Source organism: Bos indicus, chromosome 8 (assembly GCF_029378745.1).
Source record: "Bos indicus isolate NIAB-ARS_2022 breed Sahiwal x Tharparkar chromosome 8, NIAB-ARS_B.indTharparkar_mat_pri_1.0, whole genome shotgun sequence".
Lineage (NCBI taxonomy): Eukaryota > Metazoa > Chordata > Mammalia > Artiodactyla > Bovidae > Bos > Bos indicus.
This window is the reverse complement of record NC_091767.1, coordinates 110,361,425-110,418,091: the sequence shown is the minus strand read 5'-3', so window position 1 is coordinate 110,418,091 and position 56,667 is coordinate 110,361,425. Positions and strand designations below refer to the sequence as shown.

The 56,667-nt window shown below is 41.9% G+C and overlaps 1 long non-coding RNA gene across 10 annotated transcripts; it reads left to right on the top strand.

Moving 5' to 3' along the window:
• Positions 1-2,789: 2,789 nt before the first annotated feature.
• On the top strand, positions 2,790-50,723 carry LOC109563412 (uncharacterized). 10 transcript variants are annotated; one of them, XR_011568238.1, is made up of 11 exons: positions 2,790-4,251; positions 8,644-8,714; positions 10,232-11,752; positions 14,926-15,028; positions 16,796-16,919; positions 25,736-25,938; positions 28,899-29,028; positions 31,650-43,251; positions 45,042-45,251; positions 45,897-46,060; positions 47,462-50,723. It is a non-coding gene; the product is annotated as an uncharacterized lncRNA (long non-coding RNA). The 10 variants fall into 10 exon arrangements; XR_011568237.1 differs by having other exon boundaries at positions 2,791-4,251; positions 10,232-10,323; positions 11,670-15,028; XR_011568234.1 differs by having other exon boundaries at positions 2,793-4,251; positions 10,232-12,693.
• The last annotated feature ends 5,944 nt before the right edge of the window (positions 50,724-56,667 follow it).

The following is a 56,667-nucleotide window of genomic DNA, read 5'->3' as shown; positions in this document are numbered from 1 at the left end:
TCTGAGGAGGCCTTACAAATAGCTGTGAAAAGAAGAGAAGTGAAAAGCAAAGGAGAAAAGGAAAGATATAAGCATTTGAATGCAGAGTTCCAAAGAATAGCAAGGAGAGATAAGAAAGCCTTCCTCAGCGATCAATGCAAAGAAATAGAGGAAAACAACAGAATGGGAAAGACTAGAGATCTCTTCAAGAAAATTAAAGATACCAAGGGAACATTTCATGCAAAGATGGGCTCGATAAAGGACAGAAATGGTATGGACCTAACAGAAGCAGAAGATATTAAGAAGAGGTGGCAAGAATACACAGAAGAACTGTACAAAAAAGATCTTCATGACCCAGATAATCACGATGGTGTGATCACTCACCTAGAGCCAGACATCCCGGAATGTGAAGTCAAGTGAGCCTTAGGAAGCATCACTATGAACAAAGCTAGTGGAGGTGATGGAATTCCAGTTGAGCTATTTCAAATCCTGAAAGATGATGCTGTGAAAGTGTTTCACTCAATATGCCAGCAAATTTGGAAAACTCAGCAGTGGCCACAGGACTGGAAAAGGTCAGTTTTCATTCCAATCCCAAAGAGAGGCAATGCCAAAGAATGCTCAAACTACCGCACAATTGCACTCATCTCACATGCTAGTAAAATAATGCTCAAAATTCTCCAAGCCAGGCTTCAGCAATACATGAACCATGAACTTCCAGATGTTCAAACTGGTTTTAGAAATAGCAGAGGAACCAGAGATCAAATTGCCAACATCCGCTGGATCATGGAAAAAGCAAGAGAGTTCCAGAAAAACATCAATATCTGCTTTATTGACTATGCCAAAGCGTTTGACTATGTGGATCACAATAAACTGTGGAAAATTCTGAAAGAGATGGGAATACCAGACCACCTGACCTGCCTCTTGAGAAACCTATATGCAGGTCAGGAAGCAACAGTTAGAACTGGACATGGAACAACAGACTGGTTCCAAGTAGGAAAAGGAGTATGTCAAGGCTGTATATTGTCACCCTGCTTATTTAACTTATATGCAGAGTACATCATGAGAAACACTGGACTGGAAGAAGCACAAGCTGGAATCAAGATTGCCAGGAGAAATATCAATAACCTCAGATATGCAGATGACACCACCCTTATGGCAGAAAGTGAAGAGGAACTAAAAAGCCTCTTGATGAAAGTGAAAGAGGGGAGTGAAAAAGTTGGCTTAAAGCTCAACATTCAGAAAATGAAGATCATGGCATCCGGTCCCATCACTTCATGGGAAATAGATGGGGAAACAGTGAAAACAGTGTCAGACTTTATTTTTTGGGGCTCCAAAATCACTGCAGATGGTGACTGCAGCCATGAAATTACAAGACGCTTACTCCTTGGAAGAAAAGTTATGACCAACCTAGATAGCATATTGAAAAGCAGAGACATTACTTTGTCAACAAAGGTCCGTTTAGTCAAGGCTATGGTTTTTCCTGTGGTCATGTATGGATGTGAGAGTTGGACTGTGAAGAAAGCTCAGTGCCAAAGAATTGATGCTTTTGAACTATGGTGTTGGAGAAGACTCTTGAGAGTCCCTTGGACTGCAAGGAAATCCAACCAGTCCATTCTAAAGGAGATCAGTCCTGGGTGTTCTTTGGAAGGAATGATGCTAAAGCTGAAACTCCAATACTTTGGCCACCTCATGTGAAGAGTTGACTCATTAGAAAAGACTCTGATGCTGGGAGGGATTGGGGGCAGGAGGAGAAGGGGACGACAGAGGATGAGATGGTTGGATGGCATTGCCAGCTCCATGGACATTAGTTTGGGTGAACTCTGAGAGTTGGTGATGGACAGGGAAGCCTGGTGTGCTGCAATTCATGGGGTTGCAAAGAGTCAGACAGGACTGAGCAACTGAACTGAACTGATGGGTCAATTCTAATCCAAGAGTAGATTAGAGTAATCCCTTGGGAACACCCCAGGACTTGGGAAGACTATTTTAGGATTTCAGATCTGCTCTAAAGTGGATCAGTACAGGTCTTGTGGGCACAATTCAAACCAGACTCACTATAGGGAAACCTCAGAATCATTTCTGTATCTAAGACTTTCTACACAGAGTCCAGGAAGATAGTCTCCTTTCATGTTCATTAAATTTTGAATGGTTTCCTAGAAGCAGAGCCTGAGACTGGGAAACACTCTCTGCAAGTGGTTCATGGCGAGACTTTTCTTAAGAGAAGTTTGTAAGTAGGGAGGGAAGCAAGACAGGGCAGGAGAAAAGATAAGCAAAGGTGTGGTTTCAAGCAAGATCTTGCTTCAACCTGATCCCATGAGAGGCTCTGTAGCATGAGTGGTACTACAAGGTTGTCCCAGCTTGAGTCACGGGAGTCGTCTGTTGTATCCCCAGAACTGGTCAATTTTAACTGTGGGCCAGTCCCAGGAAAAGGATATAACTTCTCAGGCATTTCTGGGCAAGCTGTGTCCAGTGGCTGAAGTGAATTAGTAATCCCTGGAGAAGTGAGCAATTAGAAAAGTTAAGCAACTGATATTCCCAGCATCTGTAGCGTGCATATACCAGGCCCAGAAAAGGGGCATCAACCAGGGCATCAACTGCATTTACTATATCAGGAAAGTGTTCAAGACCACAGCAGCCTCCAAATATTATGTCTGTGTCCGTCTTTGAAACATTTTTCCTAGAGACTCCCATTTGGGTATCTTTTCTGTTTTAGTCATCAAAACAAGTTTCTCTGCTTTGAATTCCAAAATTATCTGTGGACATTAAAAGGTTATCATTTAAATTCTTAGGTTTCCTTTTCAGTGATCTCACTATCTTGCCGGGGTCCTGCCCCGGCTGATCCAGGGTATTCGAAGCAGGGATGGCGTCGGCGACCTATTTATTTAAATATTTTATCAAAGATATAAAGAGTAATAGGATGAGGATAGCTCAGTAGGAAAATTCAGTGGAGAAAAGAGGCTGAGTAGCTTGGTTTACGCGGGAGACCAATAAAACTTCAAGACAAGAAGTTTGCACCACTTACGTAGGCCGCAGGCGTCCTTCCGTTCTCCCGAAGGAGAGGAGACACTGAGGCCTCCCCGGTCGGATCTTAGAAGCCCAGGCATAATTAGTAAGCATGGCGGGTTCCGCGCTCCAGATGGAGACTCAGCCAGAGTGAGAGAGAGAGCGACATGGGGAGACCAGTATTTTGAGAAACTGATCCCAATTCTTTATTTTCCATGGTCTACTTTTATACACTGAGATGTTATGCAAAAGTCACGCGGGGTCAGCAGTCCTGACTTTTACCAAAGTCAGGTGCTTCATACAAATGTATACAGAGGTCTTAGGGGTGTTACATCATCTTCTGGCCAGGGGGGCCTGCTGACAATTTACGACCCTCTCCTTGTGACAGCGGTCAGTCAGTCAGGACACTTATTTCTCCAGGGCTGATTATTCTCAAAACAGACGCCACCCAAATAAAGTTACATTCCTACAGGGTGAGGGTGTAGTGGGTTTTAGTTAAGGAAAGAATTTACTTAGCCTAAGGTCTAACGTGATTAATATCAAAGGTTAATTCTATATATTCATTAATGTGTGTAAAGGCAGGGGATATGGAGACTTAGCAACAAACATTGGCTCAACAAATGAAAAACCCTTCACCAACACAATTTCTAATTAGCCCATTATACTTATACTAATAGTTTTCTAACTTCTCTAAAGAACCTGTTTTTAGAGGGTTTAAAGCATCTTGTGCCTCTCACGGTTGGGAGGCTGTGAGCGATCACATGTGGCTGGACGAGCCTGTCAGGCAGGCTAGAGAACCTTCAGAGGAGTTTGTAGGTTAAAACACTCTTATCACGCCCAGGAATTATTATTAACTGGAGCTCTAGGTTAACTCCTTCTCCGAAAGAGGTGGTGGGGGACAGTCCCCCGTAAAGTCAGAGGTGTAGGTAAGAGCACAAAGTAGTAAAGTAGGCAGGCTCTGGTTATGGGGGCAGATGCTCGAGGAGTTCCAGGGGGACTCCTGAGGCTCGATCCCGCCTTTGCGTATGTCGAGCCTCCTTCCTCATGACCTTTGTCACGGGCGGAGTACCTCACTCTGGCCCCCAACACTATCTGATATTAATAATTAACTTGAGGACTTATTTAACCAAATTCTTCAAACTGAGTTCACACACAAAAAGGGCAGTTTCAAGAAAGGTTTTATCAACCGTTGAATCCTAACCCAGCCATGGACATTTTAAGCATAGTGTTTATTTTTTTCTGCTTGGGAAGAAGTTGGGAACAGGCGCAAATGTAAGTGAAGGGTCCCCTTTTCATTTACAATGTGTTTTGATTATAGTTTTATAGAGAGCAGAATTCAATCAATGCCACATGAAATTGACTTTCTAGTCCTGAGAAATCCAAGTGAATTTCTTTTCTCTGTTGTCTAATGTTATTTCCCTGCTTTTTAATATGAATACTTTGTGAGCTAGCATAACTTGTATTCTAGTACTCTGTATTTTCCCAGACTATTGCCCATGCCCCGAGGAAGAGTAATTTACTGACTGATGTTTGGTTAAAAATTCCAGACAGAAGCATGATCCCTATTTTTACTTCTTATAGAAGACTCTATTAAGTGTTGCCCTGGTTGCAACTGATTAAAATAATTTCCATCTGCCTCTTTGAAATACCATCCTTAGAATGAAATCCTGCTTTTCAGGACACTGTCCTGGCTTTATCCTAGATGATAAAATTTTGAGAAGTAAAACACATATTGTTAAATGTAAGAAAATTTGCTAATTTGAGTTAAGTAAAAAACATTAAAAATTATGTTGTACTAAATAATTTTAACAGTTTCAGCAGATATGTTGTCTCAGCACCTAATGTATTCTATGTTGGAGCCTCTGAAAATGTAGTAATGTAAGTTCATGGATACACAAAATCATTTCCAGTGACCATTGCTGTTAAAAGTTATCCTGACAGAAGTTTTACACATTCTTCCGACCAAGTTAATTTATGTCCAGAAAGTAAATTTCAAAGCTCCGCAAGCCTAACTGTATGTTTTCTTCTTATAGTTTCTTTTTACATGCAAAATGTTTCTTTATAAAACCCATATGTAGATGGCACACTGATCCTTTTTACATATGTGGATAAAGATGTGGATACATCGCACTACTGAGATCACTAGTTAGTGAGATAAGTGCCATATGATTTTACATGCAAGTACGTGGGAAATGTTAAATAGAGAATCTGCTTCTGACTTGGGGGCAATGTAGAAAAATGTAAAAGTTGAATGAAGCAGATAAAGGTTATTAGGTGAAAAGATTTGGTGACATGAGTTGAAAACCAAATCAACCAACACATTTACTTGTTTTAAAATTACACAATAAATACTAAAAAGAGATAATTTAGATACTTGATTTAGATACTTATTTATTAGGAGGAAAACAAATGTTAATATATAGAGGCATAAAAATAGGTTTGACTTGATTTTAAATATTCAGAGAAGTTAATAGAGAACACTTTGAACATTTGTTTTCCTAAACTATATTTAACATTCTAATCCCATGGTATTCTAGAAAAATTATTTTTTTCCCTAACATATGTATCTATCATAGGCTTTTACTACTTTTTGTTTAGACTTGAATCAAGCAAATTTTCTTCCAAACAAATTTGCTAACGATGCTCAAAAAAAAATGTCAAAATTCTATTTCTATAAAATATACTGATCATATGCAGTGTACTTGAAGAGGGCTACTTACTAATTATATAATGACCAATGGACATGAAAATCATCATGAAAAGAAAGATTTTGATTTTCAATAAAAGTCTAGGTATAACTAAATAAATATGAGATATTTTATTCACTTATACTACCATGTGATAAGTGATTTAGTCCATTCTCTACCTGATATCTGAATCCTCCCATTCTTCCACTCATCCATTGCTGATTAACTTTTGAGCTTCTTAATGTTTCTTAATGACTTTTGGTTATCTTGCCTATTAAAAATTGAATTCTTCAGTGATTGTCATTTTTAATAGACATTTACCCTGGATCAACTTTTTAAAAGTGATTGTTTCAAATTAAATTTGATAAGAAACTAAAATATAGAGGTGTTTGTGGAAAAATACATTTACTGTTTAATTTTATAAAATTTTTATATGCCACATAGAGATAACAACTCATTTTCATATATACCTAAAAGACATATGTTTTTATTATCTTAATATATTTATATTTATATAAGTTAGTTAATAACATATTATTAATATAATCATAATAAATTATATTATCTTAATATCTCAATTATATAATATTCATCCATTAATTTTTTAACAGATACAACCAAAAGAGTTATCTGGAGGACCAAATGCAATTTCACATGTATATTTAGAAGCTTTATCTGCTCATTTTTCAAAAGCAGCACAAATTCCACTACTCTATGACAATGGATTTCTCGTCATTCAGACAGACAAATCTATTTACAATTCAAATCAGTCAGGTATAATAAAAAAAGAATTATAATTTCTGGGAGGAAAGTGAGATGGTTAATGGTTAATACCTGATTAATGGTATTAGGACAAGTGGTTTATTTTGTGGTGAAAAATGGAGTTAATTTCCAAATTACACCATACACAAAAGTAAAGATCTGACAAACTAAAGGTTAAATTATAAAACAAAGAATCAGCAAAATATGAGTATAATTTAGAGGTAGAAAGACCTTTGTTAGAATGATGCCAAGACTCCTTTCAAAATAGTTTTTTAAAAAAACAAAGTGATGTATTATAGAACTTAATACAGAGGCTGGATTTTAACTTTAAAAAATCTAATTTTTAATTCTCAATATCATCTTCCTCTATAAAAATATTTCAATTTCATACTAACATTGAAAATTGTGAACTATATTGCAAAGTTCACCTAGCTATGTCTGCCTCCTTGTTTCCAGTTCGAAATGGTTTCAGTCTTCTTTCGGGAAATTTCGTCTACAAGTTATCTCAAGTGTGGGAAGAAAGGTTGATCTAATGGGGATGTACTGAATGCAGCTGCCCTTTATGAATGACCATTGAAGATGGTGTTAATTAGATAAACATAATAAGATAAGATGGAGATCAGTTCAGTTCAGTCGCTCAGTCGTGTCCGACTCTTTGCTATCCCATGGACTACAGCATGCCAGGCTTCCCTGTCCATCACCAACTCCCAGAGCTTACTCAAACTCATGTCCATCGAGTTGGTGATGCCATCCAACTATCTCATCCTCTGTCATCCCCTTCTCCTCCTGCCTTCAATCTTTCCCAGCATTCGGGTCTTTTCCAATAAGTCAGTTCTTCGCATCAGGAAGCCAAAGTATTGGAGCGTCAGCTTCAGCATCAGTCCTTCCAATGAATATTCAGGACGAATTTCCTTTAGGATTGACTGGTTTGATCTCCTTGCAGTCCAAGGGACTCTCAAGAGTCTTCTCCAACACCATAGTTCAAAAGCATTAATTCTTCAGTGCTCAGCTTTCTTTATGGTCCAACTCTCACATCCATACATGACTACTGGAAAAACTATAGTTCTGACTAGAAGGACCCAAGATGGAGATCACTGACATAATTTTAGCATCAGGTCCCTGCCAATACACAATTAACCTGGCTTTAGACTGTCAGAACTATTTCTTAGACACATGATCAGAAGTGCCTGTATCTAAGGAAAAGCTTCCATCCTTCTGTCCAAATGTGTGCATGCTCACTCGCTCAGTTGTGTCTGACTCTTTGCAACCTCATGGATTGTAGCCCGCCAGGCTCCTCTTGTCCATGGAATTTTTCAAGCAAGAGTACTGGAGTGGGTTGCCATTTCCTCCTCCAGGGAATCTTCCCAAACCAGGGATCAAACCTGAGTCTCCTTCATCTCCTGCTTTGGCAGGTAGATTCTTTACCATTTAAGCCACCTGGGAAGCCCCCCAAACTTTGTTTTCCTCCCTCTTCTTAGATTTTGGCATGGGATGGGGTTGGCCTTGTTCAAATTTGATGCCTGCAGTAGCCTTCCCTGAATGTGTAGGCCTACTTTGTCGTTGTTTAGTCGGTAAGTTGTGTCTAACTCTTTGGCAACCACATGCATATAGCCTAGCAGGCTCCTCTGTCCATGGGGTTTCTCAGGCAAGCACACTGGAGTGGGTTACCATTTCATTCTCTAGGGGGCCTTCCTGACCCAGGGAGTGAACCCGCGTCTCCTGCATTGCAGGATTCATTACCGCTGAGCCACTGGGGAAGGCCTCCATGTACTCCAGTACTTAAACATGCAGATTTTGTATTAGAGAATGCTTCACTAAGTTCTGTCAACACAACTTACTGCTTATGTTCTTTCTCCTCTACTCTATAGTTAATTCAGACACCAGTGAGCTGCAGTCTTTCTTATCTACCAGTGGTTAAAAATACAAAAGTTTGTATAAAACTACTTTTTAATAAATTTAATATTTTAAATGCAAAAAAGAGAAATATTTAAAGGAACCCCATCCAGGAAATTTTTGGTGAAAAGAATATTTTTTTCTATTTTGCAGTTCATGCGCAACATCCTGATTCATCTTTCCCTTGGAACTTGGATTTAATGTTTTTTACTTTCTTAACTTTACTTTCAATTTCATGGCCCTCATATTGTAGGATTATTAATAATGTTGTCAGCTTGTGAGTTGAACAGAGTTTCTAATAATGACCATTTTTTTCTTACAGTAAACGTTAGAGTTTATTCATTGGATGAAAACCTAAAACCATTGCAAAAAGAAATTACCTTAACTTTTATAGTAAGTATGCCACTAATTTACATAAAAATTTAACTATGGCATTTTCATTATATGAATAGCTTTCATTATTATAATACCAGTAAAATATGGCATTAAATTATCCATTATTGAATAGAAGCAAGTATATATTTAGCATCTATTGTGGGTACAATTGGTAATTTTACACTTCCGTTATCCTGACTGACTTTTTGTGTGTAAATTTAATGTTAGTAGAAATACGTTTTGATGGCCCCGTTAAAGAACGCCTTTTCGTGGTGGTCTTTTACACTCTTAAGTGAGTCATATTAGCTCATACCCTCTCGTCGTTTGTGAAGCGTGGGTAGATGTGCCGAGGGTTGTAGCAGTACAATTGTGGTACCAGTGAGAAGTGCGCGGTGTGCCTTGTATCATCACGACAACCTTATAGCGTCAATATAACCATCTCCTGTTTATAGACGAAAAGACTGAGGCTTAGAGAAATTAAGTAGCCACTCAGGTTATACTCATCATTATTAGCTGAATCAGGCTTCAAATCCAGGTCTTTCTCCAGAGCTTCCACACTTAGCCTTTCTTGATTTATTTGGGGGATTATGGGATGTGTCCTTCATAAGCGTTTGAGTTCAGAAGGGCTAATAAGCACACATACCACAGTAAGCCGAGTAGGGGATGCTGTAGGACCAGTAGCAGATCAGCCCGAAGGGAAGGAAGTGCCGGAGATGATTATTAGATTACTCTGGAGGGAATTATGAAAGGATGAAAGCAGGTCCTGAGCTTGGTCTTTAAGACCGAGAGAGGCCTTTAAACCACAGAGAGGGTTTGATAGAGAGACGTTGGACCACGTTTTGGGTCCATGTTAAAGGTGCAGAGGTCTGGAGCCAGGAAGAAGCAAGGTACAGAGATGACCATGGCAGTGAGTGGACTGGCGGCTGCCAGGCCTGGAAACTCCCAGGAGAATCAGTGGCAGCTTTGGTGGATTATTTTACACCGTGGAAGTTCTTGGAGGGGACAGCAGGTTCAGATGAACTTGTCATAGAGGTAAATGGCCCCACGGAACCCATCGTTCCCTTGTTAGAATGCCCCACGGAGAGAAGACATTGAACAGGTCAGAGGCCATTGCTGTGGCACTGTCCAAGGTGATCTTGAAGACAAAGGGAGCCCAGGAAGTCTTTCGGGCATGGCATGACATCGTGTAAGCAGTGTTTGAAAATTATCCTGGAGGTCCTGTTCAAGAAGAAGCATGGTGGAGAAGAACCTCACTGGGAGTTTATTTAACATATTCTAGATATCTACTGTGCTTCTTTTGTCTGTTGAAAATGTGCCTTTCTGCCTTAGACATTAGTCTTTGTTAACAAGCCTGACCAGTTGACAGCCATCGCCTCAAATCCACATAAACACCATATGGGCTCAGTTTCAACAAAGTTTCATAGAGCTTAATGAATATTTCTATAAGAACTACCAATTACATATTATGCTCAATGTGTGACCTCTGTACTTAAAGATAGTTTTAAAAAATGAAACTTTTTTTTTTTCATTCAAAGGATCCAGAAGGGTCAGAAGTTGCTGAGACAACAAAAAAAAATTTTACTGGAATTATGAGTTTTCCTGGCTTCAAGATTCCATCTAATCCTAAGTATTTTAAATGATTTGTTGGTACAGTTGTTTCTCTTAAAAGCAGTGAAGGTAACTGGGTTATTGAACAGTCTGATGGAGCCATCAGCATGTGACTGAAAGATGCTGATGTTCCTTGGCTAATCTGAACATGCCAGTGAATGTCCTTCCTACCTAATGGAGGGTGGCACCTGCTGGGACTCTTCCACACTGAGATGGGGGTACTGATGCAACAACTGCCAGCTCTAAGCACCATGCTAGACCGTTCATTCAATTTAGTGGGCACCTTCCACAGCAAAGTCCAGGGACTAGACACTGGCAGATTGACCATACTCCTAAAATGTTGAGCATGAATACAAAAGAGGAAAAAACGTGCAAATGGAAGATGTCTGCTAGCAGTGTTTAATATTACATAGATGCTTTGGAATTTTCTCTGACATTTATTCTTAAAACTTGGAAGATATTCTGAGGCGTGATTTGAGGCTTCTACATTGCGTAATGCCTTGAAAATGTAACACTTCAAAGCAGTGAGGGAAGGGACATTTATGGTTCTCCTGTTATGTGCGGAGCACTTTGCTAAGTCCTATATCATTCCTATTCTCAATATAAGGAAATTTAGGCTCAGAGAAATGTATAAGCTTGTTCAACCACACAGCCTTTGATGGTGGAGCTGAAATGGAAACCCAGATTTCACTAATGACCAGATTCATCCTTACTCTTTCCTTCTATAATATAATGCTGCAGCTCAAAAACTGGCCTTAAATTGTAAAATTTCCAAAGCTATATACTTATATTATTTTGACACGTTTAACCTGACTAAATGGTCCTAGAAATGATGTCTCGATTTTCTAGTATACTATATAATATATCTATTAGTATGATTAAACTTTAAGATTGCTTTATTAACTGTGTAATCAATGCCACTAAGTGAAAAATATTTTCTAGCTCAATATGTATATATTGTATCCTAGAAAATGAACTAATAACGTAAATTTCAGTATGTATACAACTTTTCTTAAAATAACTTTTTGTTTATGATTTTAAAACATTTTTCAAATATGGTATATTAATTAGATGGAGTGTGGCCAAGAACTTTGGAACTGAAATGACCAAGTTTAAATCCCAGCTCTACCACCTTTTAGCTGTGTGTTCCTGGGCAAGCTATTTTACCTCTCTGGGCCTCATTTTTCTGATAACAAAGTGGAGATAATAATACAAGCTACTCACTAGTATTTTGGTGAGGATGCAGTGTGTCAACATATGTAAAGCACATACCAGTGCCTATATGAATATTAGCTACAATCACTGGGTGAATTACAGATATGTTATTTGATGATATCTAAAATTTTAAATGTGTCACTTTCACAGGTATGGCTTATGGACAATTAAAGCTAAATACAAAGAGGACTTTACAACAACAGGAACTGCGTATTTTGAGATTAAAAATCATGGTAATCTCTCATAAATTACTGAGATTTCCAATGTATGTTTTCACTAAACCATTCTCAATAACTTTGTTGACCAAGAACTCGTTAAGAAATAAAGGGCTGAGGGGTGGGGACAGGGGTGGCCTGGGAGTCAGAAGGCCACAGGCCCGGGACTCACGGCCCGGCTCACCTCAGTTCAGTCACTCGACTCTCTGGACCCTAGTTTCTTATCATCGTTCTGCAAAGGTCAAGTCCTATAAGAAGGTAGGATCAGATACTGTTCTTGCAAGATCCATAGTTCTTTGACTCTCTTAAGGATGACCTACTCATCTAAAGATGAGTCCAGGTAAGAAGAATCAGACCCCGGAGAAACGGGGAGACTGATCTAGGTTCTCACAGCCACTTTGTACGGTTGAGAATGAGAATGCAGAATGCCTCCTCTGAATCCCAAGCCAGTGCTCCCTCCTATCAGTCCTAAAAATTGATGATGTGTTTAGACAATTACAAAATATACTTATTTTGGAACTATCTATATTAATTTTACTAGCAGTTTTCTTATATTTCCTTCTGTTCACTTCTCAGAGGCATTTACTGGAATGTTAACGTGTATGCTCTTACATAAATTTGTTAAAGCTATTTAAACGATGATTTCCGCCCATCAGATTGAGCGAGGCAGAGAGGTGTTTATAATGAAGAAAGGGCTGCTGCTGCTGCTGCTAAGTCACTTCAGTCGTGTCCGACTCTGTGCAACCCCATAGACGGCAGCCCACCAGGCTCCCCTGTCCCTGGGATTCTCCAGGCAAGAACACTGGAGTGGGTTGCCATTTCCTTCTCCAATGCATGAAAGTGAAAAGTGAAAGTGAAGTCACTCAGTCGTGTCCGACTCTTCGTGACCACATGCACTGCCAAGGTCCAGCCCTGGCTGATCCAGGGAGTTCGAAGGGGAGACGGCTTCGGCGATCAGGGTACGATAGCTTTAATTAAATATTAATTAGAGATATAAAGAGTAATAGAATGAGGATAGCTCAGCAGGAAAATTCAGTGGAGAAAAGAGGCTGAGTAGCTTGGTTTACGTGGGAAACCAATAAAACTTCAAGACAAGAAGCTTGCACCACTTAGGTAGGCCACAGGCATCCTTCCGTTCTCCTGAAGGAGAGACACTGAGGCCTCTCCAGTCGGATCTTAGAAGCCCAGGCAAAATTAGTAAGCTTGGCAGGCTTCGTGCTCCAGATGGAAACTCAGCCAGAGTTTGAGAGAGAGAACGACATGGGGAGACCAGTCTTTTGAGGAACTGATCCCATTTTTTATTTTTCCAGAGTCTGTTTTTATACACTGAGATGTTATACAAAAGTCACGTGGGGACAGCAGTCCTGACTTTTATCAAAGTCAGGTGCTTCGTACAAATGTATACAGAGGTCTTAGGGGTGTTACATTATCTTCTGGCCAGGGGGGCCTGCTGACAATTTATGACCCTCTCCTTGTGACAGTGGTCAGTCAACCAGAACACTTATTTCTCCAGGGGTGATTATTTTTGAAACAGACGCCACCTTCTGAAGGTACCAGATAAAGTTACATTCCTATAGGGTGAGGGTGTAGTGGGTTTTAATTAAGGAAAGAATTTGCTTAGCCTAAGGTCTAACATAATTAATATCAAAGGTTAATACTTATTTCTTCTATATATTCACTAATGTGTATAAGGGCAGGGGATGTGGAGACTTAGCAGTAAACATTGGCTCAACAAATGAAAAACCCTTCACCAATACAATTTCTAATCAGCCCACTATACTTATACTAATAGTTTTCTAACTTCTCTAAGGAACCTGTTTTTAGAAGGTTTAAAGTATCTCGTGCCTCTCGTGGTTGGGAGGCTTTGAGCAATCACATGTGACCGGACAAGCCTGTCAGGCAGGCTAGAGACCCTTCAGAGGAGTTTGTAGGTTGAAACACTCCTATCACACCCAGGAATTATTATTAACTGGAGCTCTAAGTTAACTCCTTCTCTGAAAGAGGTGGTGGGGGACAGCCCCCCATAAAGTCAGAGGTGTAGGGGAGAGCACAAAGTAGTAAAGTAGGCAGGCTCTGGTTATGGGGGTAGATGCTCGAGGATTTCCAGGGGGACTCCTGAGGCTCGATCCCGCCTTTGCGTATGTCAAGCCTCCTTCCTCATGACCTTTGCCACGGGTGGAGGTTCTCACGCTGGCCCCCGGCAATGGACTGCAGCCTACCAGGCTCCTCTGCCCATGGGATTTTCCAGGCAAGAGTACTGGAGTGGGGTGCCATTGCCTTCTCCAGAAGAAAGGGCAAGCATATGTACAAATCTGAAATATTTAACATGCTAAAACCACAGCAACCCAAGGCACTCTGAACCAATTAAACTCAACTTTGGAGTTGTTTAATAGCACTCTTGGACGCGGCTCGTAGTTACCAAGTCCTTGCTCTGTTTTTCGCCAGTGTGCCAGAGGGTACTTTTCTCTGACACAGAAAGGGCAGCCGGAAGAGTGAGACACTCACACTACCCTTGAACAGTCAGCCCCTCACCACCTGCCCTGGTCACCCTTGAGCCAAGGCTCCTTTCTCTCTGAAGGGCAGCCTTCTCCCCTTGGGTGATCAGCCTGCAGAGCAGTGCATGATAAACAGGACTGTGAAACACAGAATCACTTCCAGGACAGGCATAAGGAAAACACCTAGATCTGTAAGTGGTCAGAAGTGTTATTTGTGAATTATAGTATCAAAGAGTTGGAAAGTCTAAAACTCCCCTTTGTTCTAATTCATTTTTGTGAAAAAGTCATTTTCTACAGTTAATAACTAAAAGATGTCTCTCCGATATGCGATTTATGCTCATACTTTGGACACTGAATGGAAGAGAATTGCTAAACACAAGATGCAATTTAATAAATATCTGTCAGACATTATTAATACGTGAAAGGCTTTATGAAGATAAACAAGATCAAGACATCCTTGTGCAGCTCATAATTTGATAGTAACACACATGCTTTAGTAAGGACATGACTGCTGGAGTAGAGAGATGAGCTTGACCCCTTAGGGAAGGATGAAGAGACCTCCTTGGGTACTGATGACCCTCATGATGAGGAGGGAAATATCTGTTACTGATGCTACTCTAGCTTATTGTGCTAAAGTTTCTTGTTTGAAATACAGTTACAAATATAGTTTAAACTGTATAATTCTTTTTTGCTTAGGTTTACATTCAGTGAAACCACACTTCTTTATCTTAGTAGAACTAGAGAATTTCTTCATTAGCCATAAAATCTTTGAGGACTTCAAGATTACTATAAAACCTAGGTAAGAAAATTATTATTTTCAGATTCATTTAGCCTCTGAATGTCAAGCAGTTTCCATTCAAGAGTTAAAAAAATGACTTATAGTGCTTGCCTGGGGTCTTGTGTTGAGAAAGCCTCTGAGGTTCAATGTCAAAAATACTGTGGTTAATAATATCTGCCATAGCTGTGGGAAGTGGGTTCAAGGAGATTTGCCTGAAGGGCATTTGCTGATTCCAGTCTTACTGTTGTTTAACAATCTTACAAGCAAAGAATCCTAAAGATTGAAATATCATGGTGGCTGTTCAGGTGACTGTAACTGTTTAAGTATTAAAAATATGATATGAAAATATTCACTTATTTGTTAATATTAATTGATCATACAACTTAATTAAGAAAAGTGGTTATGGAATTGATTGAACAGGCCCAGAAATCACACTTGGCAGACAAATTCATGGGAGCACTGGCTTGCCTGTTTAATATTTAAATAAGGAAAGTTAATGTTTTTCTTTGACTCAAAGGAAAAATATGAGGCTAAATTAAAAATAACAGCTCCAGTACACATTAGGAAGATGATGTCACCCCTTTTGCTAAAAGTATCACTCGGGAGACACATCTGCTGTGGTATGGAAGAAGTGTGGCCTCTCACAAATAGGAGACCTGGGTTCTAGTTCATTCTCCACTAACTCGCCATGAACGTAAAAACTGTGCGAAGTTTGAGTAAGCTCTTTTTATACCTCTGGGATTCAATTTCCTCATTTGTCATAGGAATAAAAATACATCTATATCTCATTGCAATAATCGATTTATCAAAAAAGGGGGTAATTCTTTTAAAACAGGTATTCTTACAATAAGAATGTAACTGAAGCTAAAGTTTCTGTTTCTTTTGGGATAAGAGGAAATTTAAATGACAGCAGAAAGGAAATGATGCTTGAAGCAACACAGAAAACAAAGATAAGGAAGAAATCGAGTTACCTTCATAGAAACGGAGAATTGGGGGTCAGTTCATCACTTAATCTCTTAATGTAGAGATTAAAAGTGAGCTTTCACCCCCAGGAGTTCACAGGGCCAAACAGAACATAACAAAACCACTAATGCTTGGGACTTGGGGAAGTTCTGTTAACGAAAGCAGAAAAACTGCAGTGATGTTTGTCTTCCATTTTGAGGCTTGAGTTTGCTAAAACCTACTCCCAGAGGCAGTTTTCTCCCTTTATAGATATGGTATCCTGGACCTGAGGTGAGCTTCCATCAGATAGAGATTGCAAATTATAGTCTCAGTTTCTGAACAGGATGAGACATGGTTTTGAGTCAGAGATTTTCAGCCTCGCCCAGGGTTATTTCTCCATGACCGGAGGCTTCAAGCTTAAAAGAAATGACCTAAATATTAGTCAGTTAAAAATACATGCCATAGGTGTTGGTGTATGGCAGAAACCAAAGCAATGTTGTAAAGCAATTATCCTTCAGCTAAAAATAAATAACTTTAAAAATATGTATGCCATAGAATCAAGCTTATGCTTTGTATTACCCCTAGCTGGAACTATAACGTCATTGTTAAGTGAAGATTTTGCAGGCTGATGAAAGCCAATTTGTTAATCCCTGCTGCTGCTGCTGCTGCTGCTAAGTTGCTTCAGTCATGTCTGACTCTGTGTGGCCCCATGGACGGCCTCCTACCAGGCTCCTCTGTCCCTAGGATTCTCCAGGCAAGAACACTGGAGTGGGTTTGTTAATCCCTAGCAGTGAATTATTCTCTAATACTGTATCTTCTACATTTTTGTCCTCCTTTCAAAAACAGTGGATTGATGGAGTTGCACAAATCATTAACACCTCAGAAGTAATTGAAAAACTGTCATATGAAAGTCTAAAAGATTTAAATAACAAGTATCTTAATATTTTTGTGGAAGTCCAAGAAAGTACAGGTGAGTTCCAAACTGATCTATAAATTCTTTTCTCACATTTCTTTCTTTTTCCAAAGTTCAGATAGAAATCTGAAACTTATTATTGGTGCAATGTTGGGCAAATACAGTTACCAGATATGCTCTACTATCCGTCAGCTCTGTGCAGGGGAAATGCTCATGAACGACATCTTTCTGCAGTGATGACCCCTACTCCCACATGTAAAGGAGAGCCTTTTAAGTCATTGAAAAGAACAGGTAATGCTGGTACCAGACAGTTTTGCTTGCAACAAACAAATGATATATTATAATTATTCACATATGAAAGCATTCCTGAGTCACTTGAGTGTTTGCTTACATATTATTAAATATTTAACATATATTTTCTACCACACTACCTGGTACATTTTTGAATATTGCCTTGGAGATGATAACCAACTATTTCACAAGTGAGTGTCTCTTCTCACAGGATTATTGACATTCTGCTCCGTTACTTGAAAAAAACAGAGGGATGAGGGATGAATGATCTGATAAACAGTCTGGAGCAGGATGTGCTGTGTTTAGCCGCTCAGTTGTGTCCGACTCTTTGCGACATCATGGACCGAAGCACACCAGGCTCCTTTGTCCATGGGGATTCTCCAGGCAAGAATACTGGAGTGGGTTGCCATGCCCTCCTCCAGGGGATCTTCCCAACCCATAGATCAAACCCAGGTCTCCTGAATTGCATCTGAGCTACCAAGGGAAGCCCAAGAATCCTGTAATGGGTAGCCTATCCCTTCTCCAGAAGATCTTCCCAACGCAGGAATTGAACTGGGGGCTCCTGCATTGCAGGTGGATTCTTTACCAGCTGAGCCACAAGGGAAGCCCCTGCAGCAGGATACTGTAGTTGAAATTGAGGAATGAGCATCTCACCAACCTCATGCAAATTTAACTTTACTGGTTCATGGAATGGCCAGATTCTTTCAGGGTAACCATGGCAATAATCCGAACTTAGATTCACAATTGCACGTGAAATGACCAAGGGTTTGACGAATGGCATCTCCTTATCCAAATTAAGAAATAGAAAATGAGAGTGGGCTCCTGTGCAGATTAATGGACTACATTGTGCTTGTCAAACTCTCAGATTGATCAACCTATTATTCCATTAGGTAGACTCTTCCAAGAAACCAAACTAACTGATGTCAAATATGTCCTCTCTCCTTACACACTGGATCTGGTTGCTACTTCACTTTTCCTGAAACCTGGGATTCCATATTCCATAAAGGTTGCTGCTGCTGCTGCTGCTGCTGCTAAGTCGCTTCAGTCGTGTCTGACTCTGTGCGACCCCATAGACGGCAGCCCACCAGGCTGCCCCGTCCCTGGGATTGTCCAAGCAAGGACACTGGAGTGGGTTGTCATTTCCTTCTCCAGTGCACAAAAGTGAAAAGTGAAAGTGAAGTCACTCAGTCCAACTCTTAGCGACCCCATGGACTGCAGCCTACCAGGCTCCTCTGTCCATGGGATTTTCCAGGCAAGAGTACTTCCATCAAGGTTCAGTTCAGTTCAGTTCAGTCCAGTCACTCAGTCGTGTCTGACTCTTTGCGACCCCCATGAATCACAGCATGCCAGACCTCCCTGTCCATCACCAACTCCCGGAGTTCACTCAGACTCACATCCATCAAGTCGGTGATGCCATCCAGCCATCTTATCCTCTGTCATCCCCTTCCCTTCATGCCCCCAATCCCTCCCAGCATCAGAGTATTTTCCAATGAGTCAACTCTTCGCATGAGGTCACCAAAGTACTGGAGTTTCAGCTTTAGCATCATTCCTTCCAAAGAACACCCAGGGCTGATCTCGAGTTTCAGCTTTAGCATCATTCCTTCCAAAGAACACCCAGGGCTGATCTCCTTTAGAATGGACTGGTTGGATCTCCTTGCAGTCCAAGGGACTTTCAGGAGTCTTCTCCAACACCACAGTTCAAAAGCATCAATTCTTTGGCGCTCAGCCTTCTTCACAGTTCAACTCTCATGTCCATACATGACCACAGGAAAAACCATACTAGACCTTGACTAGACGGACCTTTGTTGGCAAAGTAATGTCTCTGCTTTTCAATATGCTATCTAGGTTAGATGATTATAAAATCTATTACGTTGGACAGACCGTAGGGGTGTTCATCGTGGGGGTGAGGAATAGTACAAGCCAATCACCACGTCTGTGATGAAAAACAGCAGTCTACACACGGTAATCATTTCACCCAGTCAGTGGCATGACTGAGCACACAGGTGTGCACGCACGTGTTCACACGCATGCACGCACACACACACGCAGCTTACATACAAGCACATGGCACAGTGTCAGGTTCTTATTAAAAAAGCAATATCTATACATTGAATTGAATGTAATTCATATTATATATCCCTGAAGTGGTTAAAGCACCAACTTAAGAGATCCACATTTGACTACTGAACTAAATTCTGCCAACGTTTTGCTTGGGGCTTAGTCTAGGTTTTCCTTTTGTAAAAGGTTCAACATTTACTACTGAAATGAATTTGGCCCAATAGGTCCAGGTGAGGGATGTGTTTGCCCATTTCGTGGGACCAGTAACCTTGAAAGCAAGAACAGTGGATAAAACTCAGAAAAAGACAGATCTGGTTCCAAGAAAAAGTACAACAAATAATATTGATGGACTAGCTTCGTTTATGGTTAATATTCCCTCTGATGTGACAGCTCTGGAGTTTCACGTGAGCCGAGTTCTCATTTGTTGCATTTTCTAACAGCCCTTCAGTCTGTGTGGGAGCTAGAATACAGGAAAGATGAGGGAAATTTTATATGTAAGTCTAGTCAATTTCTCTGAAACTTTTGACTTACGGGCACAAGAAATATAACTTAATGTACTGAGTATCACGTAAAGGGTATGAGTTTGTCAATTTTATATTTTAGAAATAACTTTTTTCTTCTTATGCTAAATAGTGCTATTCAGATCTGGACAATTTAGGGTAAGAATTGCCAGTGGAATACAAGCACACAAATAGAGTCTTCTTTCATCCATTATTTCCAGCTATTATCGTTTCTCCCTCAAGTCCCATGCTAACTCTACTAAAGAATAGCCTACATTCTCTTTCAGGGGGCACTGCGTATAACCTGGTGTGGGCCCTTGGACTCCACATTTCCTTGCTTTTTTTTGTTTTGTTTTGTTCTTTATAGTCTCCATTTTGAAGCCATAATCCCTAACTTGCCCTCTAAATGAGGGTGATCCTCAGGGTTCCTCTCGACTCTCTTCTCTTCCTACATGAGATTTTTCTCTATGGTTCCCATAGCTTATACTGAAGACTCATCCTGAACACTCAAGATTCTTATAGAACTGTCTCTTCATATCTTTTTCTTGCTCTTCTGAAGAAGAATAAACATCGTTTTGTCCAAAATTGAGTACTGCCTGCCAGCCTCAAGCCTGGGCCTCCTCCTCCTGCCTGTTTTAGTGAATGGCCCCACAGCCAGCCAGTTCGTCACCCTCCTCCCAGCCACTGTCCTCACTGTGCAAGGGCATGGAGTGATTTCTCTGACACAAATCTCATCCCAACTGACCCCTTGTTCTCCTCTCCAAACTCATTAGTCACCACTCTTTCTATCACCCTTCAATGCCGAGGACCAGCCCCGGCTGATCCAGGGTATTCGAAGGGGAGACGGCGTTGGTGACTATTTATTTATTTATCAAAGATATAAAGAGTAATAGAATGAGGATAGCTCAGTAGGAAAATTCAGTGGAGAAAAGAAGCTGAGTAGCTTGGTTTACGCGGGAGACCAATAAAACTTCAAGACAAGAAGTTTGCACCACTTATGTACGCCGCAGGCACCCTCTCGAATAGCGGAAGGTGCCTCACCCTCTCGAGTGGGTCTTAGAAGCCCAGGCATAATTAGTAAGCGTGGTGGGTTCCGCGCTCCAGATGGAGACTCAGCTGGAAGTTAAAAGAAAGAATGACATGGGGAGACCAAGCGTTGGTGAGCAAGGCCCATAGCTTTATTTTTAACAGGGGCTTTTATACTCTAAGTTACATATAGAGGATAATAGGGGATGCAAAGTCAGCAGTCTTTGATTCTTATCAAAAACCAGGGTTTCTTTCCTGCAAATTTATCATATACAAATGGTTTAGGTGATTTACATCATCTTCTGGCCAGAAGGCCTACTAACATTTTATGACTCTTGACAAGGACTTATCAACAAAGACTTATTTTCTCTAAGAGTAATTATTTTAAGGTTTGGCGCCATCTTCCAAAGATAAAATTGCATTCCTATAGGGCGGATGTGTAATGGGTTTACAACAAAGGAAAGAATTTATTACCTTAAGTGTCTAAAGTTACTAACACCAAGGCCACTACTTATTTTTTCTACATACCAACTATATTAATTAATACACATTCAAGGATACAATTCAGGGGATGTGAAAACTTGGCAACAAGCATTGGCTCATCAATGAAATCCTTTACTAGTTTATTCTGACAGTTTCTAACTCTCTGAGAGGCTCTAAAGCTATTTGAATATCTTAAGCTTCCTGTGCCTCTCGAGGCTGGGAGACTGTAAACAATCGTATGCATAGCTGCAGGAGTCCGGGTAAACTTGTCAGGCGAGTTAGAGAGCCATCTGAGGGGTTTGGATTTAAACACTCCTAATTGCCCAGGAACTTTATTAATTGGAGCTGAAAGTTAACTCTCTGACAGAGAGAGCGAGATGGTGGTAGGGGACAGCCCCCAGTAAAGTCAGAGGTGAGAGCACAAAGCAATAAAGTAGGCAGACTCTGGTTTTTTGGGGGGTAGATGCTCGAGAATATCCGGGCGGACTCCTGAAGCTCGATCCCGCCTTTGCGTATGCCGAGCCTCCTTCCTCATGACCTTTGTCACGAGCGGAATGCCTCACCGGCTCCCGGCACTTCAAACCCCAGCTACACTGGACAATTTGCAGCTCCCTAATGCTCTGCTCAGAGAAGGCAATGGCATCCCACTCCAGTACTCTTGCTTGGAAAATCCCATGGACGAAGGAGCCTGGTAGGCTGCAGTCCATGGGGTCGCTAAGAGTCAGACACGACTGAGCGACTTCACTTTCACCTTTCACTTTCATGCATTGGAGAAGGAAATGGCAACCCACTCCGGTGTTCTTGCCTGGAGAATCCCAGGGATGGCTGAGCCTGGCGGGCTGCCGTCTATGGGGTCGCACAGAGTCGGACACGACTGAAGCGACTTAGCAGCAGCAGCAGCAATGTTCTGCTGCCTCTTGCTACAAGGCCTTTTTACCCACCTTAGACTCTCCTTCCCAGTTTTTTGATTCTCTAACGCCTACATATTTGGGGGTCAGCTATTAAATCATATCTTCCAAGGAGCCTTCTCTAACTACCCTCTGCTGATCAAGGGAGGTATTCTTACTCCATGAAAGTCTCATGGATTTCAAGTTTCTTGAGGGCAAGAGCTGTGTCTGTCTTGTTCATCTTTGTGTCCCCAGCATCTACCATAGTTCCTGACATACTATTCAGTTCAGTTCAGTTCAGTTCAGTCGCTCAGTCACGTCCGACTTTTTGCCACCCCATGAATCGCAGCACGCCAGGCCTCCCTGTCCATCACCAACTCCCGGAGTTCACTCAGACTCACGTCCATCGAGTCAGTGATGCCATCCAGCCATCTCATCCTCGGTTGTCCCCTTCTCCTCCTGCCCCCAATCCCTCCCAGCATCAGAGTATTTTCCAATGAGTCAACTCTTCACATGAGGTGGCCAAAGTATTGGAGTTTCAGCTTTAGCATCATTCCTTCCAAAGAACACCCAGGGCTGATCTCCTTCAGAATGGACTGGTTGGATCTCCTTGCAGTCCAAGGGACTCTCAAGAGTCTTCTCCAACACCACAGTTCAAAAGCATCAATTCTTCGGCGCTCAGCTTTCCTCACAGTCCAACTCTTGCATCCATACATGACCACAGGAAAAACCATAGCCTTGGCTACACGGACCTTTGTTATCAAAGTAATGTCTCTGCTTTTCAATATGCTATCTAGGTTGGTCACAACTTTCCTTCCAAGGAGTAAGCGTATTTTAACTTCATGGCTGCAGTCACCATCTGCAGTGATTTTGGAGCCCCAAAAAATAAAGTCTGACACTGTTTTCACTGTTTCCCCATCTATTTCCCATGAAGTGATGGGACCAGATGCCATGATCTTCATTTTCTGAATGTTGAGCTTTAAGCCAACTTTTTCACTCTCCACTTTCACTTTCATCAAGAGGCTTTTTAGTTCCTCTTCACTTTCTGCCATAAGGGTGGTGTCATCTGCATATCTGAGGTTATTGATATTTCTCCTGGCAATCTTGATTTCAGCTTGTGCTTTTTCCAGCCCATCATTTCTCATGATGTACTCTGCATATAAGTTAAATAAGCAGGGTGATAATATACAGCCTTGATGTCCTCCTTTTCCTATTTGGAACCAGTCTGTTGTTCCATGTCCAGTTCTAACTGTTGCTTCCTGACCTTCATACAGGTTTCTCAAGAGGCAGGTCAGATGGTCTGGTATTCCCATCTCTTGAAGAATTTTCCAGTTTATTGTGATCCACATAGTCAAAGGCTTTGGCATAGTCAATAAAGCAGAAATAGATGTTTTTTCTGGAACTCTCTTGCTTTTTCCATGATCCAGCAGATGTTGGCAATTTCATCTCTGGTTCCTCTGCCTTTTCTAAAACCAGCTTGAACATCTGGAATTTCATGGTTCATGTATTGCTGAAGCCTGGCTTGGAGAATTTTGAGCATTACTTTACTAGTATGTGAGATGAGTGCAACTGTGCAGTAGTTTGAGCATTCTTTGGCATTGCCTTTCTTTGGAATTGGAATGAAAACTGACCTTTTCCAGTCCTGTGGCCATTGCTGAGTTTTCCAAATTTGCTGGCATATTGAGTGAAGCACTTTCACAGCATCATCTTTCAGGATTTGAAATAGCTCAACTGGAATTCCATCACCTCCACTAGCTTTGTTCACAGTGATGCTTCCTAAGGCCCACTTGACTTCACATTTCAGGATGTCTGGCTCTAGGTGAGTGATCACACCATTGTGATTATCTTGGTCGTGAAGATCTTTTTTGTACAGTTCTTCTATGTATTCTTGCCACCTCTTCTTAATATCTTCTGCTTCTGTTAGGTCCATACCATTTTTGTCGTTTATCGAGCCCATCTTTGCATGAAATGTTCCCTTGGTATCTCTAATTTTTTTGAAGAGATCTCTAGTCTTTCCCATTCTGCTGTTCTCCTCTGTTTCTTTGCATTGATTGCTGAGGAAGGCTTTCTTATCTCTTCTTGCTATTCTTTGAAACTCTGCATTCAGATGCTTATATCTTTCCTTTTCTCCTTTGCTTTTCACTTCTCTTGTTTTCACAGCTATTTGTAAGGCCTCCTCAGACAGCCATTTTGCTTTTTTGCATTTCTTTTCCATGGAGATGGTCGTGTTCCCTGTCTCCTGTACAACGTCACGAACCTCCGTCCATAGTTCATCAGGCACTCTATCTATCAGATCTAGTCCCTTAAATCTATTTCTCACTTCCACTGTATAATCATAAGAGATTTGATTTAGGTCATACCTGAATAGTCTAATGGTTTTCCCCACTTTCTTCTACTATTAGGGAACATAAAGTATTGACTGGCTAAATGCATATTTCTCTTTCCAGACCTACACAAGAGCCAAGTGTCACAGTCTCCCTTTACTCTAACAGCATGAACTGTGTTTTCTTTGTTCTTTTGTTCATTAGTTGTCATATTACCTTCACTAGCAAATAATATCAAAATTTTCAGCTTCAGGAAAAACACAGATAGTTCCAATCTCTTGTTTGAGCTGGCACAGCATAACTCTTGTATTTATGAGTTCCCCACTACCCTGTACTTTGCCATCATGAACAGATGTTTACTCTCCTAGATTCTTCTCCCTGTCCCTTTCCTGAGAAGTAGGGAGATTATTCACCACTATTTCCATTCACAACCAACATTGCTATTAACTTTTAAGAACAATTGCCACATTCCTACCCACATTTTCCCACTCCTCAAATTCCTAATTCCTACTAGCCTATGGCAGAAGGAAATGAGTCAGTAAGTTGGCATGTCATTTAAGAAAGAAGGTCAGCCCTAGGTCTAGGATCTTCTCTCTCTCTCTCTCTTTATATTGTTTATTTAATTTATTTATTTTGGCTATGTCGGGTCTAGTTGCAGTACGTGGAATCTTCATTGCATCATGCGAATCTTTTGTTGTGGAGATGGACTTTCTACTTGTGGTGTGTGGGCAGTGTGTGGGCTCCAGAGCATGTAGGCTTCAGTGGCTGGGGCGCCTGGGCTCTCTAGTTGTGGCACGTAGACTCTGGAGCATGCAGGCTCACCTGGGCTCTCTAGTTGTGGCTCACAGACTTGAGCATGCGGGCTCAGTATCTGTAGCACGGGCTTGGTTGCTCCACTGCATGTAGGATATTAGTTCCCCAGTCAGGGATCAAATCGGCATCCCCTGCACTGCAAGGCAGATTTCTTAACCACTGGGCCATCAGGGAGGTCCCTGGGATCTTTCCTCTATTTTACTTCACTGGACTCTTCCACAGTTAGGCTAGACATTCACATATAATTTTATTATTTTTTAAAATCAGTAGCCTTTCTGTAGTTACTTGATAACATAGCTTATCATGATTAAGGCAATGGAACGCTAACTTACCTTCTCATAAAATGTTTTCACAGAACCAGACCTGGCACTAAGTGAATGCTAGCTAGGTGCTGATGATTACCACCCCCGCCACTACGACCACCGTCATCATTACTAGCAATGCAAAGTAAAGTATCAGGTTTTACATTTTTTTGACACTATCTTCTTTAGGTTAGAAATGATGACCAGGCCTTCCAGGAGAATATTAGGCCAGCAGTGACTATCAAGCAGTAGCCTACTCATCACGCAGCCAAAGTTTCCTTTCGCTTAGCTGGACAGACAGGTACAAGAGTTTGCTTGTGGGAGAACATCTGAGCATAACGGTTACCCCTAAAAGTCCATACGTTGACAAGATTACACACTACAATTATGTGGTAAGTTCAGTATCTTACTCGCATCTAGTCCCCTGCTTGCAACATTTTCTTTACTTACGGAAATAATCCTTTCGATATTCCTTACCCGACACACAGCACTTGTTGCTGTCGTTTAGTTGGTAAGTTGTGTCCGACTCTTTGTGACCCCATGGACTGTAGCCTTCCAGGCTCCTGTCTCCATGGGGTTTCCCAGGCAAGAATACTGGAGTGGATCGCTATTTCCTTCTCCAAGGGATCTTCCCGACCCAGGGATTAAACCCCCCTCTCCTGAATTGTCAGGTGGATTCTGTACTGCTGAGCCACCAGGGAAGCCCCAGCACAGGGCAGTATCCAGTGGATATTTAGCAAATGAATGGATGAACTTACATCATGCCTTAGAGTCCATAGAACACATTCACAAACATCTTCTCCACAGAGTCTGATGACACCTTTTTGAGCTCAGCAGACAGTGAAACAGCCTGGAGAGGCTGAGTGACCTGCCATATTCACAGGTAGTTAGTGGTTTTAGGATTTCCTTCAAGATCTTCTGACTCCTAGACAGATCTTCCTTCCAGGACACAATGCTCAGGATTTGATCAGAGCCTGCGTTCAGTCCCCAGACTCATCAGTGACCTCAGCAATGTTTTATGGCCAAGCAGAGCATTACCGAGCATTGGACTGCTAAGCCTTGCCAACATTCCTCAAGAACACACCATGTTTACAAAGGGAAGAGTTTAAGTCCTATGCTCAAGGACAGATACAGTGATTCCAAGCACTTTTCATAGCTTTTGAAAATATACACTAGCAAGGATGGCAGCATGATATACTGGAAAAGGCCTGAGCTTTGAGTCAACAAGATCAAGGTTCCTGCCTCGATAAATCTGCGTTTAGAAGCGAACCTTTGAATACAAACAATTCCAAACTATCTTTCTTTCAGTAACTGATAACATCTTGTTTACTAAGCCGTTTGTTGGAATAAGCAATAACCTTATTGATTCTGAGAGAGGTACCTTTTAATCTAAGGGGACAGTTTACACCTGTGAGCTTCCATTTCTGTAACTACTAAGTGGGGTTAGTAAAGCCGCAATATACAGCTGTGAGGGTTGAATGTGTTCAAGAACGTGTGCCTGATGTATAGAAGATGCTTGATGAACATCAGTTCTCTTCCGTTTTATCACCTTCCTAGTTCATAGCTCAGCATTAGACCCAATCTGAGGCACATTTGTTGCTGTGTATTTTTAGATTTCCTCTAAGGGCAGAATTGTCGGAGAAGGCAATGGCACCCCACTCCAGTGTTCTTGCCTGGAGAATCCCAGGGACGGGGGAGCCTGGTGGGCTGCCGTCTGTGGGGTCGCATAGAGTCGGACACGACTGAAGCGACTTAGTAGCAGCAGCAGCAGCAAGGGCAGAATTGTACACTTTGGCACAGAGAGGAGACTCCCAGGTTCATCTTACCAACTTCTAAACCACGTGACTCAACACACAGTCCCTGCAGCCTGTGCGCTGGCCCACTGTCTTGTCACAGGGAAGCAGCAGAGCAGGAGTGTCGGGCCCACTCTGCCTAAATGCTGCAGAAACGTGAGGTGGCCAGCTCCAGGCGGGCCGCAGATACTCTCCCCAGTGGAGTTCCTCTTGAATGACTGTTTAATAATCTCACACTAAGATACTTTCTTTTTCAATTAATTTTAGATCTGCTGCTGCTGCTAATCTCTGCATAGAGTAGAGTCAAACAAACTTGGTTGGTTAGAGTCAACCCCTTTAGTTATCCTTATAGGTATACAAAGGGTAACTGTCCAGTTAAATTACTTGCTAATTACTTTGTATTAGATGAACACATATTTGGGAATAGCCTCAATGAAATGCTAAAATGCAGTTTTCTCTGGGAATAAATTAAAACATAATTCAATCTACATTCAGCAACAAACTTTCAGGTGCAACCAATCCCAAACTATCTTCCTTTCAGTGACTGATGACACCATCGTGTTTATTAAGCCATTCGTTGGAATAAGCAATAACCTTACTGACTTTGGGAGAGGGTACATTTTAAGCTAATGCATAAAACTAAAGTTTCTTGCTCACTCCAGGGAAGTTATATGACTGAAAATACTAGAGTTCTGGTGAGTCGAGTGTATTAATTAATTGGAAAAGTGATAAAGAGGGGAGCAGAAAATAGGGACCTGGTTTGGGAAACTACATGGTTACCCATGAAAGCTGCAGCCATGAATCTCTCTTTGCTCACCTGCCCTTTCCCCCTCCTATCCCCTGATGCTGCTACTGCTGCTAAGTCACTTCAGTCGTGTCTGACTCTGTGTGACCCCATAGACGGCAGCCCACCAGGCTCCCCCATCCCTGGGATTCTCCAGGCAAGAACACTGGAGTGGGTTGCCATTTCCTTCTCCAATGCATGAAAGTGAAAAGTGAAAGTGAAGTCACTCAGTCATGTCCCCTAATAACCCATAAAAACTTCTTTTGGGTGCCACAAATCATGGTCACAAATTTTGATGAGGAATCAACCCTTCTCATCAAAAATAATTCATTGAGTATCCTTATGCCCTCTGTGCTCCGCTCTATCCTGAGTGGAACAGTAAACTAGAGGGTGTCATCTGATTCAGAATCTAGAAACTAGGGCTGGTAAGGACCATGAGGGGTAGTCAGTATTTACTTATTCGTTCATTCATTCAACTGCTCAAAGGATATCTTATTAGTTAATGCGTTGCATAAAGCTCCAAGAAAGGAGAGTGTAAACGATTTTCTAGGAAGTTCCATATCAGTGTTATACGCCTAAAGGCTTAGCTGTTGAACAGCGTGTATCTGTAGATACATGAGGTGAAAACTAGGGAAATCAAGAAAGGCTGGGAAAACTGGAGAATTAGATTTTAATATTCAGTCAGTGAATGACTTGAACAGTATCCGTAAGTCAATTGTTTCCCGTAATAGCCACTGAATGTTGTTTTTGAGGGAGTGATTTTCTTTCTGAACAGATACTTCAGACTTTAGATAAAGATGAGCCTGGCTGTGGAATAGGTGGTGGCAGCAATAATGCTGAAGTGTGCTACTGAGCAGGACTCACTGTCCTCACCAATGGAGATGCAGATGGCGCCCAAGAAGATGGTAAGTAACAGTTCTCAGCCAGTTCACATGAATATGCTTTTTATAAAAACACACTACCTTTTCTGGACCCACATTGATTCTCCCTTTAAATCCTCACTGCTCCCACAGCATGATTTTTAAAACTAAGTCAAACTTTTAAAATTTTATTGTGGTAAGAACATTTAGCATGAACTTTTCCCAATAACAAATTAAGTGTACAAAGCATTATTTTTTCTTTTTAATTTACTTTTTTATTGACAGATAATTGCTTTATAGAATTTTGTTGTTTCCTGTCAAACCTCAGTATGAATCAGCCATAGGTATACATATATTCCCTCCCTTTTTGAACCTCCCTCCCATCTCCCACCACATCCCACCCCTCTGGATTGATACAGAGCCCCTGTTTGAGTTTCCTAATCCATACAGAAATTTCCCATTGGCTATCTATTTTGCATATGGTAACGTAAGTTTCCATGTTACTCTTTCCATGCATCTCACCCTCTCCTCCCCTCTCCCCATGTTCATAAGTCTATTCTCTATGTCTGTTTCTCTATTGCTGCCCTGTGAATAATTCTTCAGTACCATTTTTCTAGATTCTGTACATGTGTGTTAGAATATGATATTTATCTTTCTCTTTCTGACTCACTTCATTCTGTATAATAGGTTCTAGGTTCATCCACCTCATCAGAACTGACTCAAATGTGTTCCTTTTTGTGGCTGAGTAATATTCCATTGTGTCTATATACCACAACTTCTTTATCCATTCATCTGTTGATGGACATCTAGGTTGCTTCCATGTTCTAGCTACTGTAAATAGTGCTGCAATTAACAATGGGATACATGTGTCTCTTTCAATTTTGGTTTCCTCAGGGTATATGCCTAAGACTGGGATTGCTGGGTCACATGGTGGTTTTATTCCTAGTTTTTTTTTTAAGAAATATCCATACCGTCTTCCACAGTGGCTGTATCAATTTACACTCCCACCAACAGTGCAACAGTGTTCCCTTTTCTCCACACCCTCTCCAGCATTTATTGTTTGTACACTTTTTGATGATGGCGACACTTACTCCTTGGAAGGGAAGTAATGACCAACCTAGATAGCATATTCAAAAGCAGAGACATTACTTTGCCAACAAAGGTCCATCTAGTCAAGGCTATGGTTTTTCCAGTAGTCATGTAGGGATGTGAGAGTTGGACTGTAAAGAAAGCTGAGCACCAAAGAATTGATGCTTTTGAACTGTGGTGTTGGAGAAGACTCTTGAGAGTCCCTTGGACTACAAGGAGATCCAACCAATCCATCCTAAAGGAGATCAGCCCTGGGTGTTCTTTGGAAGGACTGATGCTAAAGCTGAAACTCCAATACTTTGGCCACCTCATGCGAAGAGTTGACTCATTGGAAAAGACTCGATGCTGGGAGGGATCGGGGGCAGGAGGAGAAGGGGATGACTTCGGGGAGTGAGCTCCGCCTGTGGCAAAGGTCATGAGGAAGGAGGCTCGGCATACGCAAAGGCGGGATCGAGCCTCAGGAGTCCCCCTGGAAATTCTCGAGCATCTACCCCCAAAACCAGAGTCTGCCTACTTTCTGCTTTGTGCTTTCACCTACACCTCTGACTTTACAGGGGGCTGTCCCCCACTACCTCTCTCTGAAAAAAGAGTTAGCTTACAGCTCCAGTTAATAATTCCTGGGTGTGACAGTGTTTCAACCTACAAACTCCTTTGGAAATCCTCTAGCCTGCCTGAATAGGTTTTTCCGGCCACAAGTGATTGCTCAGAGCCTCCCAACTGTGAGAGGCATGAGATGTTCTAAACTGTCTAAACACAGACTCTTTTGAGCAGTTAAAAGATTGATTAGAAATTGTATTGGTGAAGGGTTTTTCACTTGTTGGGCCAATGTTTGCTGCTAAGTCTCCATATCCCTTACCTGCTGTGTCCCTGGCAGTGTATTGATTAATATAATTGGTGTTAAGTAGTAGCCTCAATGTTTGTAACCTTGGACCCTTGAGTTAATTCTTTTCTTGATTGAGCCCACCTCACCTTTGCCCTATAGGAATGCAGCTTTGTCCAATGCTTTTTTGGAGGCTGGTGCCTGACTTTGGAATAATCACCTTTAGAGAAAGATAAGTTTCTTAAAATGTTAACAGGCCTCCTGGCCAGAAGATGATATAATTCACCTGAACTTTTGCATATGATAAGTTTGAAAGCCTGGCTTCAATTAGGACCAGGAACTGCTGTCCTTGCATGACTCCACCCCTTCCCCCATTATCCTCTATGCACAACTTAAGGTATAAAAACTACTTTGGAAAATAAAGTGCGGGCCTTGTTCACTGAAACTTGGTCTCCCCGTGTCGCTCTCTCTCTCTCAAATTCTGGCTGAGTCTCCATCTGGAGCGTGGAACCCGCCATGCTTGCTAATTATGCCTGGGCTTCTAAGATCCGACCAGGGAGGCCTGTGTCTCCTCTCCTTCGGGAGAATGGAAGGACGCCTGCGGCCTACGTAAGTGGTGCAAACTTCTTGTCTTGAAGTTTTATTGGTCTCCCGCGTAAACCAAGCTACTCAGCCTCCTTTCTCCACTAAATTTTCCTACTGAGCTATCCTCATCCTATTACTCTTTATATCTTTGATAAAATATTTAAATAAATAGGTCGCCGACGCTGTCCCCGCTTCGAATACCCTGGATCAGCTGAGGCTGGTCCCCGGCAGATGACAGAGGATGAGATGGCTGGATGGCATCACCGACTCGATGGACGTGAGTTTAAGTGAACTCCGGGAGTTGGTGATGGACAGGGAGGCCTGACGTGCTGCGATTCATGGGGGCACAAAGAGTTGGACACGACTGAGTGACTGAACTGAACTGATTCTGACCGGTGTGAGGTGATATCTCACTGTGGTTTTGATTTGCATTTCTCTAATAATAAGTGATGTTGAGCATCTTTTCATGTGTGTTTGTTAGCCATCTGTATGTCTTCTTTGGAGAAATGTCTGTTTAGATCTTTTTCCTACTTTTTGATTGGGTTGTTTGTTTTTCTGGCATTGAGTTGTATGAGCTGCTTATACATTTTGGAAATTAATCCTTTGCCAGTTGTTTCATTTGTTATTATTTTCTCCCATTCTGAGGGTTGTCTTTTCACCTTGTTTATAGTTTCCTTTGCTGTGCAAAAGCTTTTAAGTTTAATCAAGTCCCACTTGTTTACATTTGTTTTTATTTCCACTACTCTAGGAGGTGGGTCATAGAGGCTCTTGCTTTGATTTATGTCATTGAGTGTTCTGCCTATGTTTTCCTCTATGAGTTTTATAGTTTCTTGTCTTACATTTAGGTCTTTAATCCATTTTGAGTTTATCTTTGTGTATGATATTAGGAAGTGTTCTAATTTCATTCTTTTACATGTAGCTGTCCAGTTTTCCCAGCACCATTTATTAAAGAGGCTGTCTTTGCCCCATTGTATATACATACAATGAATATACTTGGACTTGATTGACTATTTCCTTTTCCATGTTGGGGAAATTTTCAACTGTAATCTCTTCAAAAATTTTCTCATACCCTTTCTTTTCCTCTCTTCTTCTGGGACCCCTATTATTCAAATGTTGGTGCATTTGGTATTGTCCCAGAGGTCTCTGCAAGTATCCTCAGTTCTGTTCATTCTTTTTACTTTATTCTGCTCTTCAGAAGTTATTTCCACCATTTTACCTTCCAGCTCACTGATTCATTCTTATGCTTCAGATAATTCTGCTATTGATTCCTTCTAGAGTATTTTTAATTTCAGTAACTGTGTTGTTTGTCTGTGTATGTTTATTCTTTAATTCTTCTAGGTCTTTGTTAACTGATTCTTGAATTTCTCCATTTTGTTTTCAAGGTTTTTGATCATCTTGACTATAATTATTCTGAATTCTTTTTCAGGTAGTTGGCCTATTTCCTCTTCATGTATTTGGACTTTCCTTCATTTGTGTAGTATTTCTCTGTCTTTTCATTATTTTTTTTAAACTTATTGTGTTTGAGGTCTTCTTTTCCAATTCAAGGTTGAATTCTTTCTTCCTTGTGGTTTCTGCCTTCCTGAGGTTGGTCCAGTTGTTTGTGTAAGCTTTGGATAGGGTGAGATTTGTGCTGAGTTTTGTTTGTTTGTTTGTTTTTCCTCTGATGGGCAAGGCTGAGTGAGGTGATAATTTTGTCTGCTGATGATTGGGTTTGTATTTTTGTTCCGCTTGTTGTTTGGATGAGGCGTCCTGCACAGGGTGCTACTGGTGGTTTGGGTGGTGCCGGGTCTTGTGTTCAAGTGGTCTCCGTTGTGTGAGTTCTCACTATTTGATGCTCCCTAGGGTTAGTTCTCTGTTAATCTAGGGTCTTGGAGTCAGTGCTCCCACTCCAAAGCCTCAAGGCTTGATCTCCTTTTGAATCAAGCTTCTTCATGTACCAGAGAATTCCTTATAAAGCCTTCTGCATGTTTGAATCACTGTTTCATACTTAAAATATACACTGGTCCCAGTTTCCAAAATCCCAAGAGAGCAGAGGAAAACATGGCTTTTCCTGAAAGAACTGGGCACAACTTACAAAGCATTGTTGTTGCCTAGAGGTACAGTGTTGTACAGCAGCTCTCTAGAGCTTATTCATCTCACTTAATTGAAACGTTATTCTCAGTGATTAGTAACACTCTATTTTCCCCTCCCCTGAAAGTGAAAAGGAAAGCCACTCAGTCGTGTCTGACTCTTTGTGACCCCATGGACTATACAGTCCATGGAATTCTCCAGGCCAGAATACTGGAGTACGTAGCTGTTCCCTTCTCCAGGGGATCTTCCTAACCCAGGGATTGAACCCAGGTCTCCTGCATTACGGGCAGATTCTTTACCAGCTGAGCCACCAGGGAAGCCCTCTCCCCTAGCACCTGACAACTACCATTTCACTCTTTGATTCTATGAATTTGATTGTTTAGATACTTCATTAAGTAGAATCATACTATTTGTCTTTTTTCATTTCATTCCTCAAGGTTGGTCCATGTTGTTGCATAATGCAGAATTTTCTCTCTCTTTTAATGAATAGTAATTCAGTGCATATATATATATATATATATATATATACATATATATAATAAAGAAAATTTGTATACATACACACAATGGAATATTATGTGTTTGTATACATATTTATGTACATTTCCTTTATTCATTCATCTGTTAATGGACATTTAGGCTGTTCATACATGTTGGCTATTGTGAATAGTGCTGCAGTGAACACAGAGTGCTAACATCTTTTTGAGACCCAGATTTCAATTTTTGGATAATTACCCAGAAATAGGACTCGGAGAAGGCAATGGCACCCCACTCCAGTACTTTTGCCTAGAAAATCCTATGGACTGAGGAACCTGGTAGGCTGCAGTCCATGGGGTTGCTAGAGTCGGACACAACTGAGCGACTTCACTTTCACTTTTCACTTTTCACTTTCATGCATTGGAGAAAGAAATGGCAACCCACTCCAGTGTTCTTGCCTGGAGAGTCCCAGGGACGGGAAGCCTGGTGGGCTGCCGTCTATGGGGTCGCGCAGAGTTGGACACGACTAAAGCGACGCAGCAGCAGCAGCAGCAGAAGTAGGATTGCTGGGTCATATGGTAGTACTATTTTTACTTTTCTGAGGAACTTCCACACTGTTTCTCAAGTAGCTGCATCATTTTGCATTCCCACCAACAGTGTGCAAATGTTCTTTTTTCTCCAGATCCTCTCCAACACTTATTGTCTTTTTTTTTAATGAGCCATTTTGATAGGTATTAGGTGATATTGTGGTTTTGCATTGATAATTAGTGACTTGGAGTGTTTTTTTCATGCATGTTGGCCATTTTTATGTCTTTCTATGGATAGGGACTGGACTTTACCGATCTTTTGTTCCCAAGCTGCGAGACGGAAGGCACTCACTAAACCTGTTTTAAAGAAACGAATAAAACAACCTTAAAAATGCATGCATTCACTGATTTTTGTCTTATACTTGTAATTCTTGAGGTAATACTTCTGCGAAGAGCAGATAATGTGTGCCACCAAGAACTCTGCTCACTCTATGCATGTGCACGCCTGTACAGAAGGAGTATATAGGTCAGAATTGTTGTGGGAGCTGGGACATGCTCTCTGATAAAATGTGCTCAGTCTAATTCTCTAAACTGATAATTTATGTTATTTGATGGAAGTATTTATTCTGGGGGATGTTCTATTTTGTTACAGATGGATCATTTAAGAAAATTCTCCAATCAAGAAGAAATTTGAAAGAGAAAATTGAAAATCTAGGTGGTTCAAAGATTTGTGTTGTTTTCAGAGTTATAATGGAATAACTCAGGATCTGCTGCATTCTAACTGATTGATGTAGGGCAGTTGAAAAAGATCTGTGGGCACTTCCAACTTTTACTTTCCACAGGGGTAAAGCAGAATGATAAATTAATCACTAGTTATTTAGCACAGTCTTGATCTAAAGGAAATAGGTTACCAGTATGGCCTTTCTCTATAATTAGAGTTAGTTATTAATTGTCTCATAGATTTTACTCTCTATCAGAGTAACTGGTACCCAGTTAAATGCATGGCTTCCATTAAATTCTTGCAAAAGCTAGGTATGATGGACTTCAGGATGAAATAATAATCAGTTCAGTTCAGTTGCTCAGTCATATCTGACTCTTCCTGACTCCGTGGACTGCAGCACGCCAGGCTTCCCTGTCCATCACCAACTCCTGGAGCTTGCTCAAACTCAAGTCCATTGAGTCAGTGATGCCATCCAACCAAGTCTTCCTCTGTCGTCCCCTTCTCCTCCTGTCTTCAATCTTTCCTAGCATCAGGGTCTTTTCCAGTGAAATCATAATAGCCAACATTCATTAGATGCTTACTCTGTGCCAGGTGTTTTTAAGACTTATCATCAGATTTTCTCATTGAACACTCATCCCAATCACACGCAGTAGGTACTCTCAATACTCCCATTTTCCAGATAAAGACATCAGGGTGTAGAGAAATTAATAATGATTAATATGCCTAATGTCACATCAGGCAAGAATACTGGAGTGGGTAGCTGTTCCCTTCTCTAGAAACTATACTATCAGAGTGTTAGTCACTCAGTTGTGTCCAACTGTTTGTGACCCCATGGACTGTAGCTTGCCAGGCTCCTCTGTCCATGAAATTCTCCAGGCAAGAATACTGGAGTGGGTAACCATTCCTTTCTCCAGGGGATCTTCCTGACCCAAGGACTGAACCCAGGTCACCCACATTGCTGGCAGATTCTTTACTGCTGAGCCACAGCTCTCTTTTTCGGTACACCCGATGTCACAGGGTAGTGTGATGCACAGAAAGAATTTAAACCCAGGTCAGACAGATAGTAGATCCCACTGCACTGGTGACCACTGTGCTCTACTGGAAACTACTTCTTTTCTTTGGTGTATTAATGTTTAAGACCTATCCAGATTATTTGGAAGATGGGTCTGAAAAATCCAATTCTTATATACCATTTAAATTTCAGATACACTATTAATAATGTTAATTATTAATTATTGGAGGAGTTACAGATACTGTGTTGTCATAACCATAATAGCAACAACAAAGTTTCCTCCCATTTCAGCAGGTACATGCCTAAACAGTATCATTAGAAGACAGTATATAAGGAACAGTGTTTTTTAGAATCAGAGCCCATGTTTGGATCTTGGCTTCCAAGATATAGCTATGTGACCCTAGCCACATTACTTCATCTCTCCAAGCCTCAGTTTTTTTCTTACGCAAAATGGAGACAATTTCTCTCTGTCTTGCAGACTAAAGAGAATTAAATGAATTATGAGAGTTAAATAAGATTATGCAGGTAAAGCACTTAGCTCAGGAGGAATTCAATAAACAGTCACCCATAATGCTTCATTCTTGCCAAAGCCATAGTCTGACCTCGGCTAGGCAGAAATTATTATAATCATAATAATGGCAAAGTAAGCTTCTGAAAACTGAGCTATCTTGCCAAGTCCAAATGACTGGGAGAGATGGGTCCGCAACAAGTATCAGAGCTTCTACTCTGTGGTCCAGTGACCTTTGCACTTCATGATACTGCCTCTTGGCTTCAGGTCTGGTTCTGTCACTTAGCAGCTGGGCCCACTTGGACAAGCCCCTTCTGCTCTCTCCATTGCTGTTTCCTCATGTCTGATGAAGAAGCACAATACGTGCATGCTCAGTTATGTCTGACTCTTTGCAATCCCATGGACTGCAGCCCATCAGGCACCTCTGTCCGTGGAATCTTTCCAGGCAAGAATACTGGAGTGGGTTGTCATTTCCTACCCCAGGGGATCTTCCCAACCCAGGGATCAGACCCGGATCTCTTGCACCCCCTGCATCGGCAGGCAGATTCTGTACCACTGCACCGCCTGGGAAGCCAAGAACATGACCAGTTCTAAAGTCCCAGTCCACGGCTTTTGAGAAGACAGAAGAGGAGAGCAGCCTAAATGAAAGCTCTTCTTCTTCTATTCCCCCACTCAGACTTCATACTGACCGTGGCTTGATTGTCTTGGCCATGTCCAAGTGGAGGGTGACTGTTTAAGGGTTTTGAAACCAATCATACAGTCTAATTGAAAAAAACTCTAGGGATGTTTACAAGATGTTTACAAGATACAGGGTAAGACTTAGGTGTTCATGATGACTGTCTTCAAGGAATGGGTGCATATATGGCTTTTTCTATATAAAAGGATTAACTGTGAGTAGGGCTTCCCTGTTGGAGCAGATGGTAAAGAATCTGCCAGCAACTTGGGAGATTTGGGTTCGGTCCCTGGAGAAGGAAAATACCCTGGAGAAGGAAATGGAAACCCACTCTAGTATTCTTGCCTGGGAAATTCCATGAATGGAGAAGCCTGGTGGACTACAGTCCATTGGGTCACAAAGAGTTGGACACGACTAAGCAGCTAACGCTTCACTTCACATAACTCTGTGAGTACCAATAAGCGAATCAGTAATAGGAGTTAGATCGTTAGATTTTGATTTAGAAGATATAAGGGAGAGTTTTCCAGCCATTAGACTCTCTGTTATGGTACAGGCTGTCTGGGGAGAGAATACCTTCCCGTTCTAGGACTAGTGCCAGCAGGGGCTCGTCCACCACTGGTACTGGATGGAGTGGGGCAAGGGGGCAGGAAGCTGGCAGCAGCTCCTAAGTCCAGCCCTGAAACTTTGAATCTGCACTTGGCTAAGGGCAGTTGTATCATCATCTCAGCATCCACATTCAAACACCCTCTGATCCGGAAGTGCTGTTCTGGTGGAGCCCATCGGCCGGAAGAGACGTGCGAGCAGAGGGCTGCGCGCATTACCATCAGCCAGAAGTGTCAGAGCTTTCACTGGGTGTTGCAACCTGGCAAACAAAGTGAGGTTGGAGGAGTCTTTCATCCCTGTAATTCTGGGAAGGCAAGGTACATGTCAGAACTCCTACTCCATGTGCAGTGCAGGAAGAGGCCACTAGGCAGAGTTTGTGCTGCCATGGGAAGGAGCACTTCTAAACTTGGCTTAATGTAGGAAAAGTGAAGTATAAACTTCTTCAGTTCAGCTTAAAAAGCTGAGTGGGCAGAGGTGGTAATACTAGCTTGGACACCACTCGTCCCAGCTCTGTCACAAACCCACAATGTAGCAGCTGCACACCATTTTTTTTTTTTTAATTCCCTAAGAGCTAATGAAAAAGTTGGCTTAAAGCTCAACATTCAGAAAACGAAGATCATGGCATCTGGTCCCATCACTTCATGGGAAATAGATGGGGAAACAGTGGAAACAGTGTCAGACTTTATTGTTTCGGGCTCCAAAATCACTGCAGATGGTGACTGCAGCCATGAAATTAAAAGATGCTTACTCCTTGGAAGAAAAGTTATGACCAACCTAGATAGCATATTCGAAAGCAGAGACATTACTTTGACAACAAAGGTTCATCTAGTCAAGGCTATGGTTTTTCCAGAAGTCATGTATGGATGTGAGAGTTGGACTGTGAAGAAAGCTGAGCACTGAAGAATTGATGCTTTTGAACTGTGGTATTAGAGAAGACTCTTGAGAGTTCCTTGGACTGCAAGGATATCCAACCAGTCCATTCTGAAGGAGATCAGCCCTGGGTGTTCTTTGGAAGGAATGATGCTAAAGCTGAAACTCCAGTACTTTGGTGACCTCATGCGAAGAGTTGACTCATTGGAAAAGACTCTTATGCTGGATGGGATTGGGGGCAGGAGGAAAAGGGGACGACAGAGGATGAGATGGCTGGATGGCATCACCAACTCGATGGATGTGAGTCTGAGTGAACTCCAGGAGATTGTGATAGACAGGGAGGCCTGGCGTGCTGCGATTCATGGGGTCGCAAAGAGTCGGACACAACTGAGCGACTGAACTGAACTGAACTGAAGAGCTAATTTGTAAAATGAAATATTTGACTAAATGATTCTGTGATATTCATTCTGTGTGTCCATCACTGGCCATGCACAATACTTAAAGTCTTGCTTAAAGACAGTATTATAGTTTGAAGAAACAATATGTTATTACTTCATTTGCTACAAAGCATCAACAAGAAATAACAGAAGTAGAAGGAACCCCATAAGCGTGTGTATTAGTAGCAAAGAATTTCCTTTAGTTCAGTTTCACATAATTTGAGTGGTAAATACTGATGAGTACAATTTACTTAAATCTTATTTAATTTTACTGACTACCTTTTAGCCTATTTTCTTTGGTTTCTTCTTAATTCTAGCTGTACTACCATGAAGATCATGCAAGTCAATGTAGCGGATAACTAAGAAAAACATTGCAATTTTAGTTTAATTTTGTACTTTAAAAAAAGTCAATGACTTTACATTTTTATTATTTTAAAAATCTTTTATTAAAATGTTTCCAGTTTTATTGAGATATGATTAACACATAACATTGTATAATTTTCAGATATACACATGATGATTTGAATTGTATGAATACTGTGAAATGATTGCCACAATAAGTTTAAGATACATTACCTCTTATAATTACAAATTTTTCTTCCTTGTTAAATAGGTCTTAAAAAGAATTTAACAACTTGCTTGTACTTTTTCTCTGAAACTGTAAAAACATATAAATAAGTTAGCTCTGAAAAATATTTTAAGATATAAAACATCTTAAATTCTCAGCAATAGTTACAGGGAAATTCTCATGTAACTTATTTACATATATAAAGCATATATTTTCATGACTTAAAATTTGAAAGTAATACAATGTACAGACTTTAAAAATGCCAAAAAAAAAAATTTATCAGGAAATCAACAAAAAGTTTAAGAATAAGCATTAAAAAACCTGTTAATTTTCTTACACTACCCCTTCCCTAGAGTGTTAACACTGTGAACAGATTTCTAAATGGGATCATATTAATAAATGTGATACTGCATTTCTTCAATGTGCTTTTTAGAAATGTTAGAAAAATATCACAACTTACTTCCACATTAGTACACAGGAAGTAATAGTGTGAAGTATAAAGTAAAAATCCCTGACCTCACTACCCACCTGCTTTCCAAGATATTGTAGTTGTTTACATTTTTATATCCTTCCAGAAATTTTCTATGCCCATCAACATTTATATCTACATCTATATCTATACCTCTATATATTTTGTTCTTCCCACTCCAGTACTCTTATCTGGAAAATCCCATGGATGGAGGAGCCTGGTAGGCTGCAGTCCATTGGGTCGATGAGGGTCAGACCCGACTGAGTGACTTCACTTTCACTTTTCACTTTCATGCACTGGAGAAGGAAATAACAACCCACTCCAGTGTTCTTGCCTAGAGAATCCCAGGGACGGAGGAGCCTGGTGGGCTGCCGCCTATGGGGTCGCACAGAGTCAGACACGACTGAAGCGACTTAGCAGCAGCAGCAGCATGGGTTATTACCATTCTGCTCCTTGATTTTTATACTTAATATATTTTAGACACTTTAAATCAAAAATTTTGTTTTTCTGTTTAGATATAACAAAAATTAAATGTTTGGTAAAATTCCTTAAAATTTTTAATTAAAAGTTGAATGACGTACTTTAACAAATCACTCTATTGTATATTATGTTACCCTATCTTTTTATATTTCTAATTTAGATGTATCGAACACATACATAAGAATTGCAAGCAGAATTTGCTTGGAAAATTGGTTATGGAAAGTATATCATGTTCCTCAAAGGTATTCTAAAACTTTACTTTTAATTGCCTTAAGAAATTTTAATTATCCGAGCCTGACAGATAAATGGTCTGTCAGTCTTCCAAGGATTCCCTGGTAATTAAGGAGAGCACTGACATTTGGTCACAGTTAATTCGGTTGATCATTGAGTTGGTTTTTTCCCTCAGCACTTAGAAGAATTAATGATCTTTGCAGAAGAGTACTAATTCACTTGGCTTCCCTGGTGGCTCAGTGGTAAAGAATCCACCTGCCGATGCAGGAGACCCAAGTTTGACCCCTGGGTCCAGAAGATCCCCACGCCAGGATTCTTACTTGGAAAATCGAACGAACAGAGGAGCCTGGCTGGCTACAGTTTATGGGGCCACAAAATAGTGGACACGACTTAGCAACTAAACAATAATAACAACTTTACTCACCTTAAACTTTTACTAAGCAAGTAGTTTAGGGTGGTCTGGGCTTTGCATTTCTACATAATTATTTGAGTCTAGACAACTGCTTTGTAATAAACACTCTAACAATATATCATCCATTTTGGTATGTATTAAAGTACTGTAAATACTCCAAAGCTACTTATCTAACACATAAAAGGAGGTGTTATTTTCCTCACATAATAAACACACACTGTGAAATGCTGGTGATCTGTAGGCCTTGGGAAGCAGTCAGTTTCTGTTCAGTTATCATGACCTGTCTGATGCACAACAGCCTCCTTTATGCCATTTCCCCGTCTAAAACCACGTCTCCTTGACCTACCATGCAGAGCCTCTGCAGATTAAGACACCCTCCGCAGTGCTCTTGCTTACAGCTCCAGCTTATCTGCCAGCAACCCTCACCACCATCCCCCTACTGTGCACTTTCTGTATCATCAGTACCTGCTCTTTGCAGTCTTCATACTCTTTCCTTGAAGTCCTCTTTCTTAATCAACCCCCACCTCGCCCCTGGCGATCTGCATTTCACATTTAACAACCCAGCTCAGACATTGAGCTCTCCAAAAGTGGCCCCAAAGAATTAAATACTTCTCTGCATTCTCATTACAGTCTGTACATGCTAATATTGAAGCCCTTATTACCCTCTGTGATAACGTGCTTGTTTACCTATTTCTCTCCTTTTATTGAGTGAATTCCTTCAAGGCAGACCCTCTATTACTTATTCCCATACTCGGTCCTCGGACTGCACTATGCACATGATAGACACTTAGGAAATGTCCTTGGAAAAGATAACTAACCAATGGACTCTGGTGTTAGGAAAATTCCTTTTGTTTCAGCTCTTTTGTGTACTCTACTTTTCTTAGTAGGGGTCACTGAATGTAATTTAATTTTTATTTGCTAATTTACCACAGTCCTTTCAATGTATGGCAATGAAAACAAAAAGAGGGCCTATAGTCTAGGCTGAACCAGTTCACTCGGGCTGCTATACGAGCATACCACAGACTGTGGCTTACAGACAACAGAGATCCTCTTCTATCAGTCATGGAGCCTGGGAAGTCCAAGGTCAAGTTACCAGCAAATCCAGTGTCTGACGAGAGACTGCTTTCTGGTTCATGCACGGCTGTCTTTCATTCCAGCCCCTCATGGCAGAGGGACAAGGGAATTCCCAGGGGTCTTTTTTCTAAGGGCACTAATCTCATTCATGAGAGTTTTACCCTCATGACCTAATCACCTCCCAAAGACCACACCTCCAAGTAACAGCACTTAGGGAATTAAATTTCAATGTATGAATTTGGGGGTGGGCATTCAGTCTGTGGCAAACCATATGTATCTGCCTCATCTAAACAGTTTTGACCTACACACACAGCACTTTCAAGTGGCTCAACCTAATAGATATTCAGGTGGTTGGTCTGATATGTAAGAGGACCTTGTCAGCCTCTGTTCTTTTCTTACTTCATTCCCACCTGTCGCCACTGATTTAGCTTTGTCTGTGGTTTGCCTAAAGACCCCATATGGGAAAAGCACAAATATTCTAATTCATAGGAGAGCATGTTAAATTGATTCCAAGTTAATCAAGAATCACCTATGTTTGATGGCTTTGAAATATTTTATTTTCCATCAGGCATCAGCTAGAGTTGATACTACCTGATTTTCTAACTACCTGGGAAATTCAAGCTGTTGGTGTTTCAAATAAAGGTAAGCAGCTAGAGGGACACACTGAATCAGGGGGCAGTTTGTTCATCACGTTTGTTGTTTTATCAACAGTTCAACCAGGACTTTGGCAATGATATATTTTAGACTCTCATCCAAACCTAGAATAAAAGGAAATATCTATGTATGTGGACATACTTTGTTCATTTAAAGTTTTTACAGGCCAGCCATCATGTTGTGAGCAATGATTTCAAGTTCCAGCTTTCCTAAAATCTTTCTGATTTGCTGGGGGGTTGAGGTAGGGGATTAAAAACAAGTCTCATTACTGAGTTCTCCCCCAAGTTATGGGTAACAGTACACACCCATACCATTTGTAAAATTATTTTTAAAGAAAATTTATTTGATTTTTCACAAGTCAATATTTTCACCCAATAAATGGGTTCCATAATAATTAATGACTTTTTTGCTACATTGAAAAACAGGATTGGGACAGACTGTTAAAAAATATCTAGGCAACTGGGTAACCAGAACACCAACAGCAGCAACACAAGAGCAACAATCTGATAAAGTTAAGAGGATATTAAGTTCATCACTAAAAACAAAAAAGTGAGCACAGTACTGTACCACAAAGAAAAATAGCAAAGGCAGCTTGACAGGAAGTGACGTGAGTAGGGCTGAGGTGGCTGAGTTATGAAGACGATGAAGTGCACGGACATCTGGGCGAGCCGGGCCAGACTGAACCGAGAGGAAAATGTCATAGTGCTGTGTTTCTCATCTGTTTGCTGCATCCAGCTGGTTCATGTACTTTGTGTTCAGCTGCTCTTATGTGGTAGCAAAACCTTTAAAGTGCTAGGGGGAAAGTGCATACGAATCAGTGGGATACACTGCTCCCTTTCCCTTACCAGTCATTATGAGCGCAGCAACATTCAGTCCTACAGCTACATGTGGTGGGTGTGCTGTGTTGTGTTAAGTCGCTCAGTCACATCCAGCCCTTTGTGACACTATGGACTGTAGCCCAGCAGGCTCCTCTGTCCACGGGGATTTTCCAGGCAAGAATACTGCAGTGGGTTGCCGAGCCCTCCTCCAGCAGATCTTCCCAACCCTGGGATTGAACGAGGTCCCCTGCATTGCAGACAGATTCTTTACCGTCAGAGACACGAGGGAAGCCCATATGTTGTGGGTATATGTTTCTACCATAGAGCCTCAATGTAAATTACTCCAGAGCTAATGGAAGTGACTCCATGTTTTTTTCTGCTTTCTTTGTTGTTTGTTTTTATAAGTTCATGAATATTGGTATAACTATAAACTCTGACTATATATTTGATGAGATTAAAAAAATAACCATTGTTTTTGAGGGTGGGGTTTTTAAAAAGGAAGTTATTGTTTTAGAGACATAAATAAATGGAAATGTTTATAAATAAAATAATATGCTGCTGCGATTTGCTTCAGAATAATTCAGGGAGTGCTAGATGAGGTGGGAATAGAGGGAAAAAAACACACCATGAGTTGATAATTACAGAAGCCGGGTAGTAGACCATTCTCTCTACTTTTTATATAGGCTTGAACTTTTCTGTAACAAAAAGTTTTTTTAACTTTACAGGTAATCATAATACTCTTCTGAAATCTTATATGTTTGTTTAGGTGTTTCAGACTAGAGGGAAGATTTTGCTTGTCCTGTTCACCACTTATCTGCTTTGGCCAGTATGCGGGCTGGCCCTTGGCAGACTCTCAATATATTAATTGATGAGGGGGGAAAAAAGTCACTAAGTAGAACTTTCAGGAAGAGAGAGAAAAAAGGAAACTCAATTCGTGTTTTTCTTCTCCTCCAAATAAAGAACATATAAGAATTTTAGAGAAGGGCAAGCACTCTGGGAGCGCCACGGCACACCTCTGTGCCCCGCCGCCCCTCGCAGGGCTGTACACGGCTGATGCACTGCGGTTGCAGGTGTACACAGATGATTTCCCGGCCAAAAACAACAGTGTTACGAGAGTCCATGAAAAGGGCCAATCTCCAGCACCAAAACTCCGGGAGCTTGAGTGAGTAGGTAAGTGTGGCAGGAGAACCAACGGCTGGGAAGCCTGATGGCGAAAGCCCCGCACGTGGCTCACTGCACCGAGTGCAGGCTGCCCCTCGCACCGGGGGTGGGGAGCGGGAGGGGAGACACGAAAGACTCGGACTGTGTGTGACTCACGTTCCACCACGGAAGCTCAGTGGAGGTTCTGGAGAGGGTCAATTCGTATTTCTGTTGAGAAGGACGGGAGGCGAGAAACGTCTGCCTTCCGTAAATCGACAGCAACTCTAAGAGGCTGGTGGTTGCCGGTGGTGGGGATGGACTAGGCGTATGTGGAATGTCTGCTTACTGGGTGGGGAAATGTCTGCTTACTGGGTGGGAAAATGTCTGCTTACTGGGTGGGAGGCTTTATTTCAAAGCAATGAAAATAGTTTGGAAGTAGATAAACGTGGAGGTTGCAGAGCATTGTCAGTGTACTAAATGTCACTGAATTGTTCACTGTGAAATGGTTAATTTGCTGTTAGTGAATTTCACCTCAGTAGAGAAACTGCAGACACGCTGGTGTTGGAGCCAGGAGTGGAAGGCGGCCCCTCTGTAAAAATAGGAAGGTTGGCAGATAAAATCATCAGTGAGTTGATGGCATGGCTAAAACTAGAACCTTGGTCTTTTGATTTCCAGGACCGTGCTCTTTTTACTAAAAAAAAAGAAAAAGAAAAAAAGGTTCCAAATGCTCTGGACCAACAAATTGGCCTTAATTGTGCTACGAATTGCAGTGCAGGGCAGGGGGCGTGTGATGGACTGGGAGACAGGCTGCCGTGTGTGCACTGCTATGAGTAAAACAGGTAACTGATGAGAGCCGCTTCGCAGCACGGGGAGCTCGGCTCAGCGCCGGGTGGCGGCCTCGATGGGAAGGAAGTCCAAAAAAGAGGGGATGTATGTGTATCACTGATTCGCTTTGCTGTACAGCAGAAACTAACACGTTTAAAAGCAACTATACTCCAATAAAAATTAATTAAACAATCTCAGTGTGTTAAAAATGAATATGTAATACAGGAATTAAAATCCCAAATTCTAGTCTAGAATGCTCACGTAGTTAACACCAGTTTGTTTTCTCAGAGCACCACTTACAGCCATTTTCTAAGCAAAACTTCCATGGGCCCCAAGCCCAAGCTCTGATAGAGCTGTTACTTTCCTGTGAATTATTTATCTCAAGTTTATCATAACACATTTAAAGTGATGCTTGTTTACTTAATGTCTGCCTCTCTCACTAATAATGTCTAACAGGGGACTTACTTAAGGTCAGATTCTGTCCTGAACTTTCTATCAGAACTAATCTATCTAATTCTTGCCACAGCCCTATGAAGCAGGTGGCTTATCTGTTCCCCCTTCATAGATAAGGAATCTGAGGCACAAAGTGATGAGGTAATTTGCCTGAGATCAAACAGCTAATAGAGTCAGGACCCAGCGCAGCCTGATTCCTGAGCCTACATTCTGACGCTGCCTGAGAGCGGTGACTGTGTTCACTTCCTCAGCACCGGCCACACACTACATATCTGTCGAATAAATGCATGATTTGGATTCTAGCTTAGCAATCTCTCATATTTGGCTGTGTGGTCCTGAGCAAGTCACTCGACCTCTCTGAATTCAACTTTTATCGTAGCCACCATGCTGAGAGTCATAAAAACCCAAATAAGTTTATGGATGTGAAAACAACTTGGACAAAAATGAATTTTTAAATACAAATGTAGAGGATGACAAAATAAATGTTTCATAAATTACGTTCTTCTAAATACTTCATCTGGAGAAGGCAATGGCACCCCACTCTAGTACTTCATCTAAAGGCTAATTTGTTTAGTGCATATTGGCAGAAAATTTCACTTTTTTCCTCTTAAAATCAAGGTCTTAAACTGAAATATTTAAGTATATTTCTTTATTAACTCTGCCTTCTGCTAGAAGGGAATTCTCTATATTTCCCAAAATAATAATCTTTCATAGATCTGAGCATCCCATCCTCAATATTCCTGAATAGCAAAGGCAAAAGATGAAAATGCTGTGTCAGAGACTGCTACTAACCAGCATTAATTCTTTCTTTGCTCCTTATTATCAAAACCTGAATTTTAGATGGCTACATTGCTGCCCCGTTTCCCTTGGATTTGAGTACAGCCAAGTCCCAGGTCTCCAAGGAAATGTAAATTGTATGAGTCTCTCTCTCTTTTTTTATTGGCTTCTTTTTTTTTTTATAGCCCTCAACTCAGAAACAATTGTTGGAGCTCCAGCAGCCAACTTGGATCACGAGGTAACATTGAGGATGGAAGCTAGCATGGTGGAACAAAATTTTAACAGCCCCTGCTTTTGATGGCATGTGGATCTGCCATTCCAGCCTTGGCTTTCTATTATGTGGGAAATAAATAATTGAGTATTTCACTTAAGCAATAGTTATTTTAGTTGTCTGTTATATATAGCAGCACCTAATTCTAATTAACATAAATTCATTTTTCTTCACCTTGTTTCCCCGTCATAATACTCATCACAGGTTGGTATAACTGCTTATTTGATGATCAATCTTCAGTGCTTGACCCAAGCTCCTTCTCTGGTTCCCCATGGCTACTTCACGCCTGGCTCAGTGTCTGGCACATTTTAGGCATTCAGTAAGCACTTGTGGAATGAAAGACTGTAGAAGCCCCTAAACCTCCACCTGGTACCTCTTTTCCCTTTCCTTCTTCCTTTAGAGCTCATCCCAGCTGCCAACCACTTCCGTCCGATTGAGCCACTGTTTATCTCTTCCCATCCCTAAAGCAAACCCAGCCTCCCCTCTACACCATCCAAGCACCTCATCCCCCACCATCCCCTCCATCTCCACGCAGCTCTCTTCTCCAAGCTAGGGATGGCTGGATGCACTCTGCCAGTTATGAGGATGGAGAAGCTGACTCATAAAAGGAGGCAGGAGGGCTGGGGTGCCAACGCAGACCTTCTTGCCGAGCACACTTGACGCTAGATTCCACGTGGCCCTGGGGGTTTGAGTTCCTAGGGCGCTGAGGGAATTTTGAGAGGTAATTCCCTACCTAAATCAGGACCTTGCAGCTTCTTGAGGTGCCCCTTAGCCATGGCCTAGGCCTGGGCTCCGTGGGAGAGGCCCTCCTCACAGGGCAGAGTTCACCCTCAACCTTGCCCAACCCTCGTGGTCTCAGCCCCAGAGTCTGTCTCCAGGACCTGGTGCTGTAGCTGCTGAGACAAGGAAACCTGCCCAGGGAAGGGCAGAGGCTGCTGAGGTGTCCATCTCAACCTGCTTTGCCTCCTCCTCTGAAAGAGGAGAAAAAAGTTTTTAACAGCCCTCACCCCATATATATACCCTATGGTATATGTAACTTAATTCTAATATTTGGATAGCTGGCTCCTCCCTGGTCTGGTAAACTTAATACCCTACTCTATTTCTTTTTATTTTACCTAGAGGTTTTTTTTTTTTTTTTTTAAACTGTGGCAAAATATACATAACATAATGTTTACCATTTTAATTATGCACAAGTACACAACTCGATGGCATTCACATTCACAATATGTTATGGAACCATCACCACCATTTATATCCCAGACTTCCTCATCATCCACAACAAAAACCCTGACCTACAGACAGTGTCTCTCCCTCTTCGTCTGTTTCCTTATCAGGGACTCTGCCTACACTTGACACTTCTCTGGCCTCGGCCTTGTCGCTGATCCTACCTGTATGCCTGGCCTCCTGAGGAACACAGCCCAGGACTGCCCTAGCTCTTGTAACATCATTTCGTCGGACTCCTGATACTGGCTGCCTCTCTGCCCTTGTCCCTTTTGGAGAGGACCCTATAGATACTGCCTGCTAAAAGGAGTGCTCCCTAAGCATCAAGAGTTTAGGACATTGTCCCACTCTTGGGAGCTGACCTACCTTCAGGTCATAACCCTGACAATCTACATCCACTGTGAGTAATGAGACTGCTCTGTCTTTCTAACCACCATCTCCTTCCAAACACCACCTCATCCTTCTCTGGATTTTAATCCCTTCACCCCTACTGTCCCAACCCTCATCCTAATTTTAGCTGTTCCGTTATCCTAGTCCTCAGTCCTTCTGTATCTTCGGAACTCCTCTAACCTTCCTGCAGGCAAGACCAGCAGTTCAGCGTTGCCCATTATGTAGCCTCCTAAACCTTTCTCATCGTCTTGGCGGTCTCTGTCACTCTGCCGGTGCCTGCCCTGTGTTGTTCGAGGAGGCCTCCGTGTGATGTGCTGAGACTTTCCCTTGGGGTCACATGTGAGTTCCTTCCTGGCTTAGCTGCTCCAGAACCAGCTCTGTGGGCCTGAAGCCTATGCAGCGGAGCAGGGCCTGGCACTCTGCAGGGCCCCACACTAAGTTTGGGGCTCTGTTGTTCCTGTCTTGAAATTATTAATAATTTTATCTTTTGAACTTGTTTTTTTGTTGTTGTTTTGGTTTGGTTTCTTTTTCCTTGCCGCACACAGGCTTCTCTGGTTGTCATGCAGGGGCTTAGTTGCCATATACAGGAATTTAAGTTCCCCAATCAGGGATCAAGTCTATGTCCCCTGCACTGGACGGCAGATTCTTAACCACTGGACCACCAGCGGTGTTTCTGAACTTGTGTTTTATAAGTAAAGTCTGACGGGACAACGGAGAATGCATTGAGTTACCGAAGATGTGTATGATACAGGTGCCCGTCACCGCTTGGACCCCCTTCCTGCGGAGCATCCGTAGTGCTCAGTGGGCCCACAGTGTGCAGAGGTTTCATGAGACTCAAAGTGAGTGCACAGTGAGGAGTCATGTCTGTGATGCAGTCGGGGGGTGCTGACAGCCCCTGGAGGCCACATCTCCCACAGGAACCAGAACGCGGTTTGAATCCAGAAAGATGACGGTGGCATTCGAAGAAACGCAAATGGCTGAGGCGCTTCATCACAGTCTTTCTTGTTCTGTTGTTATTAGCCAAACACATGAAATATGCTGACATAGAAGGACAGGGAAAGACGGGGTACTCAGTAGCTCCCCTTCCTTTCAGGCTCTTCTTGTTTATCAGGAAGCAAAGGCCTGAGTGTTGACAGAGTGCACACAATCAGGAGGTAAACTGAGGCAGCTGAGGTGGTTTTGTGCAGCAGGTGCACCTGGCAAGGTAAGGGAGACACCACGGAAGAAAGGCTTTGTATTTTAAAACGTTTAATAGCACTATCCTTGCTTAATGGATAAGCAGCTCTACATTTTTTGCCTTGCCCTGGGGCCTTCCACTTTTACAGATGGCCTTGACTGCTCCTTTCTGTGTGATTCTGGGCAGCCCTGCCTTTCTTCTTTCTTGCCTTCCTGACATTCTTTTAACCCTTTCTGAGCATCAGTTTCTTTATCTGTAAAATGAAATAATGCCAAACCATGCCAACCATTATCAAGAGACCTCTGCCGCTGCTCATTCTATTTATTTCTTATATAACTTCCATGGAGATATCCAGAAAACATTCTGAAGGGGTCTATGGATAAATGAGGGAAACGAAAATTATACAAAGTTGTGGGGGGCGGGGGGCAGACTAAACCTTTCCAAGTTATTGGGGGGGAATCCATCAAAAAGCTTTTTGATATTTGCCTTTTTCCTATTAATGGAGACTTTTGTATGTTTGCTGAAAGAAAGGAGTTGGTAAAGCAGGAGAGATACGATGCTAGAGAGAATGGACATATGAGCTCCTTAAATGTTTATATGACTTTTCATTGTAAGGGATATCACATTTAAGCATTCCCGTGAAGAATGCAGGGCAGGTGTTCTTATTTCCAGGAACTGTAGAGCCTAGCTCTCAGAAGAGACATAAAATGAGAAGCTAGAATTTACCTCGGAAAGATGTCACGGATTAGCTCTGACCCTCAGCTCTTGTTATTCCAGCCTTCTTGGGGTGCTATTAAGTTACTACCAGCAGAGGGCGCCTTTAACCAGGCCTCTGAGCCCATAGTTAAGAACTGAAAGTGCACTTGGAAATAAAAGATTTTTTTCTTTTTAACTGAAGTATGACCAAACAGCAACAAGAATAGTTGATTTATAATATTGTGTTAATTTCAGGTGTACAGCATAGTGATTCAGTATTTTCGCGAATTATACTCTATTTTAGGTTATTACCAGATAATGGGTATAATTCCTTGCACTAAATGGTATATCTTTGTTGCTTATTTATTTTATATATAGTAGTTTAGGCCCCGTATGGAAAGGAATTGGGGCCTCCTGCTCAGAGTCGAGAGAGTGAGCCACCGCGCAGGGAAATCCTCCAGCCACAGCCAAGCCTTTCAGAGACCGCAGCCTCAGCTAACAGCTTGACTGCAAACTCAAGAGAGAACCTAAGCCAAAATTATCCAGCCAAGCCATTCCTGAATTCTTGCCCAATAAAACTGTGAAGATAATTGTTTACTTTAAGCCCCTAAATTTTGGGGTAATTGATAACATAGCAATAGTTAACTTGTCCTCTGTAACAGCTGTTTTTCTAAAGATGCAAGTCTCATGAAAGTGCCTGTATTCACCACCACCAATGGGCAATTGCTCAGTAGAAATGGCTTTGCTGCATAATTTTGTTTTGGGTTCATGTTTTCTCAAGAGTTCACAATCAAGTTGTAGCTGGGGCTGTGGTCACTGAAAGGCATGACTAGGGCCAGGGATTTGTCTCCACAGGGACTCACTTGAGTGAGGCAGGAGGCCTCAGTTCCTTTCCACATGGGCCTCTCCACAGGCTTCTTGAGTGTCTTTACTACATTGTGGCTGGCCTCCCCCAGAGCAGGCAGTCCCAGAGACAGCCAGGTGGGAAAGGCGACGTCTTCCATGACTCCTCTGAAGCCACACACCTCTACATTTGCTGTATGCTATTGGCCAGATGAGCCGACCCTGATTCAGAGCGGGAGGGGGTCACCCAAGGCCATGAATACCAGGGAGGCAGGGACACTGGGGCCATCCTGGAGACTGGCTACCACGTCTAGCCACTGGATGAGTGGATGAGTACCAGTGCATTACAGGCACTAGAATTAGATAAGAGAACTCATGTTGAACAAGAAGTATATTATCTGAAACAACTGTGTGACGGTGCAGCCAACAAGAGGTTAATGGCCTGAGCTTCATTCTTCACAAGGTCTAACATATAGAAAAATTAGCTTCAGTGAGGTTGTAAAACTGAGACACACATGGAGAGTGGGCACCTTCTTTTGTCTCTTTTCGTTTCCTCTGAAGAAACGTGCTTAACTGCATTCTATCACAAACAGAATGATTGATTTTCTCTTTGGGCCTTATTACTTTCCACTTCCTCTACATTCTGTCCTCAGAAATCCTCCCCTATTCTGTTACTGAGTTAGGAACCCGAGTGTTATTTCACTCCACCACTCTGGAGATGTACAAAAATAGTTTGAGCAACAGCTTTCTTCTTTATCTTTCTTCAGTTACCATTTGGGAACTTAAACACTAAATCATCCCCCCTTGGATTTAAACTTCCTCTGACATGGCTCATCTCGCTGCTCTTGGTTCTTCCTTCTTAGCCTCTGCTACTAATCTCCCCGGTACGTCATCTGCCTGGCTGCCCCTCCAGCCAGTCTCCACCTGACGCCCTATGAGGGAGACCCGGAGCAGTGCTTCACTTAGGTCACATCTCTTCCCCACTCGTACTTTTGAACCCTCACCTAGAATGTACAGTGGTATCTAAATGAGAATCAAATGCGTGGAGTAGGCTCTGCTGCTGCTGCTAAGTCGCTCAGTCGTGTCTGACTCTGTGCGACCCCATGGACTGCAGCCTACCAGGCTCCTCCGTCCATGGGATTTTCCAGGCAGGAGTACTGGAGTGGGGTGCCATCACCTTCTCCCAATGGAGTAGGCTACAAATCCTTAAAGAGTCTATAAAACAGAGACTCAATCCCAGACAAAAAAGTTGGTGTGTGTGCTAAGTCACTTCTGTCACGCCTCACTCTTTGCAACCCTATGGACCATGGCCCACCAGGCTCCTCTGTCCAGGGGATTCTCCAGGCAAGAATACTGGAGTGGGTTGCCATGCCCTCCTCCAGGGGATCTTCCAGATCCTATCGCCATCTGGGAAGCCCAGGTGGCTGAAGACCGTGTCGAAGAGAAAGACAGACTTCAGCAGGGCTTGCTGTCTCTCTTCTTTTCCCCACTGATCCCAACACAGTCAAATCCCCGTCTCTGCAAGTTACGAGATGTGTTCCTTGAGGCGAATCACTGTGTTTCTCTGGGGAATCACTGTCTACTCATGGGTCAGCTGAGGTCACAGTACCTTTCAGAGTGGTTGTGAAGATTAGAAACAGTTTATGTAAGTTAATTATTACAACACCTGTGACATGGAGTTAATAATTGGTATCTATTGTGTTGTCATTTTTTGGATGATCTCTTTAAAGTTCAAAGCGTATTCTCCATGTCTGAATTTCATATAGCACCTGGTAAAATGCAGTGGAGTTTGTAGCCCTTCTTGAAATTGCGAATTAACATTTATAAGCTTTCTTCTTAATCACTAGACCTATTCCTGGGCAGTAAGAAAAACGCTTCAGCCAATATCTTTGATACAGAGACAGGAGGATCTTTCCAAGTGTAGATGTTTTACAGCTTATGAGATAAAAGGAGGAGGGTACATGTAATCTGCTAATGGCAATCAACGCCATAAACAAGAGGAAAAAGTTCTAAATCTTCTAAAAAAGTTTCTGTTCTGTTGGGGACTTTTTGTGCTCTTTCACTCACTAAGTCAGAATGTCAGACTCTCAGGAAGTAGCAGTTATTTGGACTTCAAGAGTTCAGTCATCTAATCTCAGATCTTTACTTGACAGCAAATGAACAAACCAGAAAGGAAGTGGGGGCAAAATTCTGCTGGGCCCAATGATAAAGAGATTTTTCATCCTGATAGCCAGTTCTGACTGGCTGCTGTCAGAGGGTAGAACTGTATTTAAAGACAGATTTGTGTGATCCTATACACACACACACACATATATATATATTTTTAAAGTAGAAGATCATGACTGTATCTTACACTAGTAGTAAATAATAGAGACTATTTTCAGGTTCATGCTGTGTGCTAAGAGCTTTATACATATTTCATTTCATTCTCCCATCAGCACTATGGGGTTTTACTGTTTTGATTTTATAGATAAATCACATAGCTAATCAGACACAGCCAGGGTTTGAATTCAAGCCTGCCTCACTGCAGGCCATACTTCTTTCTCAATGAAATATTTAAAATGTTTAGAAAAATACAGCGACTCACCTATACACCCGTAAAACTACCACTAAACTTTACTGAATTATTTGTAAGATATTGCCATACTGGCTTCAGAAGTTCCTTTAAAAGAAAAGGTAATAGATGCAGTGGAAGCATATACTTCTTTCCTACCACAAATTTCTCCTTCCCTTCACAGACATAACAACTATTCCGATTTAGTATTTACCTTTCACTTCCCAAGTGGCACTAGCAGTAAAGAACCCGCCTGCCAATGCAGGAGACTAAGAGACGCAGGTTCAATCCCCGGGTCGGGAAGATCCCTGGAAGAGGGCATGGCAACCCACTCCAGTATTCTTGCCTGGAGAATCCCATGGACAGAGGAGCCTGGAGGGCCACAGTCCATGGGGTCACAGAGAGTCAGACACGACTAAAGCAACTTAGCATACATGCATTTCACACATACGTGTATGTCATTGCATGCATGCATGCATGCTCAATTGCTCAGTCATATTCGACTCTTTGTGACCTTATGGACTGTAGCCCACCAGGCTCCTCTGTCCATGAAATTTTCCAAGCAAGACAACTGGAGTGGGTTTCCATTTCCTCCTCCAGGGGACCTTCTAGAATCAGGGGTTGAACTCACGTCTCCTGCGTTTCCTGCATTGGCAAGCAGATTCTTCACCACTGAGCCACCTGGAAAGCCCCTGTATGTTCTTATGTTTGTGTAAGTATAAATGTTATTATGCGTTTTGTGCCATCCCAGCCAACACTGCATCGCATGGTATGAATACACAGTCATATATTTATCATTGTTAACGTTGCTTTAGGTTGCTCCCAAGATTTTACTATTGCAAATAATAGTGCATTCCTATACTAGTGTTTGAGGCAAATGTGTGAAAGTTTTCTGGGATATAAACCAAGAGTGTTTATTTTCCTGTTACCCTCTAATAAGGTTTCCTGCAGGCTGGGGTGAATTCCTGATTCAATGTTGGGATATCAGAGTCTTGGATGTGGGATAGACGTACAAGATTGAGGAAAAAAAGGGGGTTTTAGAGGGTGTGATGTTGATAGCCCAGGTCACTTGAGAGAGGAATTTCACGTCATAGCTAAGCAGTGAATCTTGGACTCAAGGAGAGAGATGCTGGTTTCTCCTTTGGCCTGATCAACTGAAAACTAATTTCAAGGTGGTTGTGGGGATTTATTAAGAGACTGGGGAAATAAGGAATGGGCCAAGTGAAACAGGAACACTTGGAAGAGTGTTTTTAAACCAAGTGTCCAGGGACCCTCGGGTTCCCATGGAGCCTCCTAGGGCCGTCTGGGAGTGCCCCTGAGCAGAGAGCAGGGCCATGCCTTCTACTCGCCTGGAGCACCTCCATTCTAACTAGTTCCCACATTGGACTTCCCTGTAAGACTCTTTTCAATAAACTTTTTGTAGCTAAATGTCTTTTCAAATTTGTTTAAATATTTTGGCAGGCAAGTAACCAATGAGAGGCATTTACTCGTAAGGTTCCACAGCTAGCTGTGGTGTATACCCCAAGATTCCTCTCCTCACTGGTGTTTCGGGCAAGCACGTATGTGGATTCCGAGTGAGCTGCATCCTGCAGGGCCAGTAGCAGTGACCCGTATTTAACCCTCGTTTCTGAAAGTGAAAGTGAAGTCGCTAAGTCGTGTCCGACTCTTTGCGACCCCGTGGACTGTAGCCTACCAGGCTTCTCTGTCCATGGGATTCTCCAGTCAAGAGTACTGGAGTGGGTTGCCATGGAAGAGATACCTAAGTGAAGGTATAAATAGGTTAAGCATAATAGTAATAGTACTTGACTGACTGTTTACTACCCTGCTAGGAGCATTTTCATGTCATGGTGACTTCAGAGAATAAGTAATTCAGCTACTTGGCTGCAGTGAAGAAGAGGTGCATAGAGGCTGGAGAATCAAGCAAGACTCAGATTAAGAGAGGCCTTGTGAGCTAAGTGAGGTCATGTCGGGTCCATCTGAGGGTCAAATTGAGGTAGCATTAGCAGGAAGGTCAAGAGACCACCAAAGTTCCTTCCAGACCTGGTTTCTCCTCTTTAGAGATGGATTATCTGTACATAAAAAGGAAGCCCAGGTGATGCAGTGGTGAAAAATCTGCCGGCCAGTGCAAGAGACGTGGGTTTGATCCCTGGGTCAGAAAGATCCCCTGAAGTGGAAAATGGCAACCCACTCCAGTATTCTTGCCAGGAAAATCCCAGGGACAGGGAAGCCTGGCGGGCTA